Source organism: Leucopleurus acutus (genome assembly GCF_964270905.1).
Source record: "Leucopleurus acutus genome assembly, chromosome: 13".
NCBI classification, from domain to species: Eukaryota; Metazoa; Chordata; class Mammalia; order Artiodactyla; family Delphinidae; genus Leucopleurus; species Leucopleurus acutus.
Window position 1 is genome coordinate 44886215 of NC_139155.1, and position 72089 is coordinate 44958303.

Consider the following 72089-nt stretch of genomic DNA (forward strand, 5'->3'; position numbering starts at 1 on the left):
CTACATTCTTATGGAATAATAAAAATGCATCTCAATAATAAATTTTTACTTTTATGAGCATTGCTACTATTTTTTTTTCATGTTTTATATTGGCAAAAATTTCACAAATACAAACAGATGAGTACCTATGATATTAGAGCATATTTACATGTTCTCTTCATTAAGGTTATCTGTTATTCAGATATTAAACTAAGCTAAGGTTGTATGTTTGACAGTTTATGTTTATTTTTAAAGATCTGATATGATCTTTGATATTTCATTATTGTTAAGGGCCTAATAAAAAGCCAGTATGAGATTTTTCTATGTAAACTTGTCTTTCAGTAGGCACAGATAGCAGTTTAATACAGTTCTTTCTTAAATTCATGAATAGTCAGCTATGAAAAAGAATCTGCTTTACACGATTGTGATTTTCAAAATAATAGTCAATTCTCTCTTCAAAATAATTAGATTTTTACTGTGATTTTTAGTTAAGTTAAAAATACTTTTTGCTGTGCTGCAACTTTTCTTTCCTTTTTAACTTCATTATTTTTAAAAATGCCAAAAGAAGAATTTTATGTATATGTGGTTTGCACAGGATACTGGTGGAATTATACATACTATTTTGGAAGACATTTTTTTTTCTTGATGATTTGGAGTATACTGCTGTTTTTCTTATTTGATCTTATTCCAAATATCCAACATCTCAACATTCCATTTAGTGATCACCAAAGCCATAATGCCAAAAAAGCCCAAGGCTATTAGAAGTTGGAATCATCTCAAATATCCATAGTTGTTTGCATTGCTCTCTTAGCAATAACAAAAATGTGTCTTAATTTAGATTTTTATACAGTTTCTCATTGTAAATGATCTCCTGTTCAATATTAGTGAAACATATTAAATGTCAATGGAAATAAGTATACATATCAAGTGTACATTTAAATGTACATATTTTATTTAAAATTTGATGTTTAAACTCCTGTGCTCGTAAGTGTAACACAGGTCAATTAATTTAGTCACATATATAAATATGTTATTTGGGGGCTTTTATCATTTAAATTTAAAAAAAATTGAAATACCTTTAATACTTTGGAAAACAAGAAAATGTATGAAGAACAAAAAGTCATGATTCTATACCCTGGAAAATCACTGTTAGCATTTGGATATATTTATTTCCAAAATTCTACTGGGTACTCTAGTTCACATTAGATCATGTTAAAATATTTCTTCTTTTAAAAAGTTTTTCTTTATTAACCTACTTCTAGAATTATTAAACCTCAATTAACAATATTCTGTAATTTTAAAAATTATACTATTATTTTAGATAATGGTGAGATAAATATAACTTTGCTGGATATTTGTTTTGCTGAAATTTTGTACATGTTTTGGATGGCTTCCCTTAAAATAAATTTTGAGACATAAAAAGCAATAACAATTATTGTGGATATTTTGTGATTTTTCAGCTTCCTGGTGGCTTTCCCAAAAGATGCAATGATTTACTCTTGTCTAAGTGTATATTATTTTTGTGCCAAACATTTTTGTGTCATCTTAACTGTTTCTAAGTGTAAGTTCAATGGTATTATATATATTCATAATGTTGTACAACCATCATCCCCATCTATCTCCAGGACTCTCTTTACCTTGTAAAAGTGAAACTCTATACACCCTAAACAAAACTCCCTATTTCTCTCTCTCCCAGGGACTGGCAACCGCCATTCTACTATCTATCTCAGTGATTTTGACTACTTACGTAATTTATTAACTGGAACCATACAGTATTTGTCTTTTTGTTACAGGCTTATTTCACTTAGCTAATGTCTTCCAGGCTCATTTATGTCGTAGCATATATAGGAATTTCTTTCCTTTTTAAGGCTGAATAACATTCCATTAAATGTATATACCACATTTTACCTATCCAATCATTGGTCAATGAACAGTTAGGTTGCTTCCAAGTGTCCACTGATGGATGTCAATGTACTTCCAAACAGTTAGGTTTTAGGCTATCGTGAAGAATGCTGCTAGGAACATTGGTATACAAATTTCTCTTCCATATCCTCCTCTTAATCATTTTGGGTATATATTCAGAAGTGGAATCCTGGATCATATGGTAATTTTATTTTTGAATTTTTCGGAGCTGCCATACTGTTCTCCATAGTGACTATATAATTTTACATTCCCACCAACAGTGCACAAGGATCTCAATTACTCCACAGCCTCACCAGTGCTTGTTATTTATGGTTTTTGATAGCAGCCATTCTACCAGGTATGGAGTGATATCTCATTGTAGTTTTGATTTGCATTTCTCTACCGATTAATGATGTTGAACATCTTTTCACTTGCTTATTAGCCATTTTGATATCTTCTTTGGAGATATAAATATATTTAATACTACAAGAAAACCAAAAACATCTCTTTCTATCCTATATTTGTGGGTTATTATTTAAATGATGTCAATGATGTTTTTAGGTTGCCTGCATTTTTAACATAGTCATTTATTTCTGAATGAATTATGCAAAAATAATTTGGAAATTAAAGAGCTCTGCATGAACATCATGAATTAACTTTTCATCTTCCTTCAGAGAATCAGTTAGGATATGAAGGTGTTGAAAACTAAATCTACAACAGTTGGCAAGTGAGGAATCTTGCACACTTTAGAGTTTGAAAAGCCCATTTCTAGTCTTATGTGGATCTTAGATATTCTTAATTTACATTTAAAAACTATGAAAACATTTAGGCCTCAGAGAAAAGTTTCCTTGTCTCTTGAATTCACAAATTTACCCTCTGTCCCCAAATCTTTCACATGTGTTTGTCTTAATATTTATGAATTCTTTAAGTTAAAGTAACTTATACCCACTTGTATTTTAAGAAACATTTAATCTGAAACAATAACAAGCTTGAATTTAAGCATCACCAAACTTACTTTTCTTTCTGGAATAATTTGTGTGAATTTAAATGTGAATACTTAAATTCCCTCATATATTCCACAAAAGGTCATTTTCTTATTTCTTCCTGACAATCCCTATATCTCACATATACCTATATCAGAATATCAAAAGAAAGAGTGAGAAAAAGTGAGGAAGGAAGGAAGGGAAAATAAACTGCTCTGTAATGAAGATTGAGTAATGGTGACAACAGTTTTTTTGTTGTTGATTCAGTTTGGATAAAAACAGCTTATGGTAAAATGTAGGTTTAATGTAACAAGAACTTTTATATTCATCACTGAATGTGATAAATGCTTTGGGGAAGAAACATTCAAATATGTACATCTATAAAATGTTAAGTCTCGCATGAATTTAAGAAAAAAATCACTTTGTAAATGACAGAATAATGAAACTAAGTGATGCAGGTGCTTTGGCCAAGGTTTCATAGCTAGTGGGTGGCAAGGCTTGGGACTCATGTATTCCGCCTACCAGCCTGGGACTTCCACTGTAACATGCTACCTTGCACAAGTCAAGAATAACATCAAAGAGAGGAGCTTGACGTAGCTCTTACAGTTCATCCTGCTTGCTGATTTTAGTCATTACTTTGATACTGGTGAACACGTGCACTCTCCCTGCTTTTATCTAATTGTAATCAAGACCTCTTCAGATTTTCTTCAGGAGCTTATTAGAATAATAGATCAACAAAGGAATTTATGCTCTCGGATTTTATATAAGGTAACCTTTCATGATTCTCTAATAAAAATTAAAGTAGTTGTGTTATTTAATTATGAAAGATGTGACCTCATTTCAGCTTTCCTATCAGGCAAGTATTGAAGCTGACACTTCAATTGAGTTTACCCAAGGGTTCATAAGCTTGGAGTGTTAAACACAAGCAGCTGTCAAAGCACAGGCTTCATCACAGACTCCCCATACCTAATTACTACAAGTAAAAAGTTTCCTCCTGAGAGAGACCACTTTCATTCCAAATCTGACAGGTAGAAATTAGTTGCCTAATGGAATGGAATAGTTCTGCAAATTGAAGGAATTAAGTGTGCTTTTTAAAGTTTAAGCTCCCTCTAAATTAGATTTTAATTTGGATCCAAATGTGAAAAGGTTGATGGCATAAAGCAGCTTAGTTTGGCCTGGAGTCAGTTATTTTATATTGCCCTTCTCCAGGTAGAGTGTGTGTCTTTTATAGCCGCCAGCCATTATGGGGCAGAAAAACTGTCATGCCTTTATCAAGGGGAGTTTTCCTGAGAGCACTATGTCACTTTGGAATATTGCTAAATGGTTTGCTTCTCTCTTAAGCAACTTCACCATCACAGAGACATCAAAAGTGGAACAAGGATGAGTTAGTGTGTGTGTATGTGTACTTTAAAAAAATATATTGTTAAAAAGAAGAGTAATGAAGAATGTTTTAGCCCATCAGAAGTGGAATACAATAAAGAGACAATTTATGCAGCCCAATTGTAGCGTGATTCCTTTCTCAAGTGATAAAACAGCAATACCAAAGAAATCAGTAAGGAGATTCTTACAATAGGTAATATACCAACAGATCAAAGTAACTGATGGAAGAGTCTGCAGAACATCTATTTCATTCAATAAACATAAATATGCTAGGAGTGTGTCCAATGATACTCAAAGGGTAGCTGTGGATGTTATCGGTATACATATGAATTGAGAACTTCAGTTTATTATTCTAAATGAATATATATATTACTTATATTTGAGGACATATCACACTTAACTCTAGTAGGAACAAGCTTTTTCTAAATATTTTTTAAAACTTTCAGATGAAAAACCCAGATAACCATGAAACAACCCAATTAGTCTTTAAACACCTCTTAATATGCATATAATGATAATGACATGTTATCATCATGCCAATATTGGTATATGGAGTCCAATTGATGAAACAGTGATAGGGGAGGAAGGCTTGTGTTAGGGTGTAAGAGAACAGGTAAAGGTATTTCACAGGTAATGACCACTCAATAAATGCCTTCTGGGCAACAGGGTTGAAAACATATTGTTTAGCACTCAAACTGGAAAATATCCTTCATTTCTCACCAAAAACAAAGTCAGCCTATTGCTTCTCTATCACTAATGGCCAAGAACTGTGTCGTTCCTGGGTAACAGATCATTTCCAGAACATTCTTTAGAAGGAAGAATCTCTTTAATACCTGGCATTAACACTGACTTGCTAAGGAGGTGGGTAATAGGGAAAGGTATGAGAGAAAACCGACTTCAACAAAAGGGTTCTGCTCAAGTTAGAGTTTCAGACAGTTGAGTCTCACTTTTGCCCTGAGAGCCTTTACCGGTAAGGGGTTGTGTGTGTGTGCTTCACAAAGTGAGAAGATAAGAAATCAAGGCCCAGTGCTAACACAGGAGGGAAGTTTAACAGAAATCTTCACCACATGAAGCCAGGATCCAGAAGGGTCCACACTCAGGGTAAATGTGAAACTGATGTCCACCTACCACCGTGAACCTTGACTGTAATAGTCTACAAAGAAGGGCTTTCTGTCGATTCTGTTCTTTGTTTGCTTGTTTAGTTTTGTGCCATTGTTTTCTTTGGCATTAAGTGGGCTAGATACAAAACAGTAAAGGTAAAAACAAAGTCCCTGAGAAGTTGTGGTCACAGCTCAGCCACCATTCCTCTAGCAGACATCTATCTGTAGCCTGGATAAGCTAGGTAGCTTAAAACCACACTTGGTTTGAGGTGGCTCTCAACAGATTTTATGCACAGTTGCATGGAAGAATCAAACGTAAATTCTTTGTGGATGAAGATCTTTTATCCTAGGCCCAGAGAATTCTGAGTTTTAAGCATAGTGACCAACACCAGCACTCAATCAAAAATACTATTAATGAGTTCAGCAGAAGCAGAAGTACAGTAGGTGCAACCTTGATTTCCATCATTACTGGAAGCAGAAATTCACTAATATAAGTTTAAAACAGAGAAGAGAGAAATTATAAGATTATAAGGCAATAAAAGTATTTGAGAGATAAAAGCTGACTCCAAAACTGATGAGATAAATCATTAAAAAAAAACAACTAATGGCTTACTAGAATAAATAAAATAAACTTTAGATAGAGGTAGTTGAGCTGAAGGAAACAAAGATAAAGATAAATTTTTTAAAGAGAAAAAAGACAAAGGACTAGATCTAGAACATGAAAAGAATTTCTAAACCTCAATAACAAAATAAAGTAATAGATAAACGGTCAATGTCAATCATACCTCAAAAAAAAAAAAACTGGAAAAAGAAAAAAGGTCAAAAGACTTGCTTAGACATGCCACTAAAGAGAAAATCTAAATGGTTAACCACATTGGATATAAGGGAGAAAAATTAAAGCCTTAATGACATACTATAAAATAGACAAAATTTAAAATTTTATATTAACTACTGTTGGCAAAGAACAGTGCAACAGGAACTCTCAGGGCTGGTGAGAATATACATTGATTCAATCTTTTTATATAATACTTCGGCATTACCTAGTAAAGTTGGGTAAACAGATACCAGACATCCATCAGTTTCAAACCTAGGTATATATCATAAAGTTATGTGTGCACAGGAACACTGGGATAGATAAAAAAGAATGTTCACATCAGTGATGTTCTCAATACTCAAAGCTAGACATCATCCAAATGTCCAGACATCAACTGTAGAAGGGATAAATAAATTGTAGTGTATTCATAGAAAAGTAAGAGTACTATAAAAATAAATGCATCGTAGCTAAACAAAAAAGCATAGGTGTTTTTACAAACATAATGTTGAGTGAAAGAAGCAAGATACAAACATTATATTATGTGAAATTCATTTTGCATAAAGTTAAACTAAATTGTACATGGATGAATGCCCATTTAGTAAAAGAATAAAGAAAAAGAGGAAATTGTTATTACAAATGATGATTATTTTTGTGCCTTTTGTATGCACAACCATTTTCCTTCACCTATCTAGTCTCTTCTAAAAAAAGAGCCAAAACTTCACGTTTCTAGCCATGGGATTCCTTGACACAGGAGAGAAGACACCACTCTTGTGGTTACACTGCTCAAAAATTGAGTCATCAAGATACATAAAGAATAGTTATTAGGTAAGAAAATAGTTTTCTATTTACAACATGACAATCTTATGTGTCAATAAAACTGGGCCAGGGGTGTCCAAATATTTGGTCAAAGACTATTCTCGGTGTTTCTGCTAGGGTTTTTTGGGGGATGTGATTAATATTTAAATTGGTAGATCTCACCATTCGATTTAATGAACATTTTAATTAATAAAGTAGATTACCTTCTATAATGTGGTTAGGATTTATCCAACCAGTTGAAGGCCTGAATAGACTATAAAGACCAACCCTTCTCTGCATAAGAGGACTCTCTAGCCCTCTGTCTTCAGATTTCGTATCAACACTGGATCTTCATGCCTGATGGCCTTTGATCTGGAACACTGGCTTTCCCTGGGGCTCCCACACCACTAGCCCACTTTGCAGACTTTGAACTTACCAGACTCCATAATTACGTCAGCCAATTCTTTATGATAAATATATACTTATTATCTCTTTCTCTCTCTCTTTTTCTGTCTATCACCTATCATCTCCTATTGATTTTATTTCTATAGAGAACTCTAATACCTAAGTGTAATAGAAGTATGGCTGTGTTCCATGGATAAGACTCTGATATTGGAAGAATGGAAGAAGATGGATATTGATACCTCATTTATATGTAGCTCCCTGGGAACAGCTGGTACTCTGAAGATGGTGGTTGCACTGTTGCCCATAATTGATCTGTTAAATGACATTTCCTTTGAAATGATAGTCAAGGTCCAGTAGCCTCATTTGGGGAAGAGGGTAAACGTACTGCCACCATGTAGTAATGGACCAAAAAGAGCATCCTAATGAAAATTACAGTTGATGAGTCCACAAAACATTCCTAAGTACTGACCCTACATCCCTCTTTCTCACCTCTGTCCTACAATAAAGAGATATGTTCTCACATGTCTAAAATTAGATGTTCAGTTACCTAGGCAAATGGAGACTAATTCAGACTTAATTTAAGGAAAAGAAGGAAATAATCTTAACCATTCATCCAAGTGAAATGGAGTAGTTTATCCTTATTACACAAAAGAAAGAAGATAAGCCATACTTATTTAACTTTTAACTGTAAATCCTCTATAAAAGTAAGCCTTCCCTTTTTTACTATATTCAACTCATACAAAAGTATGTATTTTTTAAATCAGAAAAAGGATAATTGTCAAGGCAAATTATATCTAAGGCTAATAGAAGGAATTCGCTAGTCCTATTTACATATAAACCTACTCATACTACCTACGTGTAATGTAGTCAGTGAAACAGATAACATAAATGATAAAAACATAATTTATTTAGTAGTAAAAAGAACACATCCAGTTTGATTATTCATAGCCAAACCATAAAACTGTTAGTTGTACTAAAAATACTTACAGAGCTTTGAAGGTAAGCAGAAATCTAGAAGTTTCTTGCCCTGATACTGGCCTAGGAAATTTTGAAGCTTCCTTTAAACTTGCGCTTTTCTAGAATGCCCTTTTCTCTCCTTCCCAAATGTCTTGTTCTCTCCCAGGCAAGCCATTATTCAGCATTTAAGGCCCCAAATCAAAAATCACTGAAAAATTTTAAATTTAACCAGGCTTCCTAAGCATTACTTTATTTTTTTCATGTGAAAAAAATATATACTGGTAATTTTATGTTTTTGCATTGAATTTGTATATTAATTTGCAAGGCATATAGTCTATTTAAAGTATATATTTTTATTTTTTAAATTAATTATTTTCTATTGAAGTATAGTTGATTTACAATGTTGTACTAGTTTCAGGTGTACAGCAAAATGATTCAGTTATACATACATATATGTCAATTTTTTTCAGATTCTTTTCCCTTATAGGTTATTACAAAATATTGAGCATAGTTCCCTGTGCTATACAGTAGGTCCTTTTTGGTTATCTATTTTATATTTAGTAGTGTGTATATGTTAATCTTTAAATCTTCAGGGATTCTCTCCCACTTTATTCATTCATTAAAAATTTATTGACTGACTCAACAGCAAAAAAACAACCTGATTCAAAAATGGATAAAGGGCTAGAACAGATGTTTCTCTAAAGAAGGTATAAAAAATATAAGCACATAAAACGATGCTCCACAGCACTAATCATTAGGCAAGTGCAAATCAAAACTACAGTGAGATAATATCTCATACCCATTAGGACCGGCTACTATCAAAAATCATAAAATAGGGAGATGAGGGGAAGATAGCGGAAGAGTAAGACACGGAGATCACCTTCCTCCCCACAGATACACCAGAAATACATCTACACGTGGAACAACTCCTACAGAACATCTACTGAATGCTGGCAGAAGACCTCAGACCTCCCAAAAGGCAAGAAACTCCCCACGTACGTGGGTAGGGCAAAAGAAAAAAAAGAAAAAGCAGAGACAAAAGGATAGGCACGGGCCCTGCACCAGTGGGAGGGAGCTGTGAAGGAGGAAAGGTTTCCACACACTAGAAAGCCCGTTCGCAGGTGGAGACTGCGGGTGGCGGAGGGGGGAGCTACAAAGCCGCGGAGGAGAGCGCAGCAACAGGGGTGCGGAGGGCAAAGCGGGGAGATTCCCGCACAGAGGATCGGTGCCGACTGGCACTCACCAGCCCGAGAGGCTCCCACCGGGGCGGGTGGGGCTGCGAGCTGAGGCTCGGGCTTTGGTCGGAGCACAGGGAGAGGACTGGGGTTGGCTGCGTGAACACAGCCTGAAGGGGTTAGTGCACCACGGCTAGCCGGGAGGGAGTCCGGGAAAAGGGCTGGAGCTGCCGAAGAGGCAAGAGACTTTTTCTTACCTCTTTGTTTCCTGGTGAGCGAGGAGAGGGGATTAAGAGCGCTGCTTAAAGGAGCTCCAGAGATGGGCGCGAGCTGCGGCTAAAAGCGTGGACCCCAGAGACGGGCAGGAGACGCTAAGGCTGCTGCTGCCGCCGCCAAGAAGCCTGTGTGCGAGCACAGGTCACTCTCCACACACCCCTTCCGGGGAGGCTGTGCAGCCCGCCACTGCCGGGTTCCTGGGATCCAGGGACAACTTCCCCCGGAGAACGCACGGTGCGCCTCAGGCTGGTGCAACGTCACGCCGGCCTCTGCCGCCGCAGGCGCGCCCCGCACTCCGTGTCCCTCCCTCCTCCCCCAGCCTGAGTGAGCCGGAGCCCCCGAATCAGCGGCTCCTTTAACCCTGTCCAGTCTGAGCGGAAAAACAGACGCCCTCCGGCGACCTACACGCAGAGGCAGGGCCAAATCCAAAGCTGAGCCCCTGGGAGCTGTGAGAACAAAGAAGAGAAAGGGAAATCTCTTCCAGCAGCCTCAGAAGCAGCGGATTAAAGCTCCACAATCAACTTGATGTACCCTGCATCTGTGGAATACCTGAATAGACAAGGAATGATCCCAAATTGAGGAGGTGGACTTTGAGAGCAAGATTATGATTTTTTCCTCTTTTCCTCTTTCTGTGAGTGTGTCTGTGTATGCTTCTGTGTAAGATTTTGTCTGTATAGCTTTGCTTCCACCATTTGTCCTAAGGTTCTATCCGTCCGTTCTGTTTTTTTTTTTAATTTTTTTCTTAATAATTATTTTTAAATTTAATAGCTTTATTATATTTTACTCTATTTTATTTTACTTTATCGTCCTTCTTTCTTGCTTTTTTCCTTCCTTCCTTCCTTCCTCCCACTGTCCCTCTTTCCCTCCCTCCCTCCTTTCTTTCTTTCTTTCTTTCCTTCTGTCCTTCTTTCCTTCTTTACTTCTTTCTTTCTTTCTTCCTTCCTTCCTTTCTTTCTTTCTTTCTTCCTACTTCTACTAATTCTTTCTTTCTACTTTTTCTCCCTTTTATTCTGAGCCATGTGGAGGAAAGGCTCTTGGTGCTGCAGCCAGGAGTCAGTGCTGTGCCTCTGAGGTGGGAGAGCCAACTTCAGGACACTGGTCAACAAGAGACCTCCCAGCTCCACATAATATCAAATGGCGAAAATCTCCCAGAGATCTCCATCTCAATGCCAGCACCCAACTTCACTCAACGACCAGCAAGCTACAGTGCTGGACACCCTATGCCAAACAACTAGCAAAACAGGAACACAACCCCACCCATTAGCAGAGAGGCTGTCTAAAATCATATTAAGTCCACAGACATCCTAAAACACACCACCAGACGTGGACCTGCCCACCAGAGAGACAAGATCCAGCCTCATCCACCAGAACACAGGCACTACTACCCTCCACCAGGAAGCCTACACAACCCACTGAACCAACCTTAGCCTCTGGGGACAGACACCAAAAACAACGGGAACTACAAACCTGCAGCCTGCAAAAAGGAGACCCCAAACACAGTAAGATAAGCAAAATGAGAAGACAGAAAAACACACCACAGTTGAAGGAGCAAGATAAAAACCCACCAGACCTAACAAATGAAGAGGAAATAGGCAGTCTACCTGAAAAAGAATTCAGAATAATGATAGTAAATATGATCCAAAATCATGGAAATAGAATAGACAAAATGCAAGAAACATTTAACAAGGACCTAGAAGAACTAAAGATGAAACAAACAATGATGAGCAACACAATAATGAAATGAAAAATACTCTAGATGGGATCCATAGCAGAATAACTGAGACAGAAGAACGGATAAGTGACCTGGAAGATAAAATAGTGGATATAACTACCACAGGGGAGAATAAAAAAAAAAGAATGAAAAGAACTGAGGACAGTCTCAGAGACCTCTGGGACAACATTAAATGCACCAACATTCGAATTATAGGGGTTCCAGAAGAAGAAGAGAAAAAGAAAGGGACTGAGAAAATATTTGAAGAGATTATAGTTGAAAACTTCCCTAATATGGGAAAGGAAATAGTTAATCAAGTCCAGGAAGCACAGAGTGTCCCATACAAGATAAATACAAGAAGAAATATGCCAAGACATATTAATCAAACTGTCAAAAATTAAATACAAAGAAAGCATATTAAAAGCAGCAGGGGAAAAACAAGAAATAACACACAAGGGAATCCCCATAAGGTTAACAGCTGATCTTTCAGCAGAAACTCTGCAAGCCAGAAGGGACTGGCAGGACATATTTAAAGTGACGAAGGAGAAAAACCTGCAACCAAGATTACTCTACCCAGCAAGGATTTCATTCAGATTTGATGGAGAAATTAAAACCTTTACAAACAAGCAAAAGTTGAGATATTTCAGCACCACCAAACCAGCTTTACAACAAATGCTAAAGGAACTTCTGTAGGCAAGAAACACAAGAGAAAGAAAAGACCTACAATAATGAACCCAAAACAATTTAGAAAATGGGAATAGGAACATACATATCGATAATTACCTTTAATGTAAATGGACTAAATGCTCCCACCAAAAGACACAGATTGGCTGAATGAATACAAAAACAAGAACCATATATATACTGTCTACAAGAGACCCACTTCAGACCTAGAGACACATACAGACTGAAAGTAAGGGGATGGAAAAAGATATTCCATGCTAATGGAAACCAAAAGAAAGCTGGAGTAGCAATTCTCATATCAGACAAAAGAGAATTTAAAATAAAGACTATTAGAAGAGACAAAGAAGGACACTACATAATGATCAAGGGATCGATCCAAGAAGAAAATATAACAATTGTAAATATTTATGCACCCAACATAGGAGCACCTCAATACATAAGGCAAATACTAACAGCCATAAAAGGGGAAATTGACAGTAACACATTCATAGTAGGGGACTTTAATACCCTACTGTCACCAATGGACAGATCATCCAAAATGAAAATAATTAAGGAAACACAAGCTTTAAATGATACATTAAACAAGATAGACTTAATTGATATTTATAGGACACTCCATCCAAAAACAACAGAATACACATTTTTCTCAAGTGCTCGTGGAACATTCTCCAGGATAGATCATATCTTAGGTCACAAATCAAGTCTTGGTAAATTTAAGAAAATTGAAATTGTATCAAGTATCTTTTCCAACCACAACGCTATAAGACTAGATATCAATTACAGGAAAAGATCTGTAAAAAATACAAACACATGGAGGCTAAATAATACACTACTTAATAACGAAGTGATCACTGAAGAAATCAAAGAGGAAATAAGAAACTACCTAGAAACAAATGACAATGGTGACACAACGACTCAAAACCTATGGGATGCAGCAAAAGCAGTTCTAAGAGGGAAGTTTATAGCAATACAAGCCCACCTTAAGAAACAGGAAACATCTCGAATAAACAACCTAACCTTCCACCTAAAGCAATTAAAGAAAGAAGAACAAAGAAACCCCAAAGTTAGCAGAAGGAAAGAAATCATGAAAATCAGATCAGAAATAAATGAAAAAGAAATGAAGGAAACGATAGTAAAGATCAACAAAACTAAAAGCTGGTTCTTTGCGAAGATAAACAAAATAGATAAACTATTAGCAAGACTCATCCAAAAAAAAAAAAGGGAGAAGACTCAAATCAATAGAATTAGAAATGAAAAAGGAGAAGTAACAACTGACACTGCAGAAATACAAAAGATCATGAGAGATTACTACAAGCAACTCTATGCCAATAAAATGGACAACCTGGAAGAAATGGACAAATTCTTAGAAATGCACAACCTGCCAAGACTAATTCAGGAAGAAATAGAAAATATGAACAAACCAATCACAAGCACTGAAATTGAAATTGTGATTAAAAATCTTCCAACAAACAAAAGCCCAGGACCAGATGGCTTCACAGGCGAATTCTGTCAAACATTTAGAGAACAGCTAACACCTATCCTTCTCAAACTCTTCCAAAATATAGCAGAGGGAGGAACACTCCCAAGTTCATTCTACGAGGCCATCATCACCTTCATACCAAAACCAGACAAGGATGTCACAAAGAAAGAAAACTGCAGGCCAGTATCACTGGTGAACATAGATACAAAAATCCTCAACAAAATACTAGCTAACAGAATCCAACAGCACATTAAAAGGATCATACATTATGATCAAGTGGGATTTATCCCAGGAATGCAACGATTCTTCAATATATGCAAATCAATCAATGTGATGCACCATATTAACAAATTGAAAAATAAAAACCATATGATCATCTCAATAGATGCAGAGAAAGCTTTTGACAAAATTCAACACCCATTTATGATAAAAACCCTGCAGAAAGTAGGCATAGAGCGAACTTTCCCCTACATAATAAAGGCCATATATGACAAACCCACAGCCAACATCATCCTCAATGGTGAAAAACTGAAAGCATTTCCACTAAGATCAGGAACAAGAAAAGGTTGCCCACTCTCACCGCTCTTATTCAACATAGTTTTGGAAGTTTTAGCCACAGCAATCAGAGAAAAAAAAGAAATAAAAGGAATCCAAATCAGAAAAGAAGAAGTAAAGCTGTCACTGTTTGCAGATGACATGATACTATACATAGAGAATCCTAAAGATGCTACCAGAAAACTACTAGAGCTAATCAATGAATTTGGTAAAGTGGCAGGATACAAAATTAATGCATAGAAACCTCTGGCATTCCTATACACTAATGATGAAAAATCTGAAAGTGAAATCAAGAAAACACTCCCATTTTCCATTGCAACAAAAAGAATAAAATATCTAGGAATAAACCTACCTAAGGAGACAAAAGACCTGTATGCAGAAAATTATAAGACACTGATGAAAGAAATTAAAGATGACACAAATAGATGCAGAGATATACCATGTTCTTGAACTGGAAGAATCAGTATTGTGAAAATGACTCTACTACCCAAAGCAATCTATAGATTCAATGCAATCCCTATCAAACTACCAATGACATTTTTCACAGAACTAGAACAAAAAATTTCGCAATTTGTATGGAAACACAAAAGACCCCGAATAGCCAAAGCAAGCTTGAGAAAGAAAAACGGAGCTGGAGGAGTCAGGCTCCCTGACTTCAGACTATACTACAAAGCTACAGAAATCAAGACAGTATGGTACTGGCAGAAAAAGAGAAAGATAGATCAATGGAACAAGATAGAAAGCCCAGAGATAAACCCACACACATATGGTCACCTTACCTTTGATAAAGGAGGCAGGAATGTACAGTGGAGAGAGGACAGGCTCTTTAATAAGTGGTGCTGTGAAAACTGGACAGGTACATGTAAAAGTATGAGATTATACCACTCACTAATACCATACACAAAAATAAGCTCAAAATGGATTAAAGACCTAAATGTAAGGCCAGAAACTATCAAACTCTTAGAGGAAAACATAGGCAGAACACTCTATGACATAAATCACAGCAAGATCCTTTTTGACCAACCTCCTAGAGAAATGGAAATAAAAACAAAAATAAACAAATGGGACCTAATGAAACTTAAAAGCTTTTGCACAGCAAAGGAAACCATAAACAAGACCAAAAGACAGCCCTCAGAATGGGAGAAAATATTTGCAAGTTAAGCAACTGACAAAGGATTAATCTCCAAAATTTATAAGCAGCTTATGCAGCTCAATAACAAAAAAACAAACAACCCAATCCAAAAATGGGCAGAAGACCTAAATAGACATTTCTCCAAAGAAGATATACAGACTGCCAACAAACACATGAAAGAATGCTCAACATCATTAATCATTAGAGAAATGCAAATCAAAACTACAAGGAGATATCATCTCACACCAGTCAGAATGGCCATCATCAAAAAATCTAGAAACAATAAATGCTGGAGAGGGTGTGGAGAAAAGGGAACCCTCTTGCACTGTTGGTGGGAATGTAAATTGATACAGCCACTATGGAGAATATTATGGAGGTTCCTTAAAAACTAAAAATAGAAGTACCATATGACCCAGCAATCCCACTACTGGGCATATACCCTGAGAAAACCATAATTCACAGAGTCAGGTACCAAAATGTTCATTGCAGCTCTATTTACAGTAGCTGGGAGATGGAAACAACATAAGTGCCCACCTTTGGATGAATGCATAAAGAAGATGTGACACATATATACAATGGAATATTACTCAGCCATAAAAAGAAACGAAGTTGAGCTATTTGTAATGAGGTGGATAGACCTAGAGTCTGTCATACAGAGTGAAGTAAGTCAGAAAAAGAAAGACAAATAGCATATTCTAACACATATATATGGAATTTAAGAAAAATAAATGTCATGAAGAACCTAGGGGTAAGACAGGAATAAAGACACAGACCTACTAGAGAATGGACTTGAGGATATGGGGAGGGGGAGGGGTGAGCTGTGACAAATCGAGAGAGAGGCATGGACATATATACACTACCAAATGTAAGGTAGATAGCTAGTGTGAAGCAGCTGCATAGCACAGGGAGATCAGCTCGGTGCTTTGTGACCCCCTGGAGCGGTGGGATAGGGAGGGTGGGAGGGAGGGAGACACAAGAGGGAAGAGATATGGGAACATATGTGTATGTATAACTGATTCACTTTGTTAAAAAGCAGAAACTAACACACCATTGTAAAGCAATTATACCCCAGTAAAGATGTTAAAAAAAATCATAAAATTACAAGTATTGAGGATGTGGAGTAATTAGAACCCTGCACACTGTTGGTGGGATTGTAAAATGGTACAGCCACTGTGGAAAACAGTATGGCAGTTCCTCAAAAATTAAAAATAAAATTACCAGATTATCTAGCAATTCTACTTCTGGGTATATACCCAAAAGAATTGAAGGTTAAGTTTGGAAAAGCTATTTGTACACCCATGTTCATAGCAGCATATTTACAATTGCTAAAATGTGGAAGCAACCCAAGTATCCATCGTCAGATGATTGTATAAGCACAATGTGGTATATACATACAATGGAATGCTATTCAGCCTTACAAAGGAAGGAAATTCTGACATATGCTGCAGCATGAATGAACCTCGAGAACATTATGCTCTATGAAATAAGCCAGTCACAAAAAGACCAATATTGTATTACTCTACTGATAAGAAGTACTTGAAATAGTCAAAATCATAGATACAGAAAGTTGAATTGTAGTTACCAGGGGCTGTGGGAAAGCAGTAAGTAGGACGTTATTGTTTAAGGGGTATAGAGTTTCAGTTTTACAAAGTATAAGTTTTGGAGATGAATGACAGGGATGGTGGCATAACATTATGAGTGTATTTAATGCCCCTGGACTGTACGCTTAAAAATAGTTATGGTGGCAAGTTTTATGTTATGTATATTTTACCACAACAAAAAAAATTGGGAAAAATGCTTTGACTATGTACTTTATGCTAGATATAATCTTAGACTTACAAGGATGAACAAGAATGAAAATCCCTCAAACTTTTTACTGTCTAACGGAGGACACGAAATAGAGCAAAATATTGGAGTGGGGAACTACAAAGGTACTTCTACAGTGTTTATACTGTGTCAGGACCTAAAAGCATCATCTTCTCCAGGACAGAACTTCTCTCAACCTGTGCTGCCTGTTGTGTAATATCTGAAGATATTTCTTTGCTATATTTTGTTAGGTTTCCTTGTTCTTTAAGATGAGAGGGTATTTCCAGACACTGTTACTGATTTGTGGTTCAGAATGGAAATCCTTATTTTTTTATTTTATTTTATTTTTTGCGGTACGCGGGCCTCCCACTGTTGTGACCTCTCCCGTTGTGGAGCACAGGCTCCGGACGTGCAGGCCCAGCGGCCATGGCTCACAGGCCCAGCCGCTCCGCGGCATGTGGGATCTTCCCGGACCGGGGCACGAACCCGTGTCCCCTGCATCGGCAGGCGGACTCTCAACCACTGTGCCACCAGGGAAACCCTGGAAATCCCTATCTGGCATTTTATCTTTCTCAGGTTGCTAAAGCAGTTATCACTCATCTTTGGCTTTTCATTTTCCAAATTATATTTCTGATCTGTTATCTGCTCTCTCATCCGTTTAGTCCTTTCGAGTTTACACTAATTCTTCTTTTATTCCTTTACTATCATTTTTGTTAGGTTTAAGAAATTAGAAGGTAAATGCTTATGTTCTATTTCCTATGTTAGCCAGAATTCTCTGTATCCTCCAATTTGTTTTCTTATCTTCTCAAGTGAACCAATCTCTTCTTTCACCATGGTCAAATGACATTCTGTTTTTGAAATTGTTGTAATATATTGTATTCATTTTGTATTGTTGCTGTAGCAAATTACCAAATGTAGTAGCTTAAAGCAACAAAATGTATTCTCTTACAGTCATGGAGGTCAGAAGCCTGAAATCATTTTCACTAGGCTAAAGTCGAGGATTTGTCAAGGCTGTTTTCTTCTGGGGGCTCTGATGAAAGAGTCTTGTTTCCTCACTTTTTTCAATTTCTAGAGGCCACCTATATTCCTTGTCTAGTGACCCTTTGCTCCATATTCAAAACACATCACTCCAGTTTCTGCTCTCATCATCACATCGCCTTCTCGCTTTTTACTATTAGCACACCTGTGATTACATTACTGGGCCCACCTAGATAATTCAGTACAATCTCTCCATCTCAAAATCCTTAATTATTCACATCTACAAAGTCCCTTTTGCCATATAAATGAACATTGTCATGGGGTCCAGGTCTTGGCATCTTTGGAGGACCATTTACTAAGAATACCACACATATTCCTAATTCCACTTTTTGTAATATTTTAATGCGTTTTGTTCAACAATTGTCACTAAAAGCCTGGAAGATAGGAACTGAGCCTTTATTATTTTTTTAAATCCTTGCACAATACTGGTTCACATTTGAAAACTATAAAATAAATTCAGGAATTGGTATAGGACATTTGTATATTGTCATCTGTATGTTGAAGCACATGTTCGTGATCGTACTTGCACAGTCATGTTGAAGCATTGTTAAGGAGGTACAGGAGTCATTCTATAAATAGCAGGAGTTTGTATGAGAAGAGATGAGGATCTGAGATGGTATTTGGTGTACTTAACTGTATGTGATTTTAGCCAGTTTCTTAAGAGTATTATGTCCAGGTTTCCCATTTTGAAATGAAGATCTGGATAATTCTATGGCAAGATAACTGTGAGCCTGCTCTGTGGGTTTGTTTTTTCCTCATACTTTATCTATTTTACCCTGAACACAAATTTTAGATACATTTAAGACTGACACACTTGGAAATAAATCTCAATGACTCAAACTCCTAGGCTATTTTGCTATCATATTTGCATTGCTTACCTGTCAATGAAGATATCTGTTATGCCACCTTCATAACAAGTCTCCTTCTCTGATAACCCATTTATTAGCATAAATTTGGATAAATTCCAAAAGTGTCCTTGAGGAAGCAAAAATCAAGATTTTTTTAGACAAGACTTTTTAAATAAGCAAATTCAATTCTGAATATAATCCAGTATCTTTGATGACATGCTTTTTACAAACTTCACGAAAAATTACATGACTTTACAAACTAAAGAGCTGAATCAGCATTACCTTCATAACTCTGCGAACATTCTTTCAAGTAGCAATCTAAAGCTCCAAACAGACTGCAACTTCAATAACTTCAGAATTCATGAAAAAAAGAAAAAAATCAACATTCTTCAACAAAGAGTATTCTAAATGAAAGACAGCATATAATGTGAATCAATAGACAGCATAAATTAATAATTATCTCACATCATGAGGTCAAGACACTAAAATTTGCCCTAGAATATATGTTTAAAAGATACATTTAAAAATAAAGAGATGAAAGAAAAAATTAAGACTAAATGAAAAGCAGTAACATCTAAAGAATGGTGATTTAAAAATTCCAAAATTCACTGAAAAGAAATATTGATTGGCTACTCCCACAAAAAGAATTCTAAAATTATTCACAAGGACAAATGTGCTCAGCAACGTGGAACTCAGAGGAATGGTCGTCCGGGGAGGTGGTGCTAAGGTTGCTGTAGTTACTGACCTGTCCATCCTAGGTGCACACGTAGACTTTACCTAGGGAGTTTACCACATTCATTGCAAAGCATTCAAGAGTTTCCAGATTTTGTCACCTGGGAAACCTATGCCCCTGTCCTTTTCAATCTCAGACAAGTTTCTTCTCAAAGGTGACAATCCCTGTTTCATTTTAATCATGTGCTTCTATTCTCTCCTTTGAGAATGCTTGATTTTTTTGTGCTGGAAGAGCCCAGATCTTTGAAAACAATGACCTATTCACTGTCTGTTGAGAACTTCAAAGTTTAGACATCTAAGATATACAACCTTCACTACTTGGGTAGAGAAAATTAACTCTTTATTCATTTTTGTCAAACCTATGTGGTGAAATAAAGCATAGGTGGGGATTAAATAAATTAACAAGTGATGAGTTCTTAGTGTGGTATTAGCTGTTAATTCTCCTATTGTTTTTAATGTTTTTAGATGAACTTGGGAAGAAAGGCATCTAAGAAAATGAAACAAATGTAAATAATTTTGCAACTGTGAATTTCTTAATTTTTTGGAAGCCCTCAATGTTCATATTTCATATCCCAATCCTTTTATCCTTTAGAGTAAAGTATAAAGTCAATTATAGAGTAAACTGTGTTATCATTTATATCTCAGTAACAACCAACAAGAATGTATGTAGTCATTTTATTAATTGTACAGTATACACAGAGAAATTCAAACTATATCTATAAATGATTTTTGGCTTGTCATTCCTGTTTTTGTTATGAACAATATTAATGAATATATTTTAAGAGTATACTGTGAGTTCAAAGCTCACTTACAAAACATACAAAACTTACAAATCAGTCTTTAAGAAATAGTTTAATATTATGGAAACTCAGGAAAAACAAAACATCCAAACAAAATGAACAACAGAGTGGTACAAAAAACAACTCATAATACACATTTTATCTTTCAGATATCTTGCACAGCTCATTTTCACAGAATTTAATTATAAACTGATTAAAATAATTAGTACAGGGCTTCCCTGGTGGCGCAGTGGTTGAGAGTCCGCCTGCCGATGCAGGGGACACGGGTTCGTGCCCCGGTCCGGGAAGATCCCACATGCCGCGGAGCGGCTGGGCTCGTGAGCCATGGCCGCTGAGCCTGCGCGTCCGGAGCCTGTGCTCCGCAACGGGAGAGGCCACAACAGTGAGAGGCCCACGTACCACCAAAAAAAAAAAAAAAAAAAAAAAAAAAAAAAATAATTAGTACAAAAATGGAGATTCTGAATTAAGGGTTGAAGTTTATGTTACTTTTCTAGATGATTATTGAAACTGTTTCTTTTCTTTCTGCCTACTTTTTCTAGTAAATGAGAGGTATTAAAATATGTTTCTATATCACTGGTATGCAAAAATAATAAAATGAAGACTACTGAGTTCACCAAGTGTTAGGGATACCACTGGATTGTTTCAAAAGCAGAAGCTTGATTAAGGGCTTGAAATGGAAGATGAGAAATTCCCGGGACAGAGCCCCAGATGGAATATCTGTGATAAGATTTCTCTTTCCTGCACTGTGTTTTAAAGTTTTTTAAAACATTACAAACATTTGAAATTACTGTCTTCTCTGCAGATCTTCACAAGGCTTGCTCTCTCTCACTTCTTTCAGGTTTAAGATAAAAAGGGCTTTTCCTGATCCACCATCAAAAATAACACCTGCCAGTTACTAAATCGTTAACACTTTATTTTTCTTTCTAGCTCTTACCATACCTAAAATCACTTACTATATTCTTTTGTGTATTATGTGTTCCCCATTATATAATCTCTATTGTTTTTCTTGTTTTGAATCCCGTGCATACCACAGTGATTAAGGGCATAGATTTTAGAGTCATATAGCCAAGGTTTGAAACCAGGTCCACTACCTAGTAGTCATACATATTAACTCTGTGCCATAGTTTTCTAATTTTCAAAATGACAGTTATAATGCAGCCTATCTAATAGGCTTATACTGATGATTAAATGATATTCTAGAATAGTGCTGGCATCTGCTTAGCACTATGTAAATGGTTTGCAATTATTTTCCTTCCTTCCTTCCTCCCTCCCTCCTTCCCTCCCTCCCTCCCTCCCTCCCTCCCTCCCTTCCTTCCTTCCTTCCTTTCTCTATTCCATTTTCGCTTTCTTTCTTCCATAAGTAGGTTTACCCAAGATGTTCCCATCATGCCCCATTTCTTACTGGCAACAGTTTTTGCACCTTTACATTTTACTAATGAAGTAAAGGCCAGCATCCATGAAACATCCCGACGTTCTCCTAAAATTTTTGAAAAGTTATCCATTCCGTCATATTTTTTGAACTTGATTTCCAAAGTTTTCCATAAGTTGTTTAAAGAGTTGCAAATAATGTTATTTACAGAATATTATAAATCTTAAAATTTTTAAATAGTTTCAGTTCATTTTTAAATGTGTCCAGTGGAATCTAAATATGTAGCAATTTTATACCCAACATTATCCATTTAAGAAAAGAAAAAGATCTCATCTTTATCAATTCAGAAATTTTACAACTTTTTTTCTTTAAACTCATGTATCTGTTTCAATTCTTCCATACAACTTTATATTAAAGCAATGTATTTGATACTTGAAAATAGTTTATTTTTTTACTCTATCATACTTCTTTATAATAATATGTTAATGCATTGAAATGATCTCTTTGCTTATGTGCTAAAAATTATTCTGGATTAAATTTTCATTACGATACCTATTAGTAAACAACTGATCAAAAATACAGTATATTACAAAGTTGGATAAATGATTATTAAACATAAGCAATAAATATTTCTAGGAAAGAGCCTTCTAATAAGATATAGGAGGTTTTGTTTTCTCCTAATTGGTTTAATTATTTGAGAATGAACATTTTTCAATGCATGAATGTGAAATGGTTTAGCATCAACTCTATTTCTGCTTTTTCCCTTAAAATGTGTAAGCTCTGAGAAAATGCATTCACATAAACAAATAGATGGGAATGGAAGGAATTTTATTATAGAAGTGTAACTTAATTATTTGAACTCCATCCAAAAATCATATAATAATCTATGTGTCAAAAATCATAAAATGATCTATCATGAAAAATTACTTTTAATGACTTATCAGCTGACAGCTAGATTAGATTTTGCTTCAATTTCTTTGTTTCCAGAGAGTTCTTAATTGTCTGTTGAAACACTTTTATGATGGCTGTGTTAAAATCCTTGTCGGATAATTACAACATCTGATTCATCTCGATGTTAGCCTCTGTTGACTGTCTTTTCTCATTCATATTGTGATTTTCTTGGTTCTTGGTATGAAGAGTGATTTTTTCCATTGCTTCCTGGACATTTTGGACATTACATTATGAGACTGGATTCCTTTCAGTCTTCTTTTTTTTAGCAAGTGGTTGCACTTTGAAGTGCAGCATGAGAGCTGGGTGGGTGTGTATGCTAGGCTCACTGATTCCGGCCACCTTGTTGCAGAGGGTGGCTTGGAAATTCAACTCCTCTCTTTCCTACAGAAGGTGAGAAACTGACTTGTACTTCTCGTTGTTTCCTGCCGGTGGGGACTAGGAGTGTGTGTAAAAGCAGGTCCTTGCTGAGCCCTGAGGTAATCAAGCAAAGGTAAGCAGAGGGGAAACTCTAACTCCTTTGTTGTCTCAGGATGAGTAGGAAGGTTGATGTCAGGTAGAGGTGGAAGTCCAGTTCTCCACTGGCTCTAACTGACACCAGGAGTTGCAGATCGTGGAGTCTGTATCAGCCTCAACTTGCAGCACCTTGTTCAGTCTCATTAACGCCAGATGGAGGTGGAGGCTGATTCACTCTGAACCCTGCTGACATTGGGGAGGGGGTGAAACATTGGTGACTGGTAGCCCTGCCTTCCACCACCTTATCAAGTTTTGTTTCTTCTGCTGATGGACCCCACTGAGAGCAAACTGGGACAAAACTCTGAAAATAGCCTGCTTTTGCAAGGTAAGAGGATGGAAGAGCAATTTCTTGCTCAGCCTCTCCTCAAGGGTGGGCGGGACAGGGTAAGAAGTGTGAGGTGGGGGGTAGGAAATCAGCTCCCTGCGTCTCGCTGCTAAAATCATGACTGTGGTGGTGTTTTTCCACTAATGGGCTACAGTGGGTACTGCTAAAAATGTGTCCTGTTGTAAGGCCTCCCTTTTCCTGTGTCTCTGGACAGGGAGAACAGTCTTTCCCCGGAGTGTTTTTGATCTCTGCCTGTTGGTGTCCTAGGCTGGAGATGTTGGCAGTGCTGTCTCGCATATAGCAGGGGCAATGAGGAAACCTAGGGGACTCAACAGTGTCAATCCTCAGACCCTCAGGTCAGTCCATCTTCTTTCCACCTTCCAGAGTCTTATGCTTGTTTGATGTATTATTTCCAGACTTTTTAAAGTTTTAAGTGGGAGGGCCTAGAAGAAATGGAACTACTCCATCTTGGTAGAACCAGAGGTTTCATAACTTCAATTTTTGAAAAGCAAGGAATTGGATACCGTTTGACATGTAAGAACATGTTGTCCAGTTCTTAGATTCATCTCTTTCTTAATTTTAGGTAAATGTATTTAAAAGAGCTTAATAAAGCTCATTAACTAATTCTTAATTTTTCTCTGCTATTTTTTCACTTAAAACCACCCTCTTTAACCCAAAATAATTTTTGATTATTTTAAGTTTGGTCAAGTCTGATATTTTGTCCAGACTGACCAGTGTGTACAGACATTTCAGCCAATCACTTATGAGGCAAAGAAAAGGAAGTTGGAGGACCTGTGTCTAGCCTTGTCGTAGGTAAACAAGGAGGGTGTCTGTGAGTTTCAGTCTTATGGGGAAGGGTGATTCTTTGCATTAGCCATTTCCTGGAACACAAAAGAGAGGGTGAATTAAACCCTCACTGTTTTCTGGGATCACAGGACTCAGGTGAAGTTCAACATTGTCAGTTTTAAAAGGATCACCCTGGCTGGTGTGGTAAGAATAGACTCTTGGGGGCCAGCATAGAATGAAGAAGGATAGTTAAGAGTTTATCACTGTAATAATGCTGGCTTGGACCCCATGGGTGGTTAGGTTTTAGATATATTTTGAAGGACCATTATTAAGATGTATGTGTTGTCATGTGAACAGCTACTCTTGTGCTTCCAACTGCTGCTTCATAGTGTGTTATGTAGGCATCCACACTACATATGTAAAATTAATAAACAGAAACCTCAAATAAACAGAGCTGGGAGACCACAACAGGGAGCTCTCCTGCCCTGTGATGACAGCAGAGCCCAACAGAAAGAAGACTCTTATTCTTTCCTGTCAAGGACTCAGCCAATGAAAAGCCATGGACTCTTTGTTCATTATAGCCCTCCCAACTTTTCCTTTTCATCTTTATAGAAGCTTTCTCCTTACCCTGCTGTGTAGGGACTTCAAGGTTGTGGACCCTGAAGTGCAATTCTCTTCTGATCCTATATAAACCCATCTTTGCTGGAGAAATAGCTGTTAGTCTGTTTGTTTTGGATCAACAACATATAACTTATCCACAGTCCCAGGAATGGATCCTCAGATTGCCTTCAACATTCTGCCACCATAAACATAACTTTGGATCCTTACAGGGTCCATTCGGATATTCTCTTCATATATATACTGAGGAACAGAGTTACTTCGACATGGAGTACAAATACACTAAAGTTACCGAGGTTCTTCTGGATCGTTCTCTAGAAGGGATGCAAAACGACATTTTCATCAATAGTATGTGGAGTTGTGTTTCTCCCCAATTACTCCTGAAATCAACCAATTTTACAATTATCCGAATTTAAATAATTCAAAATGAAATAAAATTAAAATTTTAGTTCCTTAGTTTCACTAGTCACATTTTAAATGCACAAGAGCAGAATTTACATTGTCACAGAAAGTTTTAGAATTTCAAATATCTTTCCCCATTCTCTCATCTCTATATAAATGTTGCTTTTGGTATACTTTTTGGAATAGAAATTCCTAATTTTGCTGAAAACTAAACAAAAAATCTTCTCCTTAACAAAATGTAGAACACCGGAAGCTCTAATCAGATTGTTGTTTTATATATGAAGAAACTGATGAGAAAACTTAAGATCTGTCTATTGAGTCTATGCTTTTCCTACTTTACTACATTAGAAAACTATGGGTCAATCTGTCCATATCATTACTTCCTTCAACCACATATAACCAGAAATGGTTTGCAGACAGCTTAAGGGTGAGTTCTATGTTTAGGGCTTAGAAAATTCAAATCTTGACATTGATTTAAGACATATCCATATTCTTTCGAAAGCACCTGAGTAGCTGGCAAGATACGCAATTTTAAAGAAACCAGGGATCTAATTAATACTGGGGTATCATAAAATTGATTTTGCAAGGGTCTGTATCTGAGATAATGTTCATTAGAGCAATTTATAAATCCCCAAAGCACTGTACCGATTCCAGTGACTGAGCCAGAGATACTTGGTGAGAGAAATTATGAGCCAGGACTGGAATAGATCCTTCAGAGCTGAACTGGCAGTTTGTCATGTGTCTGAGCTTTGTTTGTTTTGTTTTTACCTTAGTTTTACTTTTGTTCACCGTTCTTCCTACTTCTCTATCATTTGCAGCCACAGATTCACATCTGATTGGGGCAAATGGCTCACTACCTACATGAGAAAACCTCAGCTGTAGTAATCTCCAGCAATGGGAGAAATGAAAGGTTTTTTTTTTCCCCCTTATCTCTTCAGTGCCATAGTTACCAATCTTAGCTCCTCTGCTAATAATTAGGCAGTTCATAATATGAATTTTATTTATCATTTATTTCATTTCCCAATGCTGGTTTTACTCACACTGTTGCTTGTCCTTCTGCTTAAAGTAGGAAGTTTTCAAATATTTTGGCAACTTGATCCCTGAAATGATGTGAAATGATCACACCTGGTAAAGGATAAAAATGGCAGAGGGTGTTGTTCATACAATGCAACACAGCTTCTGGGGATACATTCTCAGATTCACTCTGCTATCCTAGGGTCCCTCTCACATCCAATAACAACTCTTCTCTCCCACATTTGGAACACTAGAAAACAAGATACTTAATTTAGTAAATTAATAACTGATTAATTAATAATGTATTAATAGTAATTCTCAAAGAAGGACTTACTGCATAGACTCTTTAGGAACAATGTAACCATATCAGAGAACTTCAACAAAGTCAGCATAACACTTGTATAATATATCTTCCACCATGATGACAGAAAAAGGACATCTTGCCAAGGAAACATAGGTCCTTGCTTAACTTGCCTAAGAATAATAGTTCCAGTCAATTGACTCCATCCAGGGTCCACAAGAGAGACTCAATCATGGAATGTTGGTGCCAGTGGGTTCTCATGCACCATTCAAGAAAATTTCCATGTACTTTCAGAAATTTGTCAAACCGTAGATATTTGTGAGGTGATTGGATTTTATTATTAAAAAGTCAATTCTTTTTTTAGTATATTTTAATGCTCTGCATTAGTCTTCACAACTATGGTGAATTATAAAGAATTATAATAATAATATCTTGGCAGATGAAATAAATGTTTCTTTTTCTTTATAAACATTTAAGTTACACTAATGTGAATTCACAACATGTTTTGCAATGTGCTATGATGGATTGGTTGGAATATTAAGAAGTAATTATGGAGACTGTATTTTTACAAAGGAGGATAAGCATATAGGGAAAGACAATGTGAAACTTATTTGTTATATCTTTTTATTAAAAATGTTGCCATATTAGAGCATAAGAAGCTGGAATTTTTAAATTATAAATTTATCTGATCTAGTCTTTACACATTAGTTGCCCAAGTCTAACAGCCTTCTTTCACCAGAAATAGAGCCTAGTTAGTGCCCTCTGTCATTTTATTTTATATTATATCTTGGTATTTTGGAAGTGTTGTTGAAAGTCTGAAAAGTAGGAGTTGCTGATATAATTTTAATTTGGAGAAATGACTAAGCTTGACATCAAGTGAGAACAAGAAAATTCTATATTTAGTCTTTTCGAAAATCTTTCCATGTTATAGAAAGTCTAGGGTGTATCTAATAAAAACAAGAAGTTGCAAGTTACATTGGATTTACACTCAAAGATTACCTTTGTATCTGTTGTAAAAAATTAATAAACAGAAACCTCAGTTAAACAGAGTGGACACCAGAAGGGGGAGCTCTCATGCCCTGTGACTATAGCAGAGCCCAAGAGAAAGAAGGACTCCTCTTCTTTCCTGTCAAGGACACAGCCAATGAAAAGCCACAGACTCTTTGTTTATAAAAGTCCTCCCAATTTCCTTTTCACCTCTGTAAAAGTGTTCTCCTTCCCTTGCTATGGGAGGGAATTGCATGTGGCTCACCAGGCTTGCAGATGCTGAATTGCAATTCTCTGCTGATCTCAAATAAAACCATTTTTGCTGGAGAAGCATCTGGAAGTCTATTTGTTTCAGGTCAACAAGGTTTAAGGGATTAGACATTTTGCTCAAAAATGTAGCATTTTGTAATAAACATTTATGATTTTATTAAAATTTAAATAATTTAACTTTTCCTATTTTGAGAAAAATTAAATACTTTTAGCATATAACTATCATAAATATGTAGGTGAGATGAAAGATACATGTTATTATATATGAAATTTTATTTATAATTTTATGTCCACCAAATTTTATTTCTTTCCTATTATCATTATTGCCACGATGAAATTATTTGAAATGCAAGAATCTGTAAGAATATCTTATGAAAAGTCACAGAAATTTAAAGCATATGAAACTCAGCAGTATTTTAACATACACTGTCTCAGAAGACTTATTACTTTTCAAAATGTCAAATATAATGAGTGACAATTTTGAATTTTTCTAAACAGACAGGCAAAATGTTAAATAGGACATTATTTCTGCAGAATCCTAACTTGTTTTTATAGAAAAATAAATATCAGTGATGAAATGTTATCACCTTAATTTTTCTGTTTTAATGAGGAAGTATTCATATGGAACAAAGAACAGTTCATTTGCTTAACTTGCAGAGGGTTTTTAGATTTAATTAAGACTCATTATATTTAATTAAGATATAAAGTACTGAGGTTAAAGGCAAACAGAGTTTTATTCTATTCTGTTTATAATAGAAAATAATATCTTGTAATGAAATTGTCATTAGTGCATTCACTTGGTAGAGGCAGTGTGGGTGAGGTGGGGTGGAGAAGAAAGCATTATTAAATGACCCCAAAATCTTCGTGAAAGTACTGGCTATATCAGTAAGAAGGAAACAAGAAACGCAGTAAAAAATAGCTCCTTTAAAATGGGTCAAATAGACAGTAGACAAATATACTTTTTTCTCCTATAGAAAAAAACATGATCAAAATACAGTTATGTCCAATTAAAGATTTGAAATTTTCCAATAATTATGCTGGCAGGAAGCAAAGACATACATAAATTGATCAGGGAGAAGGGCGTTAAGCTGTGCAAAATTCACTAATCAGAGAAAAGGTCACGTATTGATATTACCAAAATTTCATTAGGCTCAGGATCCATGTACTAGAAATCAATGTTTCCTTGGCTTCTGCATTTCTGCTCTGTAATATGTCATTCTCCAGAGGTCTCGCTTCTAATAGGAGGGCATAGCAGTGTTACATCCTCTCCGGAGCACAAAGACAGCAAGAAATTAGGAAGAATTTGCAGGTTAAAACAGACAGGGATTGTAATTCCTATAGCTGAGGGACTTAGGAAGCAGAAATGGGAAAAAATAGCTGTGACTATGAAGCTAAAAGACTTGTTGTGCTGGCCAATGCCCAGAGGAAAAATAAAACTGGTTCTGGGAACTTAGAGCTTTTTGCAGCCTTCCAAGTACAACCTAGTCAAATTAGAATAAATCCACATAGAACCTTGCACTTCAAATTGCTGCAAAGTGGTTGTAGGACAGGGAATTACCAAAGTAATCAGATTTAACAAAGTAAAATACAAAAACGATGAACAAAAATAAATAAGTAAATAAATATAAATCCACTTCAAAGCAGGATTAAATTACATAGGCTTTAGTTTCATGTGATTTTATAGATACAAAGAGGAGCAGAAATATCTGCTTTTACTTAAATTGTATTTATCTCATTTAAATAAAAGTGATAGACAGCATTTATTAAACTTACTACCAGACAGGACAAAATGTTACACATTTTAAAGTGCATTAACTCATTTTTATTTTCATTATCACAATAACCCTGTGACATAGATATTGTTATTCCCATTTCATAGATGAGTACACTCAGTCTTAAATAAGTAACTTGCCCCTTGGCCACACAGCTCAAGGGGCTGTATCACTAAAGTTCTTGTTTGTAACTACTGCCCATGTTGATTGATGCTGATCACTTGATGAACTTGTTTCATCCTGGTTACAATTTACTGTAACTTAACTTCACCCTCTCCTTCCTCCACAGATTCTCTTTGATTATTGCCCTATTCCTTTCCATTCTATCTTCCTTTCTTTTCTTTTTCTTTCTTTCTTTTTTTTTTTTTTTGGTAGTTGCTCTTTATTTCCCTCTCTAACATCCTCTACTCATTTACACCCTTTCCTCCCAACAAACACACACCCCTCACACTACATGATTTCCTTTGCATTTTTCCAACCATGAAGATTTTTACTACTAGGCTTCTCCTCATGCAAATCTCAGCTCAAATGTCACCTTTCCAGCTAGAATGCCACCTCCGCAAGGAGACTTTCTTTGACCATCCAATCTACATTAGCTGTCCAAGTCTCTACTACATTATCATGTTTTATGTTCTACACAGGACTTACTAATACCTAAAACTATTTTGTTTTTATCTGCTTGGTTATTAGAATGTAATATCTACGAGATTATTTTAACACAAAGAATAATAGTTCATGATGCGTAGTAATAAATTTTTTGTTTTTTTTGTTTTTGCTGCGTTGGGTCTTCTTTGCTGCATGTGGGCTTTCTCTAGTTGTGGCAAGCAAGGGCTACTCTTTGTTGTGGTGCACAGGCTTCTCATTGTGGTGGCTTTTTGTTGTGGAGCACGGGCTCTAGGCACACAGGCTTCAGCAGTTGTGGCAAGTGGACTCAGTAATTGTGGCTCATGGACATTAGAGTGCAGGCTCAGTAGTTGTGGCACACGGGCTTAGTTGCTCCGCGGCATGTGGGATCTTCCCGGAACAGGGCTCGAACCTGTGTCCCCTGCATTGGCAGGCAGATTCTTAACCACTGCGCCACCAGGGAAGCCCATGTAATAATAAATTAATAAATATTTTGGGATAAATACATGGGCTGTCATGGTTCAGACACTAAGCTTGCAGGTGATGCAAGTTAAATAACATTTATTTCATGAATGAAATAAATGAATAAATAAGTAAATAAACTAAATAAATCCTCTTTAGGCTACTCAAGATTTTGGTCTATATATATATATATTTTTTGCAGTACGCGGGTCTCTCACTGTTGTGGCCTCTCCCGTTGTGGAACACAGGCTCTGGACATGCAGGCTCAGCAGCCATGGCTCACAGGCCCAGCCGCTCCGCGGCATGTGGGATCCTCCTGGACCAGGGCACAAACCCGTGTGCCCTGCATCGGCAGGCGGACTCTCAACCACTGCGCCACCAGGGAAGCCCCTGGTCTATATTTTTGTGAGTACTTATTTTTGTTCTTTTTCAAGATGGTTTTTGAGTTAGTTTTCTTTTTACTACAAGTGCAAGAACTTCTAACTCTCAAGAGAAAATATTTGTAAATTCTTCAAGGCAGTTGCTATACAACTTGGGAAAAATAACTGAAGTTAAGCAGGGTATGAAGTGGAAACTTTGTAAGTTGAACTTTCAGTTCACTTCACTGGAATTCAGTTCTTAACAGCCCCAAAGGAGTTTATATATTTTAGAACTGCAAGCAAATCATGCCTTTCTCTGGACATTCTTTTAAAGGCAGAAAAATGTAACACTGGGAAGAAACATAACATTATATAACTATTTACTCTTTTGCTCTGAAAATAATGTTGATCATGGACTATTCTAAGTATTCTACTTATGTTGTAGGCATTTAGTGTGTATATACGCCCAAGGCATTGCATGTGGCACTGAAGTCATTATGAAAATGAATGGCATCAAGCTTCATCTTTTATGGAGTTCACACTCCCATTGGCATGGCTGGGGCAGCACTTAATGCCTTAAGGAATTTCTTGCAAGACAGAGAAACTTGTTTGAGGTATTAACTACCTTACATGCCCTACGTGCAGATAATTATACTTGAGGATGGAATGGCTTGGGATATACATCCATAAGGAAAACAAAACCTGGCACAGAAAATTGATCATCAGAAGTAATAATGATAAAAGGATTTATTTATAGTGGCATGTATACCTTTATTAATATACATGATTTTAAAAATTTCATTTTGTTATTAGAAAAATTATGTATGTTCATGGTAGAAAATTTAGTGATTAAAGAAGTTTTGGATAAGCACAAACAATAGACAATAGCTATTTTTAGGATTCTGTATATATTTCTCACGAACAAATTAAAGTGCCCAACCAAGTAGCCTTAAACATTAGTGAGTGGTGGGAAAATTTTAAATCAAATACAATATCTATCAAAATCGGTTAATATTGGGCTTCCCTGGTGGCGCAGTGGTTGAGAGTCTGCCTGCCGATGCAGGGGACATGGGTTCGTGCCCCAGTCCGGGAGGATCCCACAGGTCGTGGAGCGGCTGGGCCCGTAAGCCATGGCCGCTGAGCCTGCGCGTCCGGAGCCTGTGCTCTGCAACGGGAGAGGCCACAACAGTGAGAGGCCCGTGTACCGCAAAAAAAAATAAAAATAAATAAAATAAAAAATAAATTTAAAAATTGGTTAATATTGTTCCATCATCAAAAGCCATACTACTGAATGGAGATGTTCTAATGCACTCAGTATTTTAAAATCCTGGTGTGCCAAATGCCAACCGATAAATGAAAAAGTTTCCCTTCTAGGAAGTCAAGTGATTTCTGATTAAAAAAAAATTATTTAGAATATGGTACTAATGAGTATGAACATGATTGCCTATGGACTTAAGAACTGAGAATGGGAAAAATGAGACATAAGCTTGTTATTTTATTATAAAAAATATTACTTATATTACTACTGTTACTGATACTTTTTATTAGTAGTATGAAACTTGCAATACCACTTTCCTTTTAAAACAGTGTGTATATATTATTTTTTAAATAAGAAAAAAATGTAAAAATATATCTTAAGCAAATAAATATACATGTATTCAAATATATATCTATAAGGATGTTCTCTGAAGCGTGGATTTAATAATAAAAGGGACAATCTAAATGCCCAACAAGACAAAATCAGTGTAAATATAATTATATATAATGGAATATCCTGAAGCTATCAAAATAACTGTGGAATATTATTTAATGGCATGAGAAATGTTCATTATGCATTGTTAAGTGAATATAAAACAGATTATAAAACAGTATGATTGCAAAAGTAGTTGTTAACATTTGTTGATTTCTTTTTATGTGGTAGGCACTGTATTAAGTGCTATTCATGCATTTTTCTCATTTGCTCTCCATAATAGCCCCGTGAAATCGGTAATGTTGGTGAGTCTAAGTGACTTTAAACAAGGTTATAAAATCTGTACAATAATGGTTCTCTGTTTTTAAAAATAAATAAAACTAAAATACACACGTGTGTGTGTACACACACATACACAGATGTTAGCGATTACCTCTATTGTAGAATGATATTCATTTTATCTTTCTTGCTAATTTGTATTTTTGATCTTCTACAATAAACATATATGGTATGTTTAATAAGAAAAAGTTAAGGGGCTTCCCTGGTGGCGCAGTGGTTGAGAGTCCGCCTGCCGATGCAGGGGACACAGGTTCGTGCCCCGGTCTGGGAGGATCCCACATGCCGCGGAGCGGCTAGGCCCGTGAGCCATGGCCGCTGAGCCTGCGCGTCTGGAGCCTGTGCTCCGCAACGGGAGAGCCCACAACAGTGAGAGGCCCTTGTAATGCAAAAATAAAAAGAAAAAGTTAAGCAAAAGATCATTTAGTCTTGTCTATATAAAGCATTTATTAAGTCCTTATTGTGTGCCAGGAACATTACTGGGTTTGGAGGATGTTAAAATGAAAAGATAGTGTTTTTGCCTCTTTATAAATATATTTTATTTTTTTTCAAGATAATCCCTTGACTACCTGCATGATCATATGTGGAGACCCCAAGGTTGATTACATTATTACAAGACAGCTTATATTTTTCAAATATTATATTTTCATCACAGGAGTATGTAAACTTTATTTAACAGAAAGAAATCAATATGTTACAAAGTTTTTCATAAAAGGACACATAAAACAGACAAAACACATATAATAATTTGGCTTGTCAAATGTAACGTCTTTGGAGTTTTTAGGCTGATAAGGTTTACTATTTTAATATTTCAGTTATCCTACTTGGTTGTCTCCTTCATTCAACAAATACTAATTCAGCACTTACTGTGTACCTGATAGTTTTTTAGTGACTGGGACACAGCACTGAACAAGAACGATAAAGTCTCTATCCTAGTGAAACTTATATCCTGATGAGAGAGACAAAGACAAATACACACACACAAATACATTTTGTTTTACTTCCACTAGCAATAATCATTAGTGTCTCAGACAAAAATATCTTGCCTATTGTGTATGTTTTCTCTTGTATTTCATGATTTCCTTCATAGCATTAAAGCTCACCACAATCTAATTTATGTCTTTTTTATTCCATAACTAATTCTCCCACCTATAGCCTCTCTCTAGGTTAATCTTTCCTGTTTACCACTGATAATTGATACTGCTACAGTGTATTTTTCAAACTCCAGAAACACATTATGAAATAAATGTAATTGGTGCAAACCAGCATTTTTGTAATAAAACAGAAATGTAAGCGGATAGAATAAAAAAAATCAGAGTGCTTTGTAGTTAGTAAGAATAAGTAATGTTTCATGAAATATTTTTTCAAACATAAGGGGATTGAGTCTAATGTAAAATATATTTCTTACAGAAGATCGCAGTCAAAATTTTTGAAAGCCACCCTACACTCCTAAACTATTATGCTCCCCATATTATCAGTCTGCTCAAAAGCATACTGTAACAACCTATTTTCTACCTAATTATATATTTTATTATCAACTCTTGTCACTGCCATGGGATATTTTCTTCTCCATAGTTTCCTCTAACCTCAGATTTATTTCTCTCTTCAACTTGACAGATAGATAGATGATAGATAGATAGATAGATAGATAGATAGATAGATGATAGATATCTCTATGTGTAGATAGATAGAAAGATAAATAGATATAATTAAACCACATGTTGCTTCATGCTTAATCTTTACTCAGAATATTCTCATACTATCTTCCACATTTTCACTGTCAATTTCCCATGCTCTCCAGTTTACATGGCATTGTTCAAAGCCATTTTTTTATGAAGCAATGTTTTTGCCCAAATTAAGAGCTCACATTTATCTTAACTACATGACTGCTTTATTAACATTCCTCAAAATGTATGTTTTACATGGAAGAGGTAATTTTTTATCATATTCCTTTCAGAACAGCTTAATTATGTCCTTATAGTTCTTGCTCAATAAATTAAGTTCATTGAAACTGAATTGGGTAGAGACGTTAGATTGAAATCCAGAAAATAATCATAGAAATACCCAGGACTTTTCCTAAAACAAGAATGAAAATATGTAGAGATTTAAATTTTATATAGCAATAGCAAATGAGTTTCATGTTCTTTTTTGTTGGTCTGTGCAGAGCATATAAGAGGTATTCAATAAACGACATTTCTCAGAAGAGTTTGTCCCGCTTAAAAAGTCTAATACCCTGATCTACTTTAAAATTTCTCACTTCCTAAATGGAAAGTGTTTGTTGAAAGAAGAAACATGGCAGAGAACTTTTGATTCTTAGGTTGTTCTGGTTTATAACACATTTTCTGCACTTTTACTGCCCAGTATGTCAGAAAATTACTTGAAGAGCTGTAACTTTCCATAATAAATTACTTTATAGAATCTTTTATGTTTACTGACTGTAATATAAATTTTGATAAACACAAAGAAAAAGAAAGTAAACTTGAACAGAGTGATTCTAAACAGTGTTTGTTTATTACAGTAGAATTTCATTTAGTCTGAACATTTGACTTCTCTTTCCGTGTGTTTTCTACTTGCCAAAAATGTTCTTTATTCATATTAGAATTAATCATCACTGGATATAATAGAAAATATGAGTGAATTATAACTGGAATTTTTAATACTGATTTTCATCACAGTTTTATCTTTGTGCAATTTGCATACCAAGTGAAATTTCTCACTCTGGTGTACTAGAAACCAAACCCCATAAAATGGTGTTGCACTTTAATGGTGGTAACATATCCCCATGAAGAAGCATGCATGGAGATGGCCTTAAGCATATTAAATGAAAACAATAATTTGGTATAAATGACCATACCACACTAGATATGTAGCACGAAATACACAGAACTAGCTTTCAACAATTCATCTTAATGCCAAAAGATTGGCAGTTTGCTCTGTCACATAATTCTAACACAGAAATAATGAAGCATGCCAAAACAGAATAACAATATTTTAGTGCCCTGGGCCAGAAATAATGATAAATTAGAAATCTTCTCTCCCTGTCAAATACCCTCATTGAGTTACATTACTAGCCACCATGTGAGAACTACAGAAAAATTTTCATTTTAACAGTGGAGAAGTTTGATATTCTAAGTGCTTAAGTTAATTAAAAATGAAAAGCAATGCTTCATAAGTTATAATATGATTCTAACAGTTTAATTTATGAAATATAGCTAACTAGAAAAGGATATACATTATTAATTGATGCAAAAGTATTTTATGCATAATTGTACAACGAACATTAGTAAGCATGGGGAGACACTCAGAATACCTAAACAAATGTCCTTATTACTGACTGCTCTAACAGTACTGAAATACCATCGACTCAAGTGACTCTGCAGATTTTCGTAAGTTGTGAGCATCTGAGGAGTCAAGATGTCTATATCATTGGGGAACAGTAGACAGAAAATAGTTTTAGTGCAATTTGGGGAAAAACGAATTTTGAGTCAAGTGTGATAGCACAAAGAGAACTGCCCACTGATGCTTGGGTTCCAAAATAAGTTACTGGGTTTAGAGTTGAATAGGAAGTGGGAAATGGGTTGAAGGAAGAGGACAGGTGGTAAGATGGAGAGAATATACATTAAAAATGTTGAGTTACACAAAATTTTGTATTTTGACACTTTCTCAATTTTCTTGTTTAGGGACGTATGGAAGAAAATAAATTTATAGAAATAAGGGTATTTATTTCGCCATAGAGATAATTCCCTCACTGAATACAACAACCATAGAAAGGAGTATTATGCCCAAATTACAAGAGTAAGTAAATATTGATAAATCCTGGTACACGCATAGAACAGGATGTTACACATTTTAAAATATTTTTGAATAATTTTAATAATAATTAAATTTATTTTAGATAATAAAAATAATATATTACTACACATTAAATATAATCCTAGATATTAGTTGAAAACTACTACAATGTAATTCACAAATATCACATATGGTGTTTACATATGTGTTGGTATTATAGGTACTTCTCATTTCATTTTTACTACTTCATCCTTTTCCCAAACTTTTAAATAATAGTTATCCATTCCTTTTAGAATATGAATAAAAGGAAACATGGACTTTGGAAAAATGACTTTGGAAAAATTATTCAGTAATCACAGCCATTTTATTTCCTCATTTTGTTTGATATCAATGTTGCAGGAAATTTTCTCGTTTTGTTTATTCTGGTTGTATTTTCTTCTACAATGTAAACACTTTATAAAGGTAGTTATGGAATCTTCATTATTTCATCATAGCCCAGTTAACTTGAAAACACATATTTTTACAAATCTTTTTCTATTCTGTGCAGAATGACGATGTGTATCAGGTGAATTTTGGGTTAAAGGCTGGGGGCAGGGCAGGAATACAAATTAAGTAATACTTTGATGTGGACAATATTATAGCAGGTTTATGTTGTGAAAAAAATTCAGGTCTTCCACATTAGCTCCTACCTGTTTGATAGTGGAAAAAACCAGTTAACTTCTGATCATTTCAACATGATTTAATCATATATGTTCTCTCTAGGGCACTCAGTTTTTGCCAGGACGGACCAGGTAAGTGAATTGGTGCCCTCCCCTCTCTTCCACACCCACTCTCCATATGTCATCTAGCTGAATGGGGAAAGGAGACACCATGAGGTCACTTGGTCCCCTTTACTCCTTTCAGCTCTATTTCTGTCCTCTCCTCACTGCTTACCTTCCTGGCATTTAAGGCTAAAGTTACCTAATGGTAGAACTTATAATCTGTTCTTGGCTTCTCTGAGAGACTTCTCTGGCTGGTTTATGTGAGAATCTAAAATTCAGGGCTTCCTTTTTCTCCACCAGGTTCAATTTGACAAGAGATAATTTGACCAAGAATAATGTCAATTTAACTCTAAAAATGTTATCTAAAACACCTGAATATAAAGGTGAAGATAGAAAAGTTTTTTGTAGGTAAAATTTCAAAGATATGTAGTGAGATTTCATATCTTCTAGCTGTGATTATTGCTTTGAAATTTGTGATAACAGATCATGAGTTTTCTACTTTATATTCCTGAGTTCACACTAATATCAGATTAAGTCAGTCTGTTACTTCGTACATAGTAGCTGCATGGCAACATTTTTACCAGGCGTACAAATCTTATTCTCTCACTGTCATCCTTTGGCTAGTCTCTTGATGTTCATTGCTACAGCTCGACGGATTTTTCCTGACTCTAATTTAGCTATTTTTCATGACTCATTCATGACTCATGGTGGTGGTCACCACCACAAGAGTTATTGAGCATTCACTCTGTGCAAAATCCTGTCCTACATAGTTAAAGGCAGGGGGTTACAAAGGAAATAAAATACTTGTTCCCTGCTGTCAATGACATTACAATCTAATGCGCTTTAAAAATCTCTGCTGTCTTAGTGTTTAGCCTGGTGCCGTATCAGTTTCTGTCTTAGTATTAAACACACCAGAAACTCACTAAAACACCTTTTAGTACAGAGCAGAATTTGCTTTGAAGAAGATTAACTTTGACATTATTCTTGGTTAATGATAAATTCAAAAGACTTTTTAAGTTTTCATGGATATTGAGGACAATATTATGTGCCACTTTAGAATAATAATTATTTTAATTTATTTAAATAGCATTTCACATTTAAACTATTAAATATATAATATATAAAATATGCTTATTATATAAATATTATTTATTTTATTTTTATATAAATATATATAAACTTACTACTAATAGAAAAAATGGTTGATGTTATGATAGTCTTAAAGTTGAGGAAATCTAGGCTCACAGTAGATTCCATTACTGCTGGCAGAGTATGATGAGAAGTCAGTGTCTTGTTTTCAAGACAAGTGTTTAGAAAGAGGCTCTGCTTTAAGAAGAACTGATAAACATTTGCAAAGAATATATTTAGTTAAAAGGTCAATTGAATATTGCCACTACTTGTTGTCTATGTTAGGTAAAACACTTCTAATGCATTGCTGCCTGAAACTCTAATCTCATGTGACAAAGCTCCAGTCACATATGGAGAAAGGTTGATATAAACTGTAATTCTAACTCTAACCAAATGTCCTGCAAATGTAGGGAACCAACTTAGATAATTGCTATTCAAAGCGGTAATTCCTAGCCAACATGTAACAACATAAAGACCACACTGGTGGGTAAATATCAAATCCTTAAACAGGAAAATAAACTTTATTCTAACTATTGAAATGTATTTCTTTTATAAGGGTTTATCCAGCATTTTGGTGCATAAAGAGAAGTAACACAGAACAGGACTTGCAAAATACATGGGAAATACATTTTAGACTCTGGAGAACAAAGAGAAGAAATGATTAAATCTAATTTTCTGAACCCTTCTGTGTTGCATGCACTATTTATGAATCTTTTTCTTAATTGTGAATTTTCCCTTTGTGGGATGTTATCCTGTATTTTACTTTAAGATGTTTATATAATGCTATATATTATTTGTTATGTAAACAAAATAATTACATAAATTTAGCAAATACGGTATGTATCTACAATAAGATTTACAGTTTTCTGTATTTAGAAAATAAACCTTATACTGTCTTTTTTTCAGAGCTATAGTTTTTATTTAATATGAAAATATAGAACCTACTCAACCGACAAAAATTTGATCTTACCTAATTATAACATGATATAACATGCACAGCTGTATATAGGCATGGATTATATGTTAAAGCTTGAAGGATGTACAATTAGCTTAACAAATATATGGAAAAGGACTTCCAATTGTTTAACGTCTCATCTTTACACTTCGAATACTATTATTGCTCTGGCAGCCTATAGGTCTTGCTCACTAGCATTTAATCTTGAAAAGATAAAGGGTGTCTAGGCTGAGTTATTCCTTAGTTTAACAATTTTTGAAGCATTTTAGAATGCCCTCTGATCATTATAGTTCATATCCTTGCAGAGATCAAAATCTATCCAGAGAACACCTTTGTAGTTTTCTTCTTCCCACGAGGTAATTTCAAACAGCATGTCTCTAGGCTGTGAAGTGTTTTGTTTTTTATTTCCCTACATTGAGAAATAATATTTTTAGAAGCCAAAAAATTACTTTCTAGTGGCAATCTTTTACTCTCCAACAATCTAAGTTATGACCACTGTGTTTTTTCAGGAGTAGATATTCTTAAAGATTGTATTTATTATTCATATTATTTTCAAATGCTAGATTGACATTTCAATTTATTGATGCTAAAATTCTGGCTAACATACAGTCACAATAGTAATTTTTTTCTGATGTTATCAGAATCTCAGCCCTTTCTTTATATTTTATAATTACTTTTCTGACATTTCCCATAGTCTCAAAACAAAAAAAAGCTTTTAAAAATAGAACATCTTACATTACTTTATTATGAAGATGCCAAAAAGATATAGATTGCTTAACAAAGAGCAAAGCAAGGGACATGTGTAAAAGTGTTTATTAGATGAATCTTAGAGAAAACTGAATCCTTCAAATTAATATTAAAATATGGTCATGATATTATATAATCTAGCTATTTTTTTACCCATGTGTTCTACTTATAAATAGGAGTTAAAAAGATTCATGTTGGTATTACCTGGGACAAAACCATTTTAAATATCTGATTATTTGGTTAAACCCAAATCTGTCATATTTTTTAGGGAGTTGTTGGTACACTTAAAATTGATCTATTGATATATTTTAGTGCAAATTTGTATGTCTCCACTGAGCCTGTACATATAATTTACATAACTTATTTCAAGGTTTATTGTCCCATCATTAATTATAACTACACCTTCTATTTTAGTAAGCATGAAGCATATCTACACAATTTATGCTAGGTTTGATTAGATCATATATGTCTTCTTAGTGACATTAGACCAGAAACAAATCATTGATATCAACATTTTCCAAGAGTCCAGAATATGATGGTTTCTGGTGGGAGAATGTGTGCCATAATCTGAATTTTAATCATCTCCTGGTTAAGAGTATCTTATACTAGCTTGAAATAAAGAGTAAGGAGTCCAAATTTCTAGGTTGATAGAAGAAAATTATTTGCATAAAATCTGGAAATAATTAGCATGTCCTGACATCATGAGGTGATATCACCAGGTGATATTGGGATGAGAGTTACATCAGTGTGTGTGCCTGAATTCAGTAGCGGAGGGGATTCCCCTACCATCCTTGGACTGATGCTCTACACTGAACCACCAGGCAGATCAATAAAATGCAAAAGATGACGGGCAGAAAAATAGCCAGTAGTTTTTTACACATTCCTACTATTGTTTCTTGTATAATGAGGTAAAGAAAGCAGTTGGGATCAAGGTAGGGATAGAAGCATCATCTCAGGGTCAGTGACCCTTCTATGTCACGGACAAGATTTTCAGTGATATTTCCAAGTACCTTAATGTCAGTGAGACTCTAAATGGTACACAGAGAGAAAACGAAATTTTTCATCCACCTAAAGCATATTTAAATATTATATTCTGTTTAAAAGAAAGATATCAATTTCAATCACCAGAAAGACTAGTTTAGTGTCAAGGAGAATTCTATTACAGACCCTGAATTCAAGAATAGAGAATCCCTCCTCAAACGTCAGTTTACCTTAGACAGAAGTTGGGAAGAGTATAAAGCAAGAGTGGAACAAAGAGTCAACCATTCAGACATGAATTCTGAAAAACATTAATTATTCATAAAAGGGAACCAACATTGAATAGGAATAGTTTAAGCCTCTCATTATATATTCCATCCTTGAAAAGAAAACTATTTTAAGCCTCTTATTGAAACATTAATGGAAGGGGGAATCCAACAATTTTATACAAGAAGTTTTCCTTATTTAAAAGATATATTTAAAATCTTCCAACAATCCCCATTCTACTCAGAGCAAAAGCCAAAGTACGTACAAAGGCCTACAGAGCACTGTATCATTTAAGTGATACAGATGACTGTATCACTTAAAACCCTATCACCTGTAAGACTTCATCTCTAGTATTTGTAACCTCGACTCACTTGAGTTCAAATACACATGGCCCTGTTGTTGTTCACTGAATACATTCAGCATGCTATTGTATAGGCCCTTCATTCTTTTTGTTCCCTCTCCCAGAAATACTCTTTATAGAGCTATTCCCTTGGCTCAGTCCCTGTATTCCTCAAGTCTTTGCTTTAATCATTGAGGACTACTCTGACCAACCTTAAACTTGTAACCCATCCCCTCACCTTGTCCATAGTTTATACTTTTCAACATGTACTAACTTTTAAAATACAGTATGCATTTCTTATTTATTATGTTTTTGTTTTCTAATTTTCTTATTATATACATTGTTTATTGTATGATTTTTCCAACTTGAGTGAAAGTCCTATGAAGGTAGGGCTTTTTGCCCTTTTAATTTTTCTGATGCATCACAAACACTTACAACGGTGTCCAGCACGTAGAAGGCGCTCAGTAAATATTCATTTAATGAATGAATTCTAACACAAATTATATTTTTAAAAGAAAGCCCTACAAAGATCATGAATGAAGGTTTAACAATTGTATGATTCAAATGGAGATGTTTTTTCCTTTCATAGGAGAATTGAGTGTTCTCTTCTCCTTCATGCTTTGGCATACCATCCAGGAGAAGGCAGTGAACACTGTGATCCTTTCCACAAATTTTCATGACAATCTGTGCTCCTAACTCTTTTAGTTGCTCAATCACCCCAGGAGTGCTCACTGAAAACAAGTTTTAATTCTCCCAGTTGAGATCCCTTTGGTTTTTTCTTTCTGGCCTCATTCATGTCTGGGCTCCTTGTGTCAACACTTTAGACAAAGTTGGCATTTTTCAATGGTTTTCCCTTACAATTATGGCTTATCTCTCCTGGACAAAGTAGATCCCCTATTGCTTTCTCTGTATTTGATAAAATACCTAACAAACAAATAAACAAATGCACACAAAAAGAAAATCTGATCTCAGAGTGTACTTTTGTGTCCTGTCAGCTCTCTCCTCTCTCTTTACTCTTTGAAAAGCCATGAAAACTATATATTTCTGGGGGACAGTTTTTACACTGCACAGTAAACATAGGTTGCAAGAGGGTCTAAGATGAAAAGCTCAATATTCTCCATAAACACACAATGCAATTGATGCCAAGTAGATTTAAGGTGCCTATTATACAGATACCTGCTTAATACTTGAGTGTGAGACTGTTCTCTCATGTATAGACATTCAATGGCAAAACAAGTTTGAAGAAGCCTTAAGCACCATTAAAGACCAACAAAGCTGTTTCACTTTACATTGTATTTTAGTACAACATTTACAGTTGAATTTGTGATTTTGGATCAAACAGGTAGGAACTTACCTTTTCCTCCAAGGGTAGAGAGATAGAGGGAGGGATGATCCTCACTGGAACCAGATTTATTTCCAGTTTGTGATATTTTCCCTTCACCACATGGTTCCCACACAGGCTCTCTAATCTTCTTTTATGAATCCTATTTGGTCTGTTTATATTAGAAGAAAGCATGGAAAGAAGATGAGATTTTCTCCCCCTGTGGAGCTTCAGAGGGTAGTTAGTAGCTAGGATGGCGATATGACTTAATATTGCAGAGTATTCCTGATGTGTCCACTATTTCAGGCAGAAAAATTCTTTTAGAAATTCAATCATATTTAAAATGAATCCTTTGACCCTGCAACTCCATATGAGGGTGGTAGTCTGTCCTAAATACACACACACACACACACACACAGACTATATCAGCAACTGTTTTTCTATTAGTTTTTCTATTTAGGTGCCCAGTTCCTCATATAAATGTCAATATAAAGAAAGATGACTTTCCTATGCAGCCCATCCAAATGTAAGCATGCTCTAGTGGGTAGGAATATTTAAAATGTCCCTGGCCTTATGAGAATTAGAAGTCTTCTGAGATGTATATTATAGCTTATGTTCTATACTGCTTGTCTTTCAGTGAGGAGGAAAGAAATATAAATGTTAAAACTTAGGTATAATTTACTAGAATAATAGAAATAGAAAGTCACCAGGTAGAGGAAAGTAAGAAAATAGAGAAAAATTAATCAATGAAAAAGAAGTCAGAAAAAAGAAGTAAAATGTAGTAAATTAAATTTCAAAATAAAATAGCAATAATAAACCCTAATATCTCAGCAACTGCAATTAACTTTTAAGTAGGATTTACTTCTCCTATAATTCATGTATTAATTCTAGGAGATTTTTTGTATATTCTTTGTGATTGTCTACATAGACACTTGTTATCTGTGGATAAAAACATTATTTTTGCTACTCAAGTCAGTTCTCTTGCTTTCTTGTACTGCCAGGGACTTCCATCCATTAAGGTAAATCTAAGGTCCTTGACATAGTATAAAAGGCCCAGCCTAGGTTTTCAATTTCAGGGAATTCTCTCTTTTTTACACCAAATGAACCTTTCAGTTCTTCAAAAGTCCCACGCTCTTCTCTCCTTCAAACTGTCTTCAGTGGTTTCTTCTCCCTGAAACTCTCCCCCAACATCCCCAATTTTGTCACTTGTTAATTACTACTCATCTTTGGGCTTTAGCTCCTTTGGGATATCATTTCCTGAGCTTCACAATCCAGGACATACCTTCTTGTTATTGCCATACAATTACCATGTTCATAGAGCTTTTTAAATTGTAATTACATGTATAATATCCATTTACTCAGTAGACTATTTTCATTTGGGTAGAGACTACATCTATTTGGTTTAGTCCTGCATTCCTGGTGCCTAACAGAGTGATAAGCTACAAAATAGATGTTCTTTAAATATTTCTTGAGTATAGCTGAATAATATGTACGTTAATAATACATAAAGAAATTGATTACTGCAGTAGTTGATTAAATCCTTGAATGTAAAAATGTATTTCTTCTTTCTAAATTTATACATCTGGGATATCAGGTTAATAAAGTCCAACTATAGCAGACTGAATAATCCTTGTCATTATTAGCAGCAGGAGTACAACTTTACCAACTACTATTTACTGAGCACTTTTCACATAATAAGCATAGTAATAGGTGATTTACAAACACTTTATTATTTGTAAATTATATAATCAAATGTTTAGGTATTATAATCCCCTCTTGCCATTAAAAATAGCAAATATGTCCACATATGAGGAATTTTGAGGTGATTCTCTGAATTTCACAAGTGAGATAAAACCACCTTACTAGTGAGATAATCATTTCAGTATGAACACACAAATTCATATAGCTATAGCCAGCCAGAGTTTAAGACAATTCTACTATATTCATTAATTACTTACTGTTGGCCTGCTGGTCACTAACAGTTACAGATGTTACAAATGAATGAAACATAATCCCTCCTTTCCCAATTAAAGAACTGTGTCAATAAATACATTGATGATTTTATGGTAAATCAAACAATTATATATAAAGACCAATGTAGGTACAAAGTGTCTGAGGACTTGAAGAGCGAAAAATTAGTTCTGAAGTCTTTTAGGAGGGACAAGACTCAGGTAGATTCTTAATTGATTATGAAAGAAAAATATTTGCTAAGCATAATGTAAAATAAAGAATTAAAATAATGATATGAGTAATTTTGCAAGCTCCATTCTCCTACCTTTTCGATAATCGAATAATATGAATTGATTCTCTTGTGCTTGAAAGAAATAAAAACTCACCCTTAGCAAATTTTTCTTATTTTAAGTCAGTACTCACTATATTAATAACACCCAAACATTTCATTTATATTTCTCAGAAAATGCAGGGAGTCAAGAAGATATTTCTATTAATTTTGAAATATTTCCCTATATTCTCATCTTTATCTTTAATATATTCTAAATGCTACCATTTCATCATTGGATGGTAATATTGTTTATTATTTTCCTTTTAGTATTCCAGTAAGCATTTAACTAGTAATGAAAATATAATGTTGCCTAAGAATTAAAATTAATTATTCAATTTTATTTATTTATTTGAGTTATTTTATTTCATACTGGCATATCATAATGAAAATACACACAGAATGATGTTCCCCTCCAGGCTGTTGATGTAATCTTAATTAAGTCAGTAGGTCCAACATTCTTTCCTCTGGCTGGAAGATGAGGTTATCTGTATTATACGAAGCCTGACTATACTCTTAACTTGCTGTTATGGATAAATATTCTGTGCCCTAGTCCTTCCAGAGCCAAAAATTGCAACAATTAAGAAACATATGAAAAGATGGTCAATAATCATTTGCTATGAATCATTAGAATCTCAATTCCCTGAAAATAACCTTTGCCCAATAAGTACTATTAAAATGGTTTGAATCAGTAGACATAAATTTCAAAGAAGAAAAGTTATAATGTGTTACTTCAATAGCTGTAATTTATGTTCTGATATCACAGTTTACCGGGTCCTCAAAGTAGTCCAGCTCTAGCTAATAATGCAAATGTTAAAGTATTTCTCAAAGGAAATGGTGTTTTTTATAGAATATTATGGTGGCCTACCATTCATAAGAAAGGGAAGAATAAGAATTGTTACAAAATACTATCCCATAAATAGAATGCTAATAGGACAATTTTCAACTAAACAATAATTTATATTATAAGTGGATTAGACTAGAAAGCTATGATCTTGTCCACAGTCAATGACAAAAATATTTTCCTACTATGCACTTCCATTTATGGATTATAGTTATTTATATTCATATTTATAAATAAATAAAATATTTATAATTCATTAGTGAATTATAACTAATTGAGTTTCACTATGACTTCCAGTTTAAGACTAGTTATAAACTTCATAGAGATGTTTGTCTCTGTAAGGATTATTTTAATCAAAATAATATCTATTATTCATCTTAATTTAGTAATGTAGTCATGCATGTTCAATATATCTAATCCTCTAAATAAATTGAGTAAGTTTGTACAAATTATATCTTTTAAAAATAAACACTGTGACTAAGATCACTTCCTAAATTGATAAATCATCTGATCTGATATGTTCATAGTTAGTTTTACTTATAGTAGTGTTTCATAGAGTTGAGTAGTATATTTTAATAACTATAAGATTAGCTCATTATTATCCCCACTCTGTTTACTAAAATTTGTTTCATTATGTTAGGGATACAAGTCAGAGTTCATAGAGAAATACCATTTCATTCCAGATCAGGCAATGGATTGGTTCAGATCAGATGAGTCCCAGTCTACGACTTGGGTGATCTTTGATTATTGCATGCCAAGAGAGTCCACCTGCTATGATCACCATAGTCATATTAACAGTACGTCTGATGTCCTGATGCTATGTTACATAAAATTCACCATTTTCTAATATCTGACATAAGAACTTACTATTCATTACTCATAAGTCATATTTAAAGTATCTCCATATATGGTAGCACTAGATATATTTCTGGGAAATATATACATAAATTCAAGTTACTTAATAATATTTGCACTTTGGAACAGTAACACCTGTAGTACTTGGTGAGTACACTAAGTATATATTCAGGACAAATGAGAATTCATATTGTTTCAATGGTCCCAGGGTCAGACATTATGAAAGATTCACGGTTTGGAGTTTGTCCTTAGATAGTAAAATAGCTTATAAGTTGGGCCCATTTACCAGGATACAGCTTTCATAAAATTACAGATAATCATATTCTGTATTAGTTTTGCATTTGTTGTAGTTTAGAAACACAGGCTTCAGCTTCTATATAAACACATAAAGATTTAAAGGTCTTCAATTTTTTTATACTGACAATTTCAAAGGAAACAGTCTTAACTTTACCACTGCCTCTATATCATCACCAGATTCTTTCTACTGAAATATATTCTTTTAATTCTTTTTCCTTTCACATCATGAAGTTGAATAATGAGACAGTGTTTCTAGAGTCATCTGATAATGCACTACCTCCACATACCTTCATAGGACAATTTCTGTTTTTTATTTTGGTGGGTAATAAACTCATCTTAGAAAAACATTAGGATTTTAAATATGAATACACAGTCATTTTCAAACATATAGCTCTGTCTTCTGCTAAAATTATAGGCAGATTTCTATGAAAACTGTGACTCATGCAATATGTTAAAATGAAAACGTTGCATATTTTATAAACCTCATCTCATTCTACAACTGGCAAATAACTTTCTTGAACAAATAAAATGAGTACTGTGGACTTGTAAATAAAGTACTCACTTTTTTAAGAAAACCATTACTCTGGGACATATTTGACAAATGGCACTGAAGTTACTTAAATCCTATTTTCATGTCTATGACCTGAAAGTGACAATAGAAACAGCAAGAGTAGCCTACTCTTACAAGTGGGAAGAAAAATTAGATTTGTATGCAGAGATCAGTGTAGTCTTTGAATTGAAACAGATTCTAAGGAAAATAATTATTGGATACATTGCCAGGGTAAGTCTATACGCAAAGTTTCTCTTTGCCCTCTGTGACTTGTGGTGACCTGAAATGTCCTCATGTTCTTTTGGAGTCGTGATGACCTTGCTGGCACCATGTGCCCTGTGCCTCATTTCAAAGAAAATGCACAAGCTGATTACCTAGTGTCAATGATAATGAAAGAGGATTTTGAGAGTGAGCTATTAATGGCTCAGGAAACTATCTGCAAACACAATTAAACACTTCATTTAAAACTTTATATCAGTTGGGCTTCCCTGGTGGCGCAGTGGTTGAGAGTCCGCCTGCCGATGCAGGGGACGCGGGTTTGTGCCCCGGTCTGGGAAGATCCCGCATGCCGCGGAGCGGCTGGGCCCGTGAGCCATGGCCGCTGAGCCTGCGCGTCCGGAGCCTGTGCTACGCAATGGGAGAGGCCGCAACAGTGAGAGGCCCGCGTACCGCAAAACAAAAACAAACAAAAAAAACTTTATATCAATTATTAAAAACCAACAGAATTGCTATGGTAACAAGATACCACAATGAATCAAACAACTTCGTTAGATTAATTTCTTGAATCATAAATAAGTGAATAAAAAAGATGACAGGGCTATATGAAATGCTTAAACATTCCAAAACTAAATAAAATCTTTTCACCTGCTTGATGATTAGATATAAATAAACCAACTTACAGCACTGATCAGATGTCTTCATTTAGAAGCCATTCACATTTAGTTGTTGAACTTTACCATAGAAATTTCAGGGGAAAGTAATTATAGAGGCAATTTCAATTTAAAACCACACAGGGAAGTAATTAAGGGTAATAATAACGACAGCCTATAAACAAAGATATAGAAAATAGACTCTGTATCTTATTTAAATGAAAGAGGTTAAAAAGAAAATGTGGCTTTGGGTTAAGGAAAACAACAGTATTAATAAAACGTCTATTTCCAGATATACATCACTCACACAATTATGCGTGGCAAGATTGTGCTCTGGTATTTTCTAGCAATATTTTTTAAATATATGATATAGATACACATAAACAGATTGCATATGTTGCTTCTTATATTGTTATAAATATTAGTTTTGGTCTGATAGCTCCGGTCTTCTGATAATCACATTTCAAAGACTTCCCTTTAGTGCTCAAGGGAAGCTCTCTCAGCTTTGCAGACCTGAGTCTGGTGTTCAGAGAAGAGAAGGCATAGAGATAGAAAGAGAGAATAAGGAGGAAGAAATGTAATAAAGATAGTGCAAGATAGTAGTAAGATACATGGTTTTATGGATTAAGAGAGGCAGCATATCAGAATGCTAAGAAGTCATCTTAGCAACCAGAGAGTTGTAGGTTCAGATAACAGCTTCAAAATTGTAGGAAGGATGATTTTGGTGAAATATTTAAATCCCTTTTTCATTTTTAATTTGGAACAATAATATCAATCGGTTTTTTAACTCCTAATTTAAAATAACAAAACCAAATTTCATGTTTAATTTACTATAATAATAGTGGAGATACTATTTAGAATACATTGAGCAGAGCTTGGTATGTACTTCATAAGCTCTTAATGATTATTTATTGTTATTCAAAGTTCTTTAACAGCCTTTTCTTAACAAATCTTCCACTCTCACATTCTATTGTTCCCCATTTCAATTCATTATGATCCAATGATTCTGCCCAAGTGAGAGGTTCAGGGGTCTACGTGCTATGCTGTGTTTCTGTCTATCATCTATCTGTCTATCTATCTATCATCTATCTATCTACCTATCTTATTTCTATCTTTATCTCTCTAGCTATCCACCTTTATTTCTATCTCTATCTCTGCTGCTTTTTACTCCTAAAATTACTTTTCCTCCATTTTCACACATTGAAATCTACAGATATTTCATAATGTTGTGTTTTCATGTTTGCACAGTCTTCATGTGCCTTTGGGCATATAGATTCACAAGCATCCTTCACTCTCCCTGGGGGAAGTGCAGAGAAGACAATTGAGAGAAGTTCATGGGACTGCTTTTAGCTTGGTTATGAGAGATATGTAGCACTCCAGGTTATGCAGGGAAGATTAGCTGGAGGTTAATACTGTCTTTAAATATTCAAAGGGATTTCATACAAGAAGAGACTTGGTCTATGTTATACCAGAGAACAATGAGTTACCTGTTAAATGTGTTGGGTCTAGGCTGAGGGACTGCCAGAAGAAAGATTTCAGTTTGGTGTAAAGAAGACTATGCTAACGATTACAGCCAGGTAGTACTAGAAAACCCTCTTTAGTTATCTAGATATCCGCTTACACTTGAACAGGTTATGGGAAACTGGACATCCATTTGTCAAGTAAACCTTTTCCCTGAATATACGTGAGATTACAGTAGATAGTGTATGAGATTCATGTAGCTGCTGTAACATATTACCAAAAACTTGGTTCTCATCGTTTGGAAGGACAGAAGTCCGACATCAAGGAGGGAGCCTCTGCACTCCCTCCAGAGGCTCTTGGGGAGGATTCATCACTTTTTTTTTTTTTTTTTTGCGGTACGCGGGCCTCTCACTGTTGTGGCCCCTCCTGTTGTGGAGCACAGGCTCCGGACGTGCAGGCTCAGTGGCCATGGCTCATGGGCCCAGCCGCTCCACAGCATGTGGAATCTTCCTGGACCAGGGCACGAACCCGTGTCCCCTGCATCGGCAGGCGGACACTCAACCACTGCGCCACCAGGGAAGCCCCATGCCTTTCTTTTAGCTTCTGGAGGCTACTGGCAGCCCTTGGTATTCCGTGACTCACAGTCACATCATTCTAATCTTGGCCTCCATTTTCACATGGCCTTCACCTCTTTGTATCTGTCTCAAAACTTCGGCTTTTCTCTTACAAGGATACATATAATTATATTTAGGGCCCATACAGATAATCCAGGATAAAATCCTCCTTTCAAGAGCCTTAAACACATCTTTTGCTATATATGGTAATAGTCACAGGTTCCAGAAATTAGGACGTGTACATATAGTTTGGGGGGCCACCATTTAGCCCATTGCAGATGGCTTCAAATGTTCTAAGTCTTAGATTCTAGTATTCTGTGATTCAATAAATGATTTCAGTTTTGAATAAGTACTGGAGGAAGCAAATAATAAACAAGCTCCAAGGAGAGTTAGCAATTAATAGGGTCAATGCCTCCAGTTAAAACATAATATATACCAAATTTCAGGTTTACCACATCAGTAGAATGGGCATATCCTGATTGCCCTGCCCACTTTATCTCTCTGCCATATTACGGATTTTGTTAATATAGGACTTTCAGCATATGAATAAAAATATATTACTAAGCCTACAAATATGTGTCAACCAGATGGAGTCAGACAAAAATGGCCCTGCTTCTGAGAAGTAATGTGCAAATATATATGTATTTTTAAAATATACGGACATATTGAACTACTTCAAGACTTGAATTTATTCATAAAAATTAACACATGTGAGAAAAATAAATCCACTTGTTTCATAAAGACTGGTGTATAGGTAAAGAGTAAGGGAAAGTGATTTCACTAATTCTCCTTTCAATATCTGTCATACATACAACATCTTTTGCCCATATTCACTTAGGTGTATAAGAAGCACTGAACGATGTACCTTAGATCTTGCTTCTCACTTCTCTAGAATGTTAACGATTCTAGCAGCTATTTTTTAAATGAATTAAATCCTCATGTAATTTACTATCATTTCATTAAATTATTCATCTGTAGTTTTACAGAAAACTTAAGTTAGACAGATAAAAGCAGTTTTAAATGACTCTACTCATTTTTCAAAACTTAGTTTGACAGTTCAATATCATGATTGCATCTTCTACTTTTACTCTCTAGTAAAATAAACAGTAAGTTCTTGGGTAATGGAGCAAAACAAGTATAGGAAATTTCAAACAACTAGCTATTATTTTTATTTTACATAAAACAAATATTTATGTTTTTATGCATGTAAATGTTTACAAGTAAACTTTTTGTATTTAATAATTGTTGCAATGTCTTTTGAAAAATAAGATTTTTTTTCATTTTTTATGATGGCAGCTGCCAAGTGTGAGTTGGATATAAGAGAACTGTTACTTTAAAGATACATTAAAATGTGTGAATGCTTAGAAAAAACACATTAGCTTATAAAATAGAGTATTACATACAGACTATAACAACAGGTTATTATATTTATTAACTTCATAGATTATTTTCATCTACTGATTTATTTAGCACTTCATTTTGTGATTCACATTGTTCTTTGGATCCATCTCAAGGTCGTAAATAGAGTTAAGAGATTCAATGGTTTCCTGAAAGTAATCATTTACAAACAGATTGTGGTATCATACATAAATAAGTGTTGTTTTAGGTCAAATTCACAATGGTTTACTTTGGAGCATTTTAATTCAATTTAAATTATACCTTAACTAATTAATATGGTGGGTATACAGGTATTAAAGAAATTATCAGACTTTAGAACACTTTCTCTCTTACAAAAATATTTTACCTCAAAATGAATGTAAAAACATTTTGAGATACGCTAAGTGCAAATGATATGCATCCATATATAACTCTAATAAGCTTTACCTTTTTTTTCAGGAAGATGATGCTGATGTACCATCTGTAAAATTGGTACCTTATTTTATTTTATTTATTCTGTCAGGTGAAAATTTGCATTGACATATTTTCAGTCTCCTCCTGGCACCTTCTTACCATTTATAATATGATCTTGAATAGAATCTGTGACATAAAGAAAGGGAACTCTTCACAAAGCTCTTTTTCTTAAAAACTTAGCCAAACCTAAAAATTACATCTGAATTTATCTATTTGTGTCACCTTGCTCATAAATTCAGGTTGCTTTGCAAGACCCATATATATATGCTGTCTACAAGAGACCCACTTCAGACCTAGGGACACATATAGACTGAAAGTGAGGGGATGGAAAAAGATATTCCATGCAAATGGAAACCAAAAGAAAGCTGGAGTAGCAATTCTCATATCAGACAAAATAGATTTTCAAATAAAGACTCTTACAAGAGACAAAAAGGACACTACATAATGATTAAGGGATCAATCCAAGAAGAAGATATGACAATTGCAAATATTTATGCACCCAACATAGGAGCACCTCAATACATAAGGCAAATGTTAACAGCCATAAAAGGGGAAATCGACAGTAATACAATAATAGTAAAGGACATAAACACCCCACTTTCACCAATGGACAGATCATCCAAAATGAAAATAAATAAGGAAACAGAAGCTTTAAATGACACATTAAACAAAATGGACTTAATTGATATTTACAGGACATTCCATCAGGAAACAACAGAATGCACTTTCTTCTCAAGGGCTCATGGAACATTCTCCAGGATAGATCATATATTGCATCACAAATCAAGCTTTGGTAAATTTAAGAAAATTGAAATCATATCAAGTATCTCTTCTGAAAACAATGCTATGAGGCTAGATATCAATTACAGGAAAAAAATCTGTAAAAAATATAAACACATGGAGGCTAAACAATACACTACTAAATAACCAAGAGATCACTGAAGAAATCAAAAAAGAAATAAAAAAATACCTAGAAAAAAAAGGACGATGAAAACATGAGGACCCAAAACCTAAGGGATGCAGCAAAGACAGTTGTAAGATGGATGTTTATAGCAATACAATCCTACCTCAAGAAACAAGAAACATCTCAAATAAACAACCTAACCTTCACCTAAAGCAATAAGAGAAAGAAGAACAAAAAAACCCCAAACTTAGCAGAAGGAAAGAAATCATAAAAATCAGATCAGAAATAAATGAACAAGAAATGAAGGACACAATAGCAAAGATCAATAAAACTAAAAGTTGGTTCTTTGAGAAGATAAACAAAATTGATAAACCATTATCCAGACTCCTGAGGAAAGAAAGGGAAAAAACTCAAATCAACAGAATTAGAAATGAAAGAGGAGAAGTAACAACTGACACTGCTGAAATACAAAGGATCATGAGAGATTACTGCAAGCAACTATATGCCAGTAAAATGGAAAACCTGGAAGAAATGGACAAATTCTTAGAAGAGAACAACCTTCTGAAACTGAACCAGGAAGAAATAGAAAATGTAAACAGACCAATCACAAGCACTGAAATTGAAACTGTTATTAAAAATCTTCAAAAAAACAAAAGCCCAGGGCCAGATGGTTTCACAGACGAATTCTATCAAACATTTAGAGAAGAGCTAACACCTATCCTTCTCAAACTCTTCCAAAACATAGCAGAGGGAGGAACACTCCCAAACTCATTCTAAGAGGCCACCATCACCCTGATACCAAAAACAGACAAAGGTGTCACAAAAAAAGAAAACTACAGGCCAATATCACTGATGAACATAGGTGCAAAAATCCTCAACAAAATACTAGCAAACAGAGTTCATCAACACATTGAAAGGATCATAAACCATGATCAAGTGGGGTTTATCCCAGGAATGCAAGGATTCATCAATATATGCAAAATAGTCAATGTGATACACCATATTAACAAATTGAAGGAAAAAAACCATATGGTCTTCTTAATAGATGCACAAAAAGCTTTCGACAAAATTCAACACCCATTTATGATAAAAACTCTCCAGAAAGTAGGCAGAGAGGGAACTTAATGCAACATAAAAAAGGCCATATATGACAAACTCACAGCCAGAATTGTTCCTAATGGTGAAAAACTGAAACCATTTCCTCTTAAGATCAGGAACAAGACAAGGTTGCCCACTCTCACCACTATTATTCAACATAGTTTTCGAAGTTTTAGCCACAGCAATCAGAGAAGGAAACAAAATAAAAGGAATCCAAATCGGAAAAGAAGAAGTAAAACTGTCACTGTTTGCAGATGGCATGATAGTATACATAGAGAATACTAAAGATGCTACCAGAGCTAATCAATGAATTTGGGAAAGAGGCAGGATATAAAATTAATGCACAGAAATCTCTTGCATTCCTATACACTAATGATGAAAAATCTGAAAGAGAAATTAAGGAAACACTCTCATTTACCACTGCAACAAAAAGAATAAAATATCTAGGAATAAACCTACCTAAGGAGACAAAAGACCTGTATGCAGAAAACTATAAGACACTGATGAAAGAAATTAAAAATTATACCAACAGATGGAGAGATATACCATGTTCTTGGATTGGAAGAGTCAACATTGTGAAAATGACTATACTACCGACAGCAATCTATAGATTTAGTGCAATCCCTATCAAATTACCACTGGCATTTTTCACAGAAATAGAACAAAAAATTTCACAATTTGTATGGAAACATAAAAGACCCTGAATAGCCAAAGCAGTCTTGAGAAAGAAAAATGGAGCTGGAAGAATCAGGCTCCTTGACTTCAGACTACAGTACAAAGCTACAGTAATCAAGACAGTATGGTACTGCCACAAAAACAGAAATATAGATCAATGGAACTGGATAGAAAGCCCAGAGATAAAGCCATGCACATATGGTCAACTTATCTTTGATAAAGGAGTCAAGAATATACAATGGAGAAAAGACAGCCTGTTAAATAAGTGGTGCTGGGAAAACTAGAGAGCTCCATGTAAAATAATGAAATTAGAACACTCCCTAACACCATACACAAAAATAAATCTAAAATGGATTAAAAACCTAAATGTAAGGCCAGACACTATAAACTCTTAGAGGAAAACATAGGCAGAACACTCTATGACATAAATCACAGCAAGACCTTTTTGACCCACCTCTTAGAGAAATGGACATAAAAACAAAAATAAACAAATGGGACCTAAAGAAACTTAAAATCTTTTGCATAGCAAAGGAAACCATAAACAAGACGAAAAGACAACCGTCAGAATTGGAGAAAATATTTGCAAATGAAGCAACTGATAAAGGATTAATCTCCAAGATATACAAGCAGCTCATGCAGCTCAATATCAAAATACAAACAACCCAGTGCAAAAATGGGCAGAAAACCTAAACAGACATTTCTCCAAAGAAGATATACAGATTGTCAACAAACAGATGAAAGGATGCTCAACATCACCAATTACTAGAGAAATGCAAGTCAAAACTACAGTGAGGGATCACCTCACACGGGTCAGAATGGGCACCATCAAAAAATCTACAACCAATAAATGCTGGAGAGGGTGTGGAGAAAAGGGAACCCTCTTGCACTGTTGGTGGGAATGTAAATTGATACAGCCACTATGGAGAACAGTATGGAAGTTCCTTAAAAAACTAAAAATAGAACTACCATATGACCCAGCAATCCCACTACTGGGCATATACCCTGAGAAAACCACAATTCAAAAAGAGTCATGTACCACAATGTGCATTACAGCACTATTTACAGTAGTAATATATATATATATATTATATATATTAGATTCCATATATATATATGGAATCTAAAAAAAAAATGGTTCTGAAGAACCTAGGGGCAGGACAGGAATAAAGACACAGACGTAGAGAATGGACTTGAGGATACTGGGAGGGGGAAGTGTAAGCTGGGATGAAGTGAGTGGCATGGACATATATACACTACCAAATGTAAAATAGATAGCTAGTGGGAAGCAGCTGCATAGCACAGGGAGATAAGCTCCGTGCTTTGTGACCATCTAGAGGGGTGAGCTAGGGAGGGTGGGAGGGAGACGTGAGAGGGAGGGTATATGGGAATATATGTATACATATAGCTGATTCACATTTTTATACAGCAGAAACTAACAAAACATTGTAAAGCAATATACTCCAATAAAGATATATTTTTTAAAAATGTGTCCCTATCAGGAATCAATGATTTTTAGTGATTTTATGTTTATATTTTCCACAACTTTGATGATTTATAACATTAATGTTGACATTTCAACTTTTAATTTTTAGAAACCCTTTTCTGCTGACTGCGTAACAAAAGAAAGCTGATATAGAGTCATTCAAGTCTAGATTTTGGTACTTCTTATCTCATGTGATTTTTAGCAAATTACTTCACCTCTCTGACCCTCAGTTTCTTTACCTTTAAAATAACAATGATAATAAAACTAATACCTACCTGATAGGATTGCCATGGTGATTAAATTACATAATGTAATAATATTCCTGGAACCTATTAAAGAGTTCCTCTGTTTCTCTAATGAAGTGAGGGTGAGGGTTATGTTTAGGGTTAGGCTTAGGGTCATATGCAAAATTGCACCCAGTATTAAGTGCAAACCACCGATATTCTACAAGGCTAAAATAACGAGTCCTGTTTTTTCCTGATTGTTTTTCCAGCTATTGTTCATCATTTAAATGGTCTCTTTTGCAGCATCATAATGTTAGGTTACTATCTTCAGAAAGCAATCTGCCCTGATTGCCTTGCTGTTGACTGAGGATTCAAAGCCCCAGTCCTAAGAAGTGGCATTTGATTTATACTAGATCACTGACTTTCTCCTTAAGAGACCTGCACTGATCGTTTCATGAATCTGTAAAATTCCTAATACTATTATAGAATGTAATTTCTCTCATAAAATTCAGTAAACATGAAACTCCTAAGTGACCCCTTGGACTTTTAATGATTCCATAAATGCATTACTAAAATAATGCCTTTATTAAGGCTAAGTGATTTGTTCAACACATCAGTGTGGGTAATTCAAATAGGTGCTTCAGCAAAATTCCAAACTGCTACAAGTCATGGACCTTACCACTTTACTCCACTTACTGCTAAATGCATCTCCTCACTACACCACTAACCTTACTTGGTAAATTATGTAAACCTGATGATTCCACATCAACTTTCTCAGATCATTAAATTATATTAAGATTATTCCCTGAATGCAGATGATTGCATTTCTTTACTAAGAGAATTTATCAATCTTTTTAAGGATTTTATTTGTTTCTAAGCACGTTGATTAATATTTGTTTTTTTTAAAATTAGTAATAGTAAATACTTCAAATATATTATGTGTTTATTGTGCCTGATGAACTAAAAGTCTTTAATTATTTTTGTAAAAAAACACTCAACTTTGGTTTCATAGACTTTATGGTAAAGGGGCACTTTTTGAGTAAATGAATATCTGGATTTTAATCCAGCTACAATTTTTTTAAAGCACTGTGACTATTCAAGTTACATAAGACTCACTTTCCTTGTCCATAAAATATTGATATAGTATGAGATTGTCAGGAGGATTAAAAAGAGTAAAATATGTCAATATTTATTACAGGAAAGGTGTTGAATAAATATTAGTTCTCTTCTCATTTCCTTCTAATCATACAGGTTTCTTTTATGCTCTCACATGGTGAACATAGTATTTTAAAAATAGAGAACAAGATTAGAAATGTATTTGCAAGCCCTTTTATTATCATTGTTTATTTCTATATCAAACAAATAGTAAACATTTTCCTATTATCCTCTCTTACATTTAACATCTTAGGATCATATTTTCTTCCCAAACAATTTTATTTGATGGTTATTCTTTTAAAAAGTTTTTATATTATTTCCTATTGGCATTGCCATTTCTTTGATCCCTATTTAATAACAGACATGATTTCTATTTTTGGAAAAATTACTATTTGGCTTTGTATGAAGCTTTCTTTATTCATAATTTTGTTAACTTTCGGCATTACTGGGCTAATTCATTAAGGAAGGTATTTTATTACCAGTTTTTTCAGATGTATATTGTGATAAGGAAGTAAGTGACATCTAATAGTTTGAATGACAGGGGAGATCTAGACTTGGCAAAGAGTCTATTTATTGTCATTAATTAGTCAGAATCAGGTGTTAAATATGTTGTTTTCAATATCAAGATATTGAAAAAATCATAATTGATTTACAATTAGCCACAACTTAAATATTTATGAATTTTCAGGGTCCCTCTCAGTATTCAAATCTCAGGGTAAGCAAATCTCACAATGCTCATTCTGAAGGGTACACAGAATCAGCACTTTTTATAGAAATTCTCCCTATACTCTTTTCTTTACCCATAGGTATACTCATTCCACAATATTTATGGAAAATATGGACAGATTTTCATATTCCTGTCATTTCTTCTTCCTTAATTATTTTATTTTCATTATAATTTTTAGTTCTGTCAGTACAGAAGTTATTTTTACATAGCAATTGGGGTTTAAAATGTGCATTCACATTTTTTGTTGAATAACTGAGTTAATGGATTAATGATGTGTGTAGGGTAAATGAAGTAATGCTATACTCTTCTGTGAGTAAAAAGTGATTCTGATAGTTTATAGCTTTGGCCAAGATCCCAGAGCTGGGACTCCAACCATGATTTTCTAAGTCCTTTATGCCTTCAATTATTCTCTACTTTTCAACTTTGCATTTTCTCTTCAAATCTTCCTAATATCAAGATCAGCTCTCTTCCTAAAGATTTTAGTTGATTTATTAGGCCTTGTTTTTGCCTTGCTCTTTATGAAACAATAAGAAGCATAATTTATAAATGTAAGAAGAGTATTAGTCTCTAGAAAAACAAAATCATTATGAGATATATAAATACATATATGAATTGGCTCATGTGATTATGGAAGCTGAGAAGCCTCAAGGTCTGCAGTTGGCACCTGGAGGCTCAGGAGAGCCAACGGTATAAGTTACTATCTGAAAGCCATCAGACTCAAGATCCAAGAAGAGCTGATGTATCAGTTTGAGTCCAAAGGCAAGAAAAAGGAAAAGACCTATGTCCCAGCTCAAAGCAGTCAGACAGGAGGAGTCCCCTCCTACTCACAGGAGAGTTAGTCTTTTTGTTCTATTAATTCTTTCAACTGATTGGATGAGGACCACCCACATTAGGGAGGGCAATCTGCTTTACTCAGATTAATATTCAAATGTTAATCTCAGTTAAAAAACACCCTCACAGACACACCCAGAATAATGTTTAATGAAAAATCTGGGCACACAGCGGCCCAATCAAGTTGACACATAAAATTAACCATCACATCATCTCTTTTTTTCATGCTGTATGAGAGACATCATTTATGTGGAAAGCAAAACAAATTATTAAGGCAATATGCATCACTTAGGCTCTACATAACCAATAAATCAGAAAATGACAAAACTTCTTGAAGATGTACTTAATTTTTTTAGGTTTTAATACTTTCTAAGCATTTTCTCAATGTAGCTGCAGAATCAATTGAAAATTATTTCAGAAGAAAATTTAATTACTTTCCAGGATTAAAATTTTAATTATGAGTAGTCAATTAAATGCTAATATTAAGAATTACTCTTCAGATTTGTACGCAAATATGTACTTTCTTATGCACAAACTGAAGATAAAGCAAGTTCATAGCAGAGATTTTTTGCAGTTCACTAAATCAGTGATAATTTGCTTTGAGAAGCATTTTGTGCTCATGATATGAAAAGTAATAAGTCCACTCTTACCTGATCTACTGGAAAGAAAATTGGTTGGTTGAAAGAGAAAGTAGCTACATAGAAAATTTAGGAGATGGGCTTTTCTTATGCAAAATTGGAAATAATTTAGCATTTTAGAAAAGAAATAAATGAAAATGAATAAAATGGATTTTTATATTTCTCTTTGGTTACTTTATAACTCCCACTAACATAAAATGTATTTACAGTTTCATTTAATTTTAAATTTGAAAGGGCATCATATTTTATCTAATTTAACTTTCTTAATATTGCTGATGAAAAATGTGAGGCTAGAAGAGTTACATGACTGTTAGTGAAAACCTTATGCTTAGAAAAAAACTTTCCTGTTTGAAACACTGTACCAGTATACTATTCAACATCACCCGTGGAAGGAAAGAACACTAGCTCACAGACCTGGTGACTTGAGTTTTACTTCCAAACCTACCAAACTAGTATGAGATGTAGATCAAGTGAGTCTCTGTGCTTTTGATTCTTCCTCTCTAAAATGAGGTGTTAGAATACATAATTTTTATGATACCTTCTAACTCTAATGGAGGGGAAGCAATAGGTACCTGTAAAAAAAGAAAAAGAATATAAAATAAAATATGATGGTCTTTACATTGATGAATGGTGATGGTATGCAATGAACAACTTATTTGTTTCACTGGAGATTCTTCCTCAAAATAAAAAGATAATTTTTAAGCATATTACTTACCCATCTGATACTACACTTACCTCTATTATGTGATAAGGTTAATATTAATCTTTTAAGTAGTCTGGATTGAAACTTCAAATTATCGGTATATTTCTGCTAAATCGAATTATGAAATAAATTTTAAAATTTAATTTAGCTTAATTTTATAAAGTCTGGGATTTTTATTTGCTACATTTATTTTCTCTTTTTGAAATGGACTGAATTCTTTGGCCAATAATGTAATGTCATATCTTATTGGGGGTTTTGAAGAAAAAAAAAAACCCACCAAAATAAGTCATCTGTAGTAAAGTTTTCTTTAAATTTTAATTATTTTATTCATGAAAAAATTAACACTACAATGATTCAATCTAAAACTCAACAAATTGAAAACAAGAATTTTGATAACAATATGGGATAAGGGGTTTATGACATGGTATGATGTCATCTTTATGGATGACAACATGGACTAAAAGTAAAATTTCGTGATAAAAGTTGAAGGAATTCATTGTCAGAGCATCTGAGAATATCAACATTTAGCAGGCATTTTTTTCATTTCTGCACACATCTAAAATGTCATGAAGTGTATTCTGGTTGCTGCAAAGTGTGTAACATAGGAAATCCTTTAAAATTGAATCTACTTTTAACAACTGAGATAAGTTTTCTCCACTATTTTCTTTGTTGCTTATAAAATATATTTTATTTCTGTCATTGATACTATGAAAAATATCATAATATAAATATATATTTATATCATATATAAATATGATGAATTAATAAATCAGTATATATATTTACACACACAAGATTTCAGCTTCTTTGAATACTTTTGACATAATTAATTTAAAGAATTTTTATGTTGAACTAGTAAGTCTAATTGGAAATTGAAAACACATCTTGTGCATTTATGATAATATTTCTAGAAAAAATCCCATATTAATACAGCTGACCCTTGAACAAAGTGAGGGTTAGGGGTGCTGACCCCTACATAGTCAAGCATCTGCATATAACTTTACAGCTGCCTTCCAGTTCACTGTTTCTCGTCTGTGGATTTAACCAACCATGGATTATGTAGCACTGTAGTACATATTTACTGAAAAACATTCATGTATAAGTGGACACATGAAGTCTAAACCTGTGTTGTTCAAGGGTCAACTGTATGTTATTTACTATGGTTAATTTAAAATGGTATTTTCCAATATAAATAGTTGAGGTAATTTCATAGATATTCTACAGTCTTATTCTACACTCCCTTAAAACAGAGTGTGAGGCAAGTGTTAAGTACTAATGCGTTATTTAGTAGATGCAATCCCGTGCCAGCAGGAGAGAAGAGGAAAGGAAAAGAAGAGGGCAGAATGGAAAAGAAAAGAAAAGTGATGTGTTACTCTACTGGTCACCATTCTGCATCAAGTTGTAGAACAGGTGCAGTCACTTGGCAAGACACCACAGGATATCACCAGACAGGCAGTTGAGAGAAGATGTCACAGAGCAGTCCATAGGAAAAAGACAGTTTTATTGTTCCACTATTGTTTCTTATTGGTCAAAGTACATCCTATGAAGAATTAGTTCTTTTCTTCTTCAGAGTTGCTTTCTCGTACATTTTCCCCTTTGCCAGCTTCTCCAGAAGCCCCACCCATGCCCAGAGGTGTTTTGTTCTTCCATATCTAGAAGTGATCACAAATGGCAGAAAGTCAAAAAATGTGGCAAGTTGGACTTCCAGAGCAGCAGTAACCAAGGGTGAGCTCCCAATCTTATTGGGCAAGGAAGTGCCTAATTAGCCAAAGTGGTAAAGTTGAAAGCATGACTTTAAGAAGTAACTACAGATGCAGCTGAATCAGAACAAGTTGATAATGATCTGGAATTGGGGGAGCCACACTGTATTTGCTTGAGAAATATATAGTAGCTCCTTGAATGTTTTATGTATTTCATTTATGTCATATGTATTTTTGATAACTGACTGGTATCTAACTTCTGGATGATATTTTAATACACACAAGCAGCAGCGTATGTGTATTTAATACAAGGAAGCAGCATATGTACAAACCAAACAACATAGCAGATTCTGATTTTTCCCTTTAAAGGCCAAATGATCTAGTGAAAATTAGCAGATATAAGTATTTTGAATAATTTGTACCACATTTAAAAACACATTGACTGCATTTTTGTCTGATCAGTTCTACCACTATTATTATTTTCCCTTTAAAGTAGCAGTGTGTAGCATACAAAGATTTAAAAAATTTTCTCAGATTATCAGGACAACATAATTTAATTTTTAAAACTGTCTTCTAAAATGTCAAGCTGCAATAAATAATTTTATAATATGTAAAAATCTTAATACATCACCAATTTCTACATCTAGGTTTTAGTTATGTTTCTAAAAGCATAATTTTAGCAAATAAGTGTATTTTTCAGTTTATCCCCTTTGATTTTTTCTTCTTCTTAAGTGTAAAATATATTAACTTTTTGGTGTAAGTTTACTGAGTGAAACTAATTATTTGCTGTTATCATTTTGAATGAGGTGGTAACCCCAAAACAGATGCAGAGAAACTTTATTCCAAAGATTTATGAAGATAGAATTATGCATTGTTCACAGTCTGCAAGTGAAACCACTCTCATAAATTGCCTCAGGAAAATCTTGATCAAATGGATTTTGAACAAGCCTGGATCAGGGAGAGCTCTGTGTTGCTTCTGAAGGAATCAATGCCACAATATAAAATTTTACACACTTTACTGCATTAAATAGATTCTGTATTTTCTTAAATATACACTAGTTTTTAAGATGTTTTCCAATTATGCAATTAAATGAAATCAGAAAAAAAATCCTCAAACTATAATATATACTTTGCTTCTAAATTATAATATGTTAAAACATCCTAAAACTTTGACCCACATTTCTGTCACAGTAAGAAACTCAGGCTATATTGTGGAAAGTATATTTTCATGTGAAAATTATAACTACATTATTAGGTACTGTGATGCCTACTGGATTAAGCAAATAAATGCATTTCATATAGGAGAAGATTCAATAAAACTTGGTGTGCCTAAGAAGTTATTAGATGTTTACTGTAACATGCCTTGTAATATATTAGTTTTATGCAGTTTTACATTTTTAATGTTTGCCAATAAAATATGTACTGCATATAGAATTTTAGACTCAATTTAAATTATTGAGTGTGTTACTATTCATAGCCTTAAAAACAAACTTTACTTGAAATTAACTGTTTAAAAATATAGCATTTAAGTAGTATTGTTAACTGTTTTATCTCTAAAATACATATTTTGCACTACTGATAAAACTGCCTCTACTTTAAGTATTGGAAATACCAAAAGTGGGTGTCCAAAACTAGTTTAATATGCGCATAGATGTTTGTGACTTCTTCATGAGTAAAGATTTCTTGACCTAGATCAGTAAGCTTTGATTTGTTTTCTAGTCATGGTTTATATACATATGTTGAGTTAATCTATGATTAACATTTTATTTCTTTACCTATCATTAATGAGTGCTTATCTGTGATAGACACTGTATTGCACATGGAGGAATAAGCATAAATGAGATTATCATCCCTGCTTTTAAAAGGCTTTCAGTCTTGCATTTTTTTCCTTTATGACCGCATCATGCATTTGTATCTTTGACTAATTGTAAGATTTCAGTGTATGGCCACAGAATAAAGAAAACTAACCATATATGTCACTGAAGCTATGGTTTTTAACTCATTAGTATTTTCAACAAACTGAGCAGCTAAAAAATTAAGAGGTATGGTTTATCATACATTTCAAAATTTCAGTAATTCTTTGAATATTGTAATCAAAGGTGAATATTTGAAACAAAGAAGTTTTACACATCAATGATCAATATCCATATCAACATGGTTTTATAATTTATACTGTTTGGTGGATAGCTGTGGTTTTGTTATAATATCCACACTTAAGCAGAACCAAGTGAATAAATTCATTGATTTTTGTATCTTTGTGTATATGTTATTGATGTTATACATGTATACTATTCATAGGTAATTTGAAGAACAATGTAATCTGTAGTATTTTACACCTCACATTTTCTTAAGTTCTATTTTAGTATGTTCTATGTAATTTAATAATAACATGCATTCATTTATTCTTAGGATTTATACAGAATGAAATACTCTAGCATTACATAATTCAATAAGACTCTCTTTTCTGATCATCTGGTTTTAAATATGATTATTTCCATGGCAATCTAGTCTAGTTTCAATAATCTGTCAAGATAATGCTCAGGTATTTTTTCCTTAATAAGCACCAACTCTACCAAGAATATAATGTGCATAGATTAATCCTATTTTACTGGGGTAGATTTACTCATAATTAAGTGAAACTTTAGATAAGCTAATATCTAAAGAGAATTACTTATTAATGTTACTAGATGAAAATCTACCAGCAGAACTGCAGATGGACAAAATAAATAGGGTAACAATGAAGGCAAGAAATTTGGCTAAATTTCTGGAAAATATGATTAAGATTCCTTGGAGCAAACACTGCAGAGTTTTAAAAGTATGATAGACCAAAGTTCAGGAGATAGCTCTCATGATCAAGGATAGAAGATTTCATGATAGAGTGAGAACTAAATCAAAAGAGTTTCTGTGAATTTTGACAAGAAAAGATGGCTTTAAAAAAAGGATGTTTTGATCTAGAATCAAAGGATTTCCAAGCTGTTGTCCAAACTAAAGCTCTTTCTTTCTCTATAACAGGCAGTGTGTCGACCCTGATGCTCACTCCATTCTGAAATCAGATTACTTTTAATTAACAAATAAATAGTTTCTCAAATTTCCAGCTTGCCATGTTTTTTCTTTAGTATTCTGATAAATTTTTTTAAATTAATTAATTAATTATTATTTTTTTGCGGTATGCGGGCCTCTCACTGTTGTGGCCTCTCCCGTTGCGGAGCACAGGCTCCGGACGCACAGGCTCAGCGGCCATGGCTTACAGGCCAAGCCGCTCCACAGCATGTGGGATCTTCCCGGACCGGAACACAAACCCATGTCCCCTGCATCGGCAGGTGGACTCTCAACCACTGTGCCACCAGGGAAGTCCTCTGATAAATTTTTTTATCAGTACCCTAAGAAGGTCAGAACTTTAACCTAGGAATTCTGAGGATCAGAAGGGGGTCTTTAATTGCTGTCTGTGTTACTGGTTTTCTCTGCAGATCACCTTTGTCCTCCTCTTCACCATCTCTTCTTGCTTTTCAGCTCTGTCTGTGCCATATCTTTCTCTTGTATCTTGTTATTTGCAACATTAATTCCTGACATGCTGCGTTATGTATGTATTATATATTAACAAATACAGAAGAAGGTCTCAGAATATTTTAAGAAAATTCAGTAGCTTATAGGAGAATATTTTCATTTACTTCTTCTGAGCTCAACATTTAAGAACAGCTGATGTACTGATAGGCATTTCTAGGCCATGACTATGAGAAAGGTATTTATAAAGTGTAATGTGTATTTCACTTTTAATTTTTTCTTTCCAGGATTTTCAACATGATAATTTTTAGGTCTGCCTTTCCCTGAATAGGTTTATGACAAACATCTCAGGTAAACTGTAACTGCAGCTATTTATTCTAAATTTTTTATATCACTTAAAGAATGTGAAAGTGTCAAGGATGAATATAGAGTAAAATTTGTGAAGGAAGGAAAAAAATGTGGACTTTAATAGAGCATCTAGTTCAGAAAAGGAATTAAATTGGAAAACAAATAAAGGTAAGAAAATTCCCTGTGTTCTTCTTTGCAAATTATGACCTTACTTCCATATAGCAAATCATCCTTTCAACCCATTTTGTTATCTCAACTGAATTACATATTATAATACAAAATATGAAAAATAGTTTCATTTATTAAAAATATGTAGCCTCTATGCAATACCAAATGGAGAGTACATTTGTAACCCACAAAAGAGCTTCTAAAAATTTAAGAAAAATATGTGTTTCCTTCCCTCGTTTGGCCTTCACCTTGATATCAATCTCCATCAAATCACTCACAAACAAGACCAAGGAAATTCTCTTATGTCTCCCTTAAAATATCTGTGGCTTAGCTCTCTGTCACACAGATCAACTTAACTCAATCTAAATCATTCAACTTTCTTCTTCCTCTTACATTTGGCTCAAAACTGCGAACTGCACACAACCACTTGCTGGAAGAGGAACGACTGTAGAGGTTACTGAATTTGAATGTTTTACTCTTCATATGTATCTTAATGCTTTGTCCTTCTGCATGTCCCTTCCAGGTCAGTGATCAACGGGGTTTCTGGTGGTTGTGTGTCCATGAAAACTGTCAATGGCATAGCCTGCTGAACCTCACACAGCTCTGCATTTGAAGTGTGTTATCCCTCTTTGTTTCCATAATGAGTTCCAAACACTGTTCTCCATCCTTTATTTCAGGCCATGCTACAGTAAATCCTGAGTTTTTCCAGTTATTATTTTCGTAACAACATATTCCAAAGATTTTAAATTGCAATTATCACAATTGGAACCAAGTCCCCATAGGATTTAGACAAAAGTTTCCCCCAACCCCAGCTAGACCATGAATGTCTAACATTGTCCACATTGTCCAGAAAGACTGGTTCCTTAAGAACTAAGTTACCTGTGGAGACTGTGTTAAAACATATTTTAAATACTCATTATCACAAGGGAATTTTTAGGCTTTCAATAACTGAAATTAAGAGAGGTCTACTTGGTTCTCAGAGTAGTGCATCCAGTTGCATTTTGCACACTAGTCCCAAAATTATCGTGTTGTTCTCAGAGTGATTTCCATCATTGCCTTTTAGTTTTGTGGTATTATTCTAAAACCAACATAGTTCATGTTGTCCCAGTTAGTTAAAGACTAATGTTTCATAACAAACAAAACTTAGTAGCATATAACATAAACATCTATTTCTCACTTTCATTCCTATGTTGTGGCTGAGAAGTGGCTGATCTAGATTGGGTTCTAGTTAACTTGGTCCATATCTGCTCCACATGTCTTTCATTCTTCTGGAATCACAGACTAACATGGAATGTTTTTCTCATGCTATGCATGACTGCAAAAGCTCAAGAAAGCAAACACAAACATATTATTTCTTGAGATTTCAGCTTGTAACAAGTGCATATGGCACTGGCCAGAACAAGTTATTACGCCAAGCCCAAATCAGTGAGGTACAAAAATATACCTCACCTGTAGTGGAAGAGAAGGAGGAGTGAATGGTTGCTGAACAATAATCCAAATTTTACAATATCCAATAAAATTTCATTATTTTGGGTTATAATGTTAATAATGCAATTTTGTTTCAAAACACCAAATTATAGCCCCCAAATGTAAACTATAGATTCAATTAGAAAGCTTCTGGCTACAAGTAATAAGAATTTTTACTCACACTGATTTAAACAATAAAGAAATTTTAAAGAAATCCAAAGGTATTGCTGATTTAAAAGCAGATTATTTATCACCCAGCAGGGCCCTCCAAATACTCTGATTCTTTCAATTCCTTATTGCTGCTATTTTCAGTGTTCTCTTTACCCTCAGTTTTATTGTAATGTGGGTACACTGATCTCAAAATTTACAGTAAGAGATGATAACACAAGAGGAAGAAGAAAATATACAACTTTTTAAATGGTCTGTATTGGCAGATATAAACTTTCTTTTCCTGGAAACCTTAGTAAATTTTCCCAGTTACAGGCTAAAGTTGGGTTTCATACCCATTTCTGAACCATTCACTCGTAACGGGAATTCTATTATCTTTAGATCAATTCTTCCTACCTCTGTCTGGAGCTGGCAGAGCTGGCAATAAAGGTAAATTTCTTCAGATGCACTTTTTTTTGGGGGGGTGGGTGGTGATGATCTATATCAAAGTTTTGTAAAGAAAAAGGGGAAATGGAAGTTGGATATTAGTAAACAGTATGGCCCACATTTAATTATTTTTTTCTTCCAGTTTTATTGAGGTATAGTTGACACACAGCACTGTATAAGTTTAAGGTGTACGGCATAATGATCTGACTTACGTACATCATTAAATGATTACCACAATAAGCTTAGTGAACACCCATCATCTCATATAGTTACAAAATGAAATAAATAGAAAAAAATATTTTTCTTGTGATAAGAACACTTAAAATGTACTCAACCATTTTCATGTGTAACATATACAGCAGAGTTAATCATATTTATCATGTTGTACATTGTATCCCTAGTGCTTATTTATCTTGTAACTGGAAGTTGCTGCCTTTTGTCCACCTTCACCCAATTTCCTCTCCTCCCACCCCCCACCTCTGGTACCCACAAATCTGATCCTTTTTCTGAGTTTGTTTTTGAATTATAATTGGCCTAAAACACTATGTTAGCTCCCGGTGCTTAACACAGTGATTTGGTATTTCAGTACATTTCAAAATGATCACTATGATAAATCTAGTTATAATCTATCTCCATACAGAGATATTACATAATTATTGTCCATAATTCCCCACATTCTATATTTCAAATCTGTCACTCATTTATTTTGTAACTGAAAGATTGTATCTCTTAATCTCCCTCACCTATTTCTCTCATCTTCCACCCCCATCCCCTATGTCAACTACTTATTTGTTCTCTGTTATCTATGACTCTCTTCCTGTTTTGTATTTGTTCTTTTGTTTTGATATTTAGATTCTACATATAAGTGAAATCACACAGTATTTGTTTGCCTGTCTGACCTATTTCACTTAGCATAATACCCCGTAAATTCATCCATGTTATTGCAAATGGCAAGATTTCATTCTTTTAATGATTATTATTCCACTGTATATGTGTGTGTGTATATATATACCACAACTTCTTTACCCATTCATCTATCAATGGGCACTTAGGTTGCTTCCATATGCTGGCTATTGTAAAAAAAACACTGCAATGAACATAGGTGTGAAAATATCTTTTTGAATTAGTGTTTTTGTTTTCTTCAGATAAATAGGAGTGGAATTGATGGACCATATGGTAGTTCTATTTTTAATTTTTTAATTTTACTCAAATAACAATGATATGTTGCCAAAACAAAACAAAAGCACCACTTTTTAATTTTGCATTGACGGCTATATATTAAAAGTGATTTTTTTCTATCAGTGTGTCTGGCAAAATAAAAACAAAAACAATAGCAATTTTATAGATAAAATACTGAATATTTCATCTATAAAATTTAATTCTAGTAATAAGTTACAGGGGGAAACTAATACAAAGTAAGATACTTGTTTTGTTTTCAGAGTTGAACTATAGAATTTCAGTAATGGCTTTAGCACACCAAAGAAACTTTATTTATTTAAAACTTTTTTTGAATTTTACTTATTTTTTTATACAGCAGGTCCCTATTAGTCATCAATTTTATACACATCAGTGTACACATGACAATACCAATTGCCCAATTCATCACCCCCCCACCCCCACCCCCCCACCGCTTTCCTCCCTTGGTGTCCATACGTTTGTTCTCTACATCTGTGTCTCAATTTCTGCCCTGCAAACCGGTTCATCTGTACCATTTTTCTGGGTTCCACATATATGCATTAATATACGATATTTGTTTTTCTCTTTCTGACTTATTTCACTCTGTATGACAGTCTCTAGATCCATCCACATCTCTACAAATGACCCAATTTTGTTCCTTGTTATGGCTGAGTAATATTCCATTATATATATGTACCAAAACTTCTTTAGCCATTCGTCTGTCAATGGGCACTTAGGTTGCTTCCATGACCTGGCTATTGTAAATAGTGCTGCAATGAACACTGGGGTGCATGTGTCTTTCTGCATTATGGTTTTCTCTGGGTATATTCCCAGTAGTGGGATTGCTGGGTCATATGGTAATTCTATTTTTAGTTTTTTAAGGAACCGCCATACTGTTCTCCATAGTGGCTGTACCAATTTACATTCCCACCAGCAGTGCAAGAGGGTTTCCTTTTCTCCACACCCTCTCCAGCATTTGTTGTTTGTAGATTTTCTGATGGTGTTCATTCTAACTGAAGTGAGGTGATACCTCATTGTAGTTATGATTTGCATTTCTCTAATAATTAGTGATGTTGAGAAGCTTTTCATGTGCTTCTTGGCCATCTGTATGTCTTCTTTGGAGAAATGTCTATTTAGGTCTTCTACCCATATTTGGATTACGTTGTTTGTTTTTTAATATTGAGCTGCATGAGCTCTTTATATAGTTTGGAGATTATTCCTTTGTTGATTTGTTTGCAAATATTTTCTCCCATTCTGAGGGTTGTCTTTTGGTCTTGTTTATGGTTTCCTTTGATGGGCAAAAGCTTTAAAGTTTCATTAGATCGCATTTGTTTATTTTTGTTTTTATTTCCATTACTCTAGAAAGTGGATCAAAAAAGATCTTGCTGTGATTTATGTCAAAGAGTGTTCTTCCTATGTATTCCTCTAAGAGTTTTATAGTGTCCGGTCTTACATTCA